The sequence below is a fragment of the Pygocentrus nattereri genome, chromosome 11 (assembly GCF_015220715.1).
Source record: "Pygocentrus nattereri isolate fPygNat1 chromosome 11, fPygNat1.pri, whole genome shotgun sequence".
In the NCBI taxonomy this organism is placed as follows: Eukaryota; Metazoa; Chordata; class Actinopteri; order Characiformes; family Serrasalmidae; genus Pygocentrus; species Pygocentrus nattereri.
In genome coordinates, this window is record NC_051221.1 from 14424962 (window position 1) to 14497050 (window position 72089).

At 39.9% G+C, this 72089-nt stretch overlaps 2 protein-coding genes across 2 annotated transcripts; both read left to right on the forward strand.

Moving 5' to 3' along the window:
* Positions 1-3641: 3641 nt before the first annotated feature.
* LOC108442487 (F-actin-uncapping protein LRRC16A-like) lies at positions 3642-56724 on the forward strand. Its single transcript, XM_017722551.2, has 38 exons — positions 3642-3951; positions 8340-8437; positions 16515-16565; positions 19891-19950; positions 21497-21618; positions 21734-21831; positions 22979-23049; positions 23128-23201; positions 25586-25661; positions 25741-25829; positions 26347-26441; positions 27307-27393; positions 31717-31820; positions 31895-31972; positions 32462-32538; positions 33559-33663; positions 35942-36011; positions 36479-36560; positions 37101-37200; positions 37730-37784; positions 38600-38772; positions 39683-39751; positions 40943-41036; positions 41159-41257; positions 41702-41830; positions 43674-43820; positions 45556-45731; positions 46892-46979; positions 47817-47936; positions 48829-48895; positions 49062-49276; positions 50502-50611; positions 51111-51597; positions 53066-53111; positions 53209-53580; positions 53836-53979; positions 55104-55220; positions 56067-56724. Exons 1-38 carry the CDS (start codon positions 3915-3917, stop codon positions 56204-56206), a joined length of 4422 nt encoding a protein of 1473 aa, XP_017578040.1. The 5' UTR covers positions 3642-3914; the 3' UTR covers positions 56207-56724.
* A 7135-nt stretch (positions 56725-63859) lies between these two features.
* LOC108442482 (secretagogin-like) lies at positions 63860-72059 on the forward strand. The gene is made up of 11 exons (XM_017722545.2): positions 63860-64183; positions 64273-64343; positions 66017-66088; positions 67036-67125; positions 67689-67745; positions 68005-68082; positions 68285-68340; positions 69039-69084; positions 69831-69890; positions 69977-70045; positions 71443-72059. The coding sequence occupies exons 1-11, from the start codon at positions 64114-64116 to the stop codon at positions 71569-71571; spliced, it is 798 nt and encodes a 265-aa protein (XP_017578034.1). The 5' UTR covers positions 63860-64113; the 3' UTR covers positions 71572-72059.
* The last annotated feature ends 30 nt before the right edge of the window (positions 72060-72089 follow it).

Here is a 72089-nt window from a genome sequence, read left to right on the forward strand (position 1 = left end):
ACCTGATGTTATCACAATCCCACACACGTCATAAAATCCATCAATGTGTGAATCACGTCCAGCCTTAATAGAAAAAATAAAAAATACCCCCCCAAAACACAGTAAGAAGGACGAAGCTGAAGTCCTATTCCCCAGCTTCTTTTTCAAGGTTTCGCGTTCCACTATAAGTGGTGCAGCAGTCACTTTCTGGTGCCTGAAGCTGCACCTTTGAAGGTGGAATGGGAAAATTCGAACAAGAAGATGGCAAATTATCTGACTTCAGGTTCAGATAAGAAGGTGCTAACATTAATCTAGTATCTACACAGATTAAGGAATGCTAGAACTTACCCAGCTACAAAGCTTTAACCATCACTGTAAATAAATAACTACTACATAAAGTTAAGATCATATCAACAGGTTCTTTGTGCATCACCAACCACATGGCCACATCTACAGATCAGTGGTGGACGAAGTACACAAATCATGTACTTGAGTTAAAGCAGAGACACCCAAGGTAAAATATGACTCCAGTAAAAGTAGAAGTTCCTCCCTTTAGACCTCAACTTGAGTAAAAGTACTAAAGTATTTGCCTTCAAATGTACTTAAGTATAAAGTAAAAGTACTGAAACAAGTAATTCTGGCTCTGATGTCCTGTTATCATTTTTATAACAAGACTCGCTTCATGAACTCATTTCAGGTGAAAGTCCTCCAGCGTCTCTCTTGGTAAACCAGTCTTTTAATAGAACGTCATTAATTAGTGACGCTGACGTCTATTAAAATGATCATAACACAAAACTCTGAAGGTAAACAGTTTCCATCAGGGAGAACCGAGTGGCTCTGAAATCACTTTTACACACAAGCAAAGTTTCAGTTTCAGATTTATTTACAACTTAGTTCCAAGTTTAAGTTGAATAAAAACTGGCTTTAAACTCAGGATCACAGATGAGCTCCTTTACTATGTTGATCTGTAGGCCTCTGTTCATAAACATAAACCAGCCCAAACTAATTTACTATAAAATGAAATGGTGTTTGTAGAAGTTCAGAAAAAAGCCGCATTAGTCTCGACTGCATATGTGGACATATTTCTATATTGTGCTCTATTTACACAAAGTTAGGTTAGTTCATCATTTATGTTGAACAGACTCTCCCAAACCTTTACGCTGCTGCGCTGACGTTGAACCGTGTGCTGCACTGGGTCGGTATGACCAACAGGTCAAAACCAGCTCTAAACAAAGTGACCGCTGGGCCCTGATTGGTGCTCTGGCTTTGAGCTTCTTTCGTTTTGACATGTTACGTTTTTATACACACAAAAAACAAAAGGAACGACAGATTTCTCAGAATGTAGTGGAGGAAAAAGTCAGATATCTGACTCTGAAATGTAGTGGAGTGAAAGGAAAAAGTCGTCCAAACTGGAAAAACTTCAGTACAGATCCACAAAAAACTACTTAAGTACAGAAACTAATTACATTTACTTAGTTACTGTCCACCACTGCTACAGATCACACAAACAATACGCATCACACAAACATGAGCGTGGATCACTGCGTCCCCACCGTTATATACTCATGTCCCGCTTTCTGAGTGCAATACTCTTGAAACAGTGTAATTTTGGACAGTATCTTTCATAAACTGTCGCTCTGTAATGGTACTGAATGCAGTCAAGCAGCGATGTTGACTGTTCCAAAATGGCAGTGCTGTTGACGTGTCTGACTGAACCCAACGCAGCATCTAGGTATGAATATCTCTGCTCTGTGCCTACAGGTGGTGTTAAAGACTCCACTGTGTCCAGCTTTTATATGGTGAGAACTTAAAGAAGCTTCTTATTAACTTTCCTGCTGGATGTACATCCAAGAAAAACTGGTGTGGCTGTATCTTTAGCTGATTTTGAGAACTCAGACAGCTTTGAACAGATGCACACACACAAAATCATAATATTTTTATTTAAATACAGAAATGTTTATAGAAATGTGTTTCAGTGGTGCCAATTCTTAATGTGCCACACTGATTTTCAGACTTTGGGAATGTAGAATGGATGCAATTCCTCAATTCCTGCTGGAAAATGCAGGGGCGTGGTTAAAATAAGGCTCCGCCTATGGGCTAAAACTCTTTTGCAGCATCTGAAGTGGCCCTTTAATCACTGTACCTTACATTACAAATCCGGATCAAATCGGATGTACAGAGCTTTGATATAGGGGACAGAATGTGTGATGGTCGTGAACAATTTAGGACACTATGCTATACAAATTTGCTCATTACTGTGACAAATACACTATAAACCAGGGGTCTTTAATAAAATTCAATAAGGTCCAGTTAGAGAAAACATCCTCAAGCAAAGGCCCAGAGTCTCATAATGTCTAACTTGCATTATGACTCAGTGCCATGTACTGTAATCTGAAGTAGCCGAGTAGGAACATCAGCATCTTACACAGTCAACAACTGAATATCAAATCAAATAAAGTACAATTCAGTCAAAATTCAACAACATTTATGGTCAGTTTTCTCTTTTTAAAGCACGACATGTGGAATAACCTCCCTCTGACTCACTTTCTTCTCTGACTGCTGTTTCTCGCCTCGTCCCTCCCCTGTGTGTGTCACTCACTCGAGTCTCAGTGCTCATCGTAATGCACAGATCTGATTGGCTGAGTAGAGTTACATGATATATTTACAACTAATGCAATTGGTCTGTGAGTCTCCTGGGCCACTAAACCCGTACCGTAAAGGCTAGAAAAGTCACGCAGGTTAAAGTAGGACCACCCCGTCAAAATTAAATAACTATCCATAACTATCCACACAGAACCGGGGGGCAGTCATGGGCTGGAGGTTAGGGAACCAATTTAATCCCCTGAGTCAACAGTATGTGACTGAAGTGCCCGTAAGCAAGGCACCTAACCCCCAACTGCTCCCTGGGCGCCATGGATAAGGCTGCCCACTGCTCTGGGCAAGTGCGCTCACTGCCCCCTAGTGTGTGTGTATTCACTAGTGTGTATGTGGTGTTTCACTGCACGGATGGGTTAAATGCGGAGGTGAACTTCTCCTGTTGTGGGACTAATAAGGGTCAATTAATCTTAATCTCAATCTTAAACTTAAAGTAGTGCACTATATGGCGAATAGCGCAGACTTTCAGATGCAGCATTTGCGGTACGGCACTGACATGAAAACGTGGGACAGCAGTTTTAGGATTTCAAAATTAAACTTCACATTAAAAGAAATACATTAAACCTCAAAAAATATTAAAACAAAAATGTAAGCATTCTTTTCTCAAGCATAAATTTACCCAATAAATAATGCTTTTGTACATATTCAGCTTATTATTGCCATCTCTATTGGTGCCTTAGGCTTAAATGGATTCTAACATAACCTTTGTAAATATCTATATAAGGTCTGAATCCCTGCATTTATAGTTTATACTATGGGAACTAATTGGGTAGAAAGGTTCATATATAAAACAATAACTAAGTACTTTCAGTTTAAAATCTAAATTACTGTGACTGGAGTCGGTATGTGATCGAGTACATGAGCACTGCATGCGTACGCGTGTGTGTCACGAACCAATCAAATGCCAGGAGAAAGGATATTAGCCAATCCCAGCACATGGGGCGGGGTTTCCCTGGACACGAGCACGAGTGGGCGTGTCCTCCTGCTCACATTCCGAATGTGCTACACCTCCCTCCACTACTCCACACTCAAACCTCTGCGTTATTCCCGCTGTTTTCAGCCCTTCTGCCTTATATTTAACGTGCTCGGGAAATGTCCACGAAATGAAGTGAATAAAAGGGTGAATGAGAGATTTTAGAGTTGTTGTCGACTCTTTGCAGCAGCCCAGCACCTGCGTGTCTTACCTGAGACTGAGGAGGAGGCTGCTCGTCAACTTGGCGTGAGGCTCACTTTCTCCTGTTCGTTTTCGCCGCTGAACTGAGGGCCTTTTTCCATCGAAGATGGCCGGAGAGGACGACCCCTGGAAAGAAGTGCTCGGTAAGACATGCCCCTTGTGAGAGACATGGCGTGTACCTGTGCTCACAGGTGGGGCAGATGGAATTCCCCATGTAGCCCGTTTGGACTGGCCAGAGCACCGTCTGCGCTGTGGACCTGTTAAGAGTGTTAACACGGATGGAGCTGTATGCTTGTTTTCCTTCTGCTGTCTTAAAGGGGAATTGCACTGACTTTTTTACATTTCTCAGTAATTAAGAGATTAAGACGAAAACTACGTCATTCAGAGAGGTTTCGTGTGAAAAGGTTCCAGTTTAGAGAAAATGACTGAGTCAGAACTGTTCACAGTGGCGCTGATAGGAACCAGACGTCTGAAGAGTTTAATGCCTTTAAAAGAAAGTCATTACATTAAATGGGGATCGGTACACATCTGTAGGGCAGTATAGGCCAAAACATTTTGAGGTCTAGGTTTTGGGGTTTACTGCTGTTTTAACATTGTAATTACGTATAAAAGCTCAGAACATCCGTGGAGGTGCACTGGTAGTCTTTGACAGTAAATAAAATGGCTATATTTGTGTTGTAGCCATTGGGACCCCTGGTTCCTATCACCACCACTGTAAAGAAATCTGAGCCAGTAGTTTTCTGAACAGGACACCATTTCACACCAAGCCACTCTGAATGACTATTCACATCTCAGTGGCTGAATGATGCAGACATTTAGAAAAATGGGTGGCATTCCCCTTTAAAGATTGGTCTTCCACTGAACAGTAAAAGTAAAAGAACTACCACATCCAAAAAGGTGCTTTGAGGAAGTTTCTCTTCTAGTATCTGTAAGAAATGGTCTTAAGCTGATATGATCAGGCTACTTTAGCAGGATTCCCTAACACATTCTGCTGTGGCCTTAGACAGTTGTACGCGTCTCTAGCAGCTATCAGAGTCGGTATCCTGACATTGCTCAACTAAGATAGCTTTGAGAGGCCAGTCTGAACACGCCTCGCTCCGCTCTGATATCTGAAGTGTTGTGGGTGTGTTTTTTGGGGCTGTGCTAACTCTTCAGTGACCTTGCAGTGTGCTGCTCTTCAAGTCATCCTGTTTGAGAAGGAGAGAAGGTGGGTATTCCAGTTAGCCACATAACGTAAAGGGGCACTCTGGTCAAAATGATGCGTTTAACCATCTCTACATCTGTTGTAAACATTCCTGCTCCCCTCCTGCACTGGTGCAGTACTCTGTACAGGGAGACTTTTCCAGTTAAAGACTGGAAAAGCCCCTTCTGGGTATGTATCTTGAACATGGGAGGAACATTTGATAAGTGTTTGGTATGTATACCTGATGTATACCTATACGGGCTGTTTGAAGGAGTTTATATTTCTCATTAACTGGTGAATGAAGAAGAAAGCCAGACAGCTACTGTTAGGATGCAGAACACCAGCCGGCCATCTGTATTCATTAGAACCTGCATCAGTGGCTCTGCTAGTATTGAGCATGTCTGTATTGCAGTGGGGTTATGAGGGGATTCCCTATCTCATTTACATAGCGCAAGCTGGGTATTACAGTGATGAAAACACAAAATCAGGATCACTGCCGAACTGAGGAGGCTGAGGGATGCAGTTCTGTGGTACAGAATACTATATAACACAACAGATAACTAGATAAGTGCTAATTTTAGGCTGGAAAGCCCCTTTAAGCTCAAAGTGAGGATATTTTTCTTAGGTCCTCTCCATATTGGACAGGTTTACTTTGGGCTTAAGTTATGTGGCTAATCTTGAGTTGTTTATGTACTTATATTCAGTTCTAATTTCCATATTTTATATAATTAGTCCACAAGTCTTGACTCTCCATGGCTCTAATTGTGCATTACACACATTTGGCTCAGAATAATAACATAATAAGCCATCCCAGCCCCCAGAATATGTAAGCATCTTCAGAAACAAATGGGTATGTTTATAACATAAGCCCTGCTCCATCTCCACCAGTTTTGGTCTGATAAGAGGCTCCGAGATGCCAAATTTGATCATAAATGAAAGAAAACTGTATTACAACCATGCTTCTGTACACTGTTTTTAGCCTTTTTGTTAGACACATTTTATAACCACCCCCTGGTAAGACTTTCTTCAACACTTTTGATTCAGCATAACCTCATACGCCTCCCTAAAACTGCAGTGAGGGAGAAGAGCCTGTTAAAGCCCATTTCATCTTCTATTAAATATTTCACACGGAGCTACAGACCTCCAGCATCCACAACCTGGACACTTTCCTGTTCCTTCCATCACACCTGAACCAGGTGCTCACTTGAATCCATGGAGGGTTGCAGGGCCTGTAATCTGGAGTTGTGCAGCAGAAGCACCTGCAGGGAAGAGCATTCTGAAGGGAGGCTTAAACTGTCATTTATATCTCCCAGTACTCAGGCTGATGATATGTTTTGTGTTTATTACATTGCAGCATAGACCCAGACAACAGACAGATTTATTTTTTATTTTATTTGTTTATTTGACAATACGCATAAATGTTGTTACATAGAATGCAACACATGCAATGCATATAGGCATCTAGCTTAAGCTAATTTGAAGGCCCAGTCCATGGTTAAGCCTTTAAAAATAAATAAATACATGTATTTGTTCATATCCTCAGGATTATTACTCAGGAACAGCTTGGAAAATTATGCACAGTGACTGTGTTATAATTAAGTTATAGCAGCAAGGAATGGAATAGACCTATGAACATGGGGTGAGTGACATGGCAAAATATTGTAACACAGCAGTTAAAGACATTTTCATAATATGCATCAATATATTTAGTTTTTCTGAGAATTAATTCAATTGAATTGAACCTGTGCTGACACATATAAAAATATAGCAGAGGCAATAATAGTAATAATAATAATAATAATAATAATAATAATAGCCTACAACTACAATGACTTTTACTGTTCTACAAACTACACTGAACTAAATCCTATTATAGAGGCCTAATTATGCTCACTTTGTAATGAAACGTAGTTAGTCAGTGCTTTTCAAGTACTGACGATATCAGAAAAGCGTGTCATCAAAAATGACAAAACATCATCATATTGCCCAGCCCTGGCAGGACGTAGTGGCATGTAATATACAATTCTGAAGTTCCTGTTCAGAACATAGGCTAAATAATGCGCCATGGCACTGAAATTTGAAATCCTAATATGAAAATTGATAATATGTACATATGTCTTAAAGGCACAACGTAAATAAATAAACAAAAACTTTCATTGTAGTAAATGAAGAGAGGCTGGAAAATGGTCAACAATTGGAGAGAAAAGAATGTAAAGAGAGAGAAATGAATATAATGCATTATATGAATATCTAATGTGTAACCCAGCACCTCATCCAGCTAATCAAGGTTTTGAAAGTCATAGGCAGGTGTTTTAGATTTGTTCAGGCCCTTTTTTCTCTGATGAGCTTGGCTGAGGTGCTGTAGGGTCAGTGGATTCAACATGCGATGGTCATATGAGTGAGATGTGAGGGTGGTGGGGATTTTAGTCCAGCGTGGAGGGATCCTCAGAAAGACTTTTCTTGGCTGACCTTTCTTGCCTTTCGTTTCTGCTTTTCTCTTTTTCCTCTTTTTTTTTTCTAAGCAATTTCCTTTAGGGTTGAACCACTTTCCCACTGGCCATTTCGTGAGTCTGTGAGTCTGTGATCTTGCCTTAGAAATCCTGCGATGATGTCATTGATCTAGTTCCCATCTGACTTTAGTGCAAAAACATCAAAGGGAGAAAGAGAAGAGAAAGGAAATAGACGGACGAGAAAGACTTGAAAGACTGAGGAGAGACGAGAGTCAAGCCAAGTGTAAATAATGGGATTTGTGCTGAGAATTGCTTCAAGGGTTTCAGAAGATTGACCAACAGATTCACAGCTATTGCAACTTATTTGATTTATTTATTTATTTTTGTTTTTGCTGATGAATACACTGTCAACATATGAATACACTGTCAACAAAAAAGGTACTAAACTTGACAGTTCGGTCATCTCAGTCATCTCGTCTGTTGAAATAACTCTCAGTACTGGGTACTCAGTACTGGGGCAGTATCTCTCTTATCACTGAGGTGGTCTCCTCAAGGGTACATCTCAGTACCTTTAGTCAGGGAACATTTTCTAGGATGTACTGACTCCACTCACCCCGTCTTGTCTCCAGGCTTTATATTTTATTGTTTAAAAGTACAAATATGTACTTTTCATCTCAGAAAAACTTACTTAAGGTCCTCAATTGGACCTTAAACCCACTGCTGTACCTTTGAGTCAACATTTACAGTGTTTGTACCTAGATGATGAAAAATGCATGCAGAGACCTTTACTACTAACAGTGTATTATGTGCATCTGCAACATGCAGAAACCCATTTGTCTCATGTATTTCTCTCTTTCTCTCCCTCTCTTCTCCTCCACTTCTCATCCTCCATGTGCAGAGAGTGTGCAGGATGCTGTGGGCCGGCAGGTTAAACTGAGCATGAAGAAGAAGGTGCAGGTGGAGGTGAAAGGGGACAAACTGGAGAGCCGGATCCTGGTGAGTGAATCTGTGTGTGGCGGTGTGCGGTCGGGGGGCATTTTGCTGTGCCCCATTTTAAACAGTCAGGTAACATCAATCAATTAAGCAGTCTGTCAGTCAGTTGGTGTGGAATCGCAGTGAAATGGTGATGAAATGCACACTTTTCTGTCCAAATCCTTCCAAACGCTGTATGAATGTGAATATGAGGCAAACCGCACAAAGTTGAACATTTTCACTGCGTCCGTATGCTGTTCTGCAGATGCGGTCGTGAAAATAAGTTAGACTCCAGTATTGCCCTCTATTGCCCTCTACAGCAGGACTTCTTAACCTGGGGGTTTGTGACAGGGTTCCAGGGGTCTCACAAGAGTGGTGCTATGAAAAAGTACTTATGCCTTATAACCCTAAAAAATGACCACACTCAGAAAACGGTTAAGAAGCCTTGCTCAGTAGAGAACACACTCGAATCATTTTTCAGCAGATTTCTCAAATTCAATTTATTTCCTGAGATTAACACGTTGGAAAAATTCAAAATATAAAAAAGTGCCATACATTTTACACAGGCTGCATTTTATATTTCTTTTTTTTTTCCCTGATATGTTTAATTTCAGCAAGTAAACAGTAATTGTCCATTAAAATGTGCAGTAGTCAATAAAACATGTAACTGGAGTGCCCAAAGTTACATACATGCAGTATCACAATATTTATATCATGATTACTATTACTAAATAACAAACAATGTGTTGTGCAGCCATAATAGCTTTGCTGCTTGTGCTTTGAGGTTGCGGCAGCTGAAATGAGAAGAAACTCTAAAGAAGGTTTTATTTCAGTAGTAGACAAAGAGCAGTAGTAGAGTCTCTCTGCTGTTCTGCTGCTGCCCAGCTGTGCTGTCTACATACAAAGCAGAGAGAATGGTCTTTTACTCTGATGTACATTCCTGCAACATCATTAGACAGTTTGCAGAGCCCAGAGCTGCCCACAAACACTTTGTCTTTGTGTAAGTGTGTGTGAAAGGGTACAGGGTGTGGTTGTAGACTGTAGGGATCTGATTGCACTGCCTGAGGCTATACTAACCAGCCTGAGCTCCACTGGCTGGAGTTTCGTGCATTGCATAATATTCTACTATACTTGGCAGTGGAGGCCACGGTAATTGTGACACTTTTTGTCTAAGCCTCTGTAACTTGGTGGGTGTTGTGCTACACCTTTCAGACTTATTCACTAACATTTGTCTGTGCGAAGCAAACGGTAAGTTGTGTTATTGCAGGGAAACAAACAGGAAAAACACTGTTAATAAGCCTGTTAGTCTGTTCTAAAACATTGTAAACACAATCCAGTCTGTATGTATGTGCGATGTTCCCCCTGAAGTCATAAGTGTAAACACAAAAATGATGTATATGTTAAATAATAAACGGTTAAATATTTTTAATGCGTTATTTATTTATTAAGCCCAAGAAACTTCTTGAAAAGGTCTAATTATGGTGCAGGAGCATATGCAGATCTATAAATATGCACAATTTATCATTCCATTTGAATCCCACCCTTAACCTCGGGGTTCGTGACAGGGTTCCAGGGGGCTGACAAGAGTGGAACTATAAATAAATATATAAACCTTATCTCATGACACGAGTTTTAGGTGTTAATGCATCACACTGTGCTGTTCTCAGCTGGGCGACGGTTCCCTGATGATGCTGCTTAATGTTGGATACTTAACGTTTGTGAGTTTGATGTAAGGTAATCAATTTTATGAAGTATTTGTATGAGTGAGGCCTTCAGTCTTTCAGTCACACATGCACGCATTTATTTGCATTCCCTCCTTTTTGTCCTGCTTTATCTGTGCTCTGTCTTTTCCCCGTTTCTCTCAGTGAGTTAGTGTTCTCGTGGCATGCCTAAGCACTCTGCTCGTCATGTCCTGACACACCACGATGCTGCTAGGTATGTGGAGTGTAGAGTGTTTGAGTAAAACACACACACACACACACACACACACACACACACACACACACACACACACAATCACACACTCACATGCTGCATTCCAGGCCTTTCCACAAGATTTAGTAAGAAATGCACTGGCAGCAACTACAGGCACTTCCTGCATGGCTGTTAGTTCTGCTAAAAGAAGCAGTTGCAGCTGTGTTTGGTGAGAGAGAGAGAGAGACAGAGAGGGAGAGAGAGAGGCTATATGCTTGTGTATGTATGTAGTTTGTTGTGTAGCGACAGGAATTGGATGGAACTTTGGAATGTTTTGCAACCCAACGAGACTCCACCCACCCAGATACGCACACTCGCTCGCTGGGCCTCAAAGTTAAGGACCCTCTTAGCGCTGGTATATGAAGGCCCCCGTTCAGTGTTCACACACATTTGAGACGGCCTGATCAGGCTGTACCGATGCAGCTTACTGACGTTAGCAATGTGACATTTAAATCTTCCATTTGAAAATTTGAATGTTAGATGTCATTATATACAGACTCTGGTGCTGCAGCATCATCTCGCACCTGTTTCTGCTGGGTTTTAACTTGTTTTGGGCTTTGTGTGGGGGATTATGGGAGACTGACCAGCCACATCCTTCAATTTCTTACAAACGATGACACATTTCTCAGCTGCATTCAAAGAATCCGACAAAAAAAAAACGAAACAGCCTTCAGTGACGTAACGGCTGAGAAACGCAATCTTCCGCGGCTGCACTCTCAGCTTTGGCTACAGAGTTGTATTAAGAGCTTTTCAGGACTCATGCATTATATAAGGGTGTTTCTACAGCTGAAGACACTTTTGGCTGGCAGTAGTTTTGGAAAATTGTCTGTCAGTTCTCCAATGTAAACAATGAATGACACAAAACTGCACATATAATTTCTATATTATATCTAATTTCTAATTTGATTCTGAATTTGTCTGTTAAGTCATTTAATCTGAACTGATTGTCTTTGCAACACTCTTAGCTGCTGCAGTAATATTTTCGCTCTTATTGGATATAAATGACAAATGTTTGAGTTACAGCTGTCAAACTAATATAATTTAAAAAATTAAATAACTCGTCAGGACACTATTTTGTGCAGATAATCGCATTTGACTTTTTGAGTTAGCATGCATGCAACACAGTTTCAGTTGAAATGCAGTCATTTAGGAAGTTCAGAACATGTTTTTATGCATTTTATGGATTTGAGGATTGAAATCACAGGTGTGGGACATGAAAAACAACTTTTGACCCAAAATGTGGTTCATACATTTTTAGCCACAGCTTTGTTTGTGAGAATGTGACACTAATAACACCAATAAAATGTTTTCTATGGTGTGTGCTAAAAATGTGCACATATATCCAAAAATCCCTTGTAAGGACCTAAAAGTGTCTGTACTTGCAGATACAGCCATATTTCTACTGTCAGGACAAAACGTTTTATCTCTATTATTGTTGTTGTTATTGTTATTGTTATTATTATTATTATAAAAAATTGACATGGACCTAATTTAAAATAAGAAAAATGCTCTTTTTTGTGTTAACATTTTATGATTAATGGACCAACAAGAACACTCCAGAATTACTTGGGGGGAAAAATGTGGTTTCACTAATTACCAGTCCAAGTTTATTTTTCTTCATTCCACAGTGAAGGTACCATTTTGGAGAGGTTTTTGTGTTGAACAGAGTGATATGTAAGTACCAAAGCCTAGGCCTAATCTTAACCCCAGTAACCAAAAGGAAACAGCTTTGCTTTTTTCAGTCAAATCTCTGCTCTCTCTGGAGAGGACACATTCTTGAAAGAAGAGAAATGTTATTTTTGATACATTTGTGTTTGATATAATTGTTCATGTTTCAGGTTTGCCGTTTAAAGGTTATATTGTGGTTGTTGTTATATGCAGGCTGAAAACTTTGTGTTTGCCACTGGACCGAGCCCCAGCTGGACTGTGCCGCTGTGTCTAATTGAAACAACAACAAATTTGCCCCCGTGCTAATGTCAGCTCAGATACATAACAAAACTATACCTGGTCATATCACTATGATACCATGCATAATCATAACGGTATGATTGTTTACTTGCAACCCTCAGTAATATTATTTAAAATGAATAATGCATTATGTGTGCTACAGTTTCTCATTATGTTTCGTGAGATTTCTGCCAAACACTCTGTAAAGCTTGCCCTGCCTATTTTTGTGGGTGAGACTGTATAAGTAACTTACACCATAACATGTTGTTGTGCTGCAAGTAGCAAGGCTGATGTAATTATACACCTCCTCCATCTCCTCCCTCCTCCTCCTCCTTCTGCTCCTCCAGTGGTCAGAATCACACCCTTTAGCCCTACCTGGCTTTCTGAAGATTACAGATTACCTCAATAAGTCTGAGAGCTTGAGGCCCAAAGTCAGGACCCACCTGTGGAAAAACAACCTCACAGTGATCTGAACAGAGCTAGAATGGCGTGAAAGAGAGAGGGAGTGAGACTAGGAGAGAGAGAGAGGAACAGTGAGAGAAAAGGGAGTGAGAGATGGGGAAGAGAGAGACCTGGCAGGGTTTAGCAGAGAAAAGGGAGCGTGTGTGTGCGTGTGTGTGTGTGTGTGTGTGTGTGTGAGAGGGAGAGTGAGAGAGAAAGATGAGATGGAGAGAGAGATGAGATGGAGAGAAAGAGAAAGGGGTAAGAAAGAGAGATGGGAAGAGAGGAAAAGAGGAAAATCAGAAGAGAGAAATAAAGAGGGAAAATAGAGCAAGAGAGGACAAATGGTATGGTGAAAAAAAGTAATGGAAGTGAAAAAGTAATGGAAAAGAAGTGGAGAGGAGAGAGTGATCAGTATTCAGGAAATCTCATGAATATCAGGAAATAGTGTAACATGAGTCATAGGCACCCCCCCCCCAACCCCCCCACCTCTCTCTCTCTCTCTCTCTCTCTCTCTCTCTCTCTCTCTTTCTCCCTCACCCCCTCCCTCTGACTACATTTAGTGCAACTGATCTGTTGCTAAGGATATTTATTGTTATTAAGAGACAGATTTAAGTGGGTGGGTGACTGTCTTGTGGGTGTGAACAGATATTAATAGTAATAGTAGCTGGTTATAAGTGGAATAACAGTCAGCTTAAGTTTGAGCCCCTGACACAATCTACACTATATTTCTAAAATTGTTCGCTCATCTGCCTTCACACGCATATGAACTTGAGTGACATCCCATTTTTAATCCATAGGGTTTAATATGATGTCGGCCCACTCTTTGCAGCTATAACAGCTTCAGGATGGTATTGAGTATTGTACAGTTTGGTATTGAGTTTTGTACAGTTTGGTATTGAGAATTGTACAGTTTGGTATTGAGTATTGCACAGTTTGGTGTTGAGTATTGCACAGTTTGGTATTGAGTATTGCACAGTTTGGTATTGAGTATTGTACAGTTTGGTATTGAGTATTGTACAGTTTGGTATTAAGTATTGCACAGTTTGGTATTGAGTATTGCGCAGTTTGGTATTGAGTATTGTACACTTTGGTATTGAGTTTTGCACAGATGAACCACACATTGTGAATCACACTGAGGGAGGAGTTATAGAGTTTGATGGCCACAGGTAAGAATGACTTCCTGTGGCACTCTGTGGTGCATTTTGGTAGAATGAGTCTTGCACTGAATGAGCTCCTGTGTCTCATCACCGTGTCGTAGAGTGGGTGGGAGCCATTGTCCATAATGGCCTGCAACTTAGACAGCGTCCTCCTCTCCGATGTTGCCATCAGCGAGTCCAGCTCCACACCCACAACATCACCGGCCTTGCGGATCAGTTTGTTGAGTCTGTTGGCATCTGCCACCGTTAGCCTGCTTCCCCAGCATGCAACAGCATAGAGGATAGCACTCACCACCACAGACTCACAGAAGATCCTCAGCATAGTCCGGCAGATGTTGAAGGACCTCAGGTGCCTCAGAAAATAGAAACGACTTTGGCCCTTCCACAATGACCCCCCTGATGGACACAGGGGTGACCGGTGTCTTGTCCTACATCAGGTCCACCACCAGTTCCTTTGTGTTTGTCACATTGAGCTCCAGGTGGTTCCGCTCGCACCATGCGACAAAGTCCTTCACCATCGCCCTGTATTCTTCCTCATCACCCTTGTTGATACATCCAACTACGGCAGAGTCATCTTCTGAAGGTGGCAAGTCTCTGTGCAGTAGCTGAAGTCCGTGGTGTAGAGGGTGAAGAGGAAGGGAGAGAGGACAGTTCCTTTTGGAACTCCAATGTTGCTGACCACTCTGTCCGACACACAGTCCTGCAGGCATACATACTGTGATCTGCCAGTCAGGTAGTCAACAATCCAGGACACGAGGGTGGTATCTACTTGCATCGCTGTGAGCTTATCACCCAGAAAAGCAGGCCAGACGGTGTTAAATGTGCTGGAGAAGTCAAAAAGCTCACAGTGCTGGCTGACTTATCCAGGTGAGCGTATACTCGGTTGAGCAGGTAGATGATGGTGTCTTCAACTCCCAGACAGGGCTGGTAGGCAAACAGGAGGGGTCCAGAAAAGGCTGGACTATGGGTCGGAGCTGATATAAGATGAGCCTCTCCATGGTCTTCATGACATGAGTCGTCAGTGCCACTGGCCTGTAGTCCTTGGCGTCGCTGGGTCGTGGCGTCTTTGGAACAGGAACAATGCAGGACGTCTTCCACATTGTAGGGACCCTCTGGAGACTCATGTTGAAGACATGTTGCAGTACTCCAGAAAGCTGGGAGGCACAGGCGTTAAGCACCCTGGGGGGAACCCCATCAGGGCCTGCAGCTTTGTTTGTGTGGAGTCTCTTCAGGTGTCTTCTCACCTGGGCAGCAGTGAGACTCACTGTAGAGGTGACGTGTGGGGGAGGGGTGGAGGTGTGAAATGGGCTGTCAGAGGAGGGGGGCAGGCTATCAGAAGGGGTAGGGTGGGTGAGTGGAATGGGCTGCTGAGGACCGGCAGCAGAGGAGTCAGGCTGGGGGGGGACAGAGCCTGCAGTGTCAAAAGAACAGATTTAGCTTGTTGGCCCTGTCCACGCTGCCCTCTACTCCTCTGTTGTAACTGGATCTGAAACTGGTAATGGTCCTCATTCCATTCCAAACCTCCCTCATGTTGTTCTGCTGGTGTTTGCACTCCTGCTTTCTCCTATATTTGTTCTTCGCCTCCTTGATAGCTGTCTTCAGTTCCATCTGGCTCGTTCTCTTCTTGTTGAAGGCCCTCTTCTTCTTGTTGAGGAGAGCTTTAATGTCCTTTGTTACCCACGGCTTGTTGTTTGGGTAATACTTAACAGTCCTTATATTAATTTATATAACACATACTCCTGGTAATCAAACCTGATTGGCTGATATAAAATACTCAACATATACACACATCAGTTTAATTCTGTATTTGTGGCTGTGGAGCAGTGCCATTGAGCTGTGGAGCAGTGGAGTTGTGTTCTATGGAGTGATGGAGCTCAATCCAATTCCTTTGGGATGAGTTGTGATCCAGAACTGATCATCCGACATCAGTACCTGACCTTATTAATGCTCTTGTGGCTGATTGCAATCAGATCCTCACAGCAGTGTTTCGGTGTTTGGTGTAAGGCTTTTCCAGAAGTGTAGAGGCTGTTATTGCAGCAAAGGAGGAGCAAATTTCCTGTTAAAACTCCTCATTTCAGAAATAATGCTGGACAAGCAGGTGTCTCCAAGACTTTTGGACATATAGGGCTGGTTTCCTAGACCCAGATTAAGCTATATAGAATTTTCGTTGATGACTCACCATTGGAGCTTCAGTTTAATCCATGACTGGTTTTAGTCCATGTCTAAGAGACCAGCCCACAGTGTTTTTAAAGATGGTGCTAACTGTGGTTGCTGAATTTGAGTGTTAGTAACCATAAAACAAGCACAACCCAAACTGACGCAAAGTCTCAGAGTGCTGTTATATTTTAGTTTTTGTTTTTAATTTTTCCTGTTCTAACCTACAGAAGAATCCTCAGTGGGAGAACAGTTTCCACAGAGTTGGCCAACTGACCCAGATGCTACACTGATCTGATAATGTTTCCTTCTGTTTGGAGCTGTTCTAAATGGTTGTGTTGTGTTTTTGGTTTCAGCTGAGCAGTTTTATGGTTTGTAATGGTCCAGCTTGGGTCACACTCTAATTATTTATTTTCTCTCCTCAGGCTCTGGCTCCACATCGGGCCTTTCTGCTGTCCACTCGAGCCCCCGCCAGGGTGAGTGAGCCTGTGTTTGTCTGTGACTTTCATAATCTAATCTAAGACAACAGGAGCTGTAGCTTTAAGTGGGTCTCTGTGTGTGAAGGAGATGCTGGATCTCCAGACATGCTTCAGCCTGTTTACCACAAGATTCGCAGATTCGAGTCTCTCTTTCTCTCTCTCTCTCTCTCTCTCTCTCTCTCTCTCTCTCTCTCTCTCTTAAATTATTCTTTATTTTCTCATCTCTCCAGTTGTTTTTGCAGCTGTACTGTATGTGTGTTGTCATGTCATCATATCAAACTTCTATTTAGTGGTAAATAATAGAGCTGAACATGGCATGTGCTTTTTCTGTTCATATTCTTGAGGAAACTGATACTGATCTAAATGTGAATGAGGTGTGTGGTGTGTGTGGGTGGTGTGGTGTGCCTCAGATATTTTTCCCACGAGCTCATTTGAGGAGAAACAACACCAGATCTGAACAGCTGGAAACACACACTCTCGCACACACACACACACACACACACACACACACACACACACACACACACAGAAAGAGAGAGAGGCAGGAAGAGTGTCTGGTTTAGTTTGGCCTCCCATGTTCAGGCCCTCCTGTCATCTCTCACTTTCTGTATGTGTGTGTATGTGGATCTACATTCATTTGGGTCTCTGCTGTGTCCACTCTTATGCTTATAGGGTACAGCCAAGAGTATTTTTGTTTACTCTTAGGGATGTAAATGTATATATATGTGTGTGTGTGTGTGTGTATATATATATATATATATATATATATATACTGGTCAAAAAAATAAAGGGAACACTTAAACAACACAATATAACTCCAAGTAGATCAACCTTCTGTGAAATCAAACTGTCCACTTAGGAAGCAACTTAGGAAGCAACTTAAGAAGCAACACTGATTGACAATCAGTTTCACTGCTGTTGTGCAAATGGAACAGACAACAGGTGGAAATTATTGGCAAATAGCAAGACACACTCAATAAAGGAGTGGTTCTGCAGGTGGGGACCACAGACCACTTCTCAGTACCTTTCTGCGTTCTGGCTGATGTTTTGGTCACTTTTGAATGTTGGTGGTGCTTTCACACTCGTGGTAGCATGAGACGGACTCTACAACCCACACAAGTGGCTCAGGTAGTGCAGCTCATCCAGGATGGCACATCAATGCGAGCTGTGGCAAGAAGGTTTGCTGTGTCTGTCAGCGTACAGGCGCTACCAGGAGATAGGCCAGTACACCAGGAGACGTGGAGGAGGCCGTAGGAGGGCAACAACCCAGCAGCAGGACCGCTACCTCCACCTTTGTGCAAGGAGACACAGGAGGAGCACTGCCAGAGCCCTGCAAAATGACCTCCAGCAGGCCACAAATGTGCATGTGTCTGCACAAACGGTTAGAAACCAACTCCATGAGGATGGTATGAGGGCCCGACGTCCACAGATGGGGTTGTGCTCACAGCCCAACACCGTGCAGAACGCTTGGCATTTGCGAAAGAGCACCAGGATTGGCAAATTCGCCACTGGTGCCCTGTGCTCTTCACAGATGAAAGCAGGTTCACACTGAGCACATGTGACAGACGTGACAGAGTCTGGAGACGCCGTGGAGAGCGATCTGCTGCCTGCAACATCCTTCAGCATGACCGGTTTGGCAGTGGGTCAGTAACGGTGTGGGGTGGCATTTCTTTGGAGGGCCGCACAGCCCTCCATGTACTCGCCAGAGGTAGTCTGACTGCCATTAGGTACCGAGATGAGATCCTCAGACCCCTTGTGAGACCATATGCTGGTGCGGTTGGCCCTGGGTTCCTCCTAATGCAGGACAATGCTAGACCTCATGTGGCTGGAGTGTGTCAGCAGTTCCTGCAAGATGAAGGCATTGAAGCTATGGACCGGCCCGCCCGTTCCCCAGACCTGAATCCGATTGAGCACATCTGGGACATCATGTCTCGCTCCATCCATCAACGCCACATTGCACCACAGTCTGTCCAGGAGTTGGCGGATGCTTTAGTCCAGGTCTGGGAGGAGATCCCTCTGGAGACCATCCGCCACCTCATCAGGAGCACGCCCAGGCATTGTAGGGAGGTCATACAGGCACCTGGAGGCCACACACAACACCGAGCCTCATTTTGACTTGTTTTAAGGACATTTCATCAAAGTTGGATCAGCCTGTCGTGTGTTTTTCCACTTTAATTTTGTGTGCGACTCCAAATCCAGGCCTCCATTGGTTAATAAATTTGATTTCCATTGATGATTTTTGTGTGATTTTGTTGTCAGCACATTCAACTTTGTACAGAACAAAGTATTCAATGAGAATATTTTATTCATTCAGATTTAGGATGTGTTATTTGAGTGTTCCCTTTATTTTTTTGAGCGGTGTATATAATTTGAAATGACAGGATGTTTAAGCAACTAACTTTGTAGCTTAGTGTCCACTAACTGCCTGCTTCATCAAGTACACCTTGTTCTACAATTACAGACTTTACTCCATCTCTTTCTTTGCATACTTTGTTAGACCCTTTTTACACTGTTCTTCACTGGTCAGGACCCCCACAGGACCACAGCAGAGCAGGAGTTATTAGGGTGGTGGCTCATTCTCAGCACTGCAGTGACACTGACGTAGTGGTGGTGGTATCGTCTCTGACTTTACTTCTATAAGGTGGACCAACATGGTAGATGTGTCTTATAGAGTGGGCAGTAAGTGTACACAGTGTTTGAAAATTCTAGCAGCACAACAGACACTAACGCACCACCACCACATCAGAGTCACTGCAGTGCTAAGAATAATCTACTGCCCAAATAATGCCCCCTCTGTGGTGGTCCTGTGGGGTTCCTGACCATTGAGGAATAGGGTAAAAGGGAGTTAATATAAAATTATATCGGCCAAGGTTGTCGTCAGTCATAATTTCTAGACCCTTTTTAGAAGTAGACGATATGGCAAAAACCTAATATCATGATATTTTGAGAAATTATCACGATACTCGATATGTCATATTTATTTTTTTCTGATATCTGATCAGTTAGAGCAATTTTTTAAAAATCCAGTGAAGAAACAAACAGCTCTTCCAGTAGACTGTCTGACATGCTCACAATATGCTTATCATGACAATTGATCATGACTACCATATCATATCGCTCAGCCCTAATGCCGGCACTTCAGTGCAGCAATTCTTAGTCCATGTGTTAGAGATCCATACTCTGTATTTCTTGGTGTTGTCCCCACATCAGCGGACCTTCGACACTTCCTCAGATCATTAATCAAGCCAAGCATGAAAACACCTCGGGTTTCTGGGGTCCTGAGGTTTTAAAACTACTCATCTAACACTCTTGTTTCTTCCAGATAGAACAAACCTTCAATTTCTTTGACATTCAAGCTGTCAGCAGCAGCAAGCCAAACCAGGTGTGTTTCTCATAACATCTCATAACATCTTAAACTGTAGAGTTTTAAAAGAATATACTTGTTATTAGGCTTGTTATCCTGTTATATATAAATATGTACTTATAAATGTGAGGTGATGTGATATTTACATGGTGAATCTATTATACAACTTTACTTGCTTAGAATGTCCAGAAACCTGCATTTCTCTTTTAAAAACTGCTGCAACCCGCACGAAACTCAGCTGCAACTGTCCATAGTCCGTGAAACAAGTTTCAAGAAACAGACATTCAAAACGCTGATAACGTACCACAGATGATTTCTGGGGACTAAAAAATATGTCTTTATTTTATTTTTACATTTTTTTCATGACTTTTTATTCCATAGAATCTCAGCATGAGCCTTTAACACCACAGTCACACAGGCTCTCATGTCATATCACTTTAAAGCGCTGCTGTCTTGTCGCAGGTCACAGACAGTCTTTATTCTGAACAGAACCTTGTAAGTGATCCTTAGTGGTCTGTGTTTACCTGCTGAAGTGCTGAACGGACTGTAGCTGTGTGCGCAATATGCCTTGAGGTCTTCACCAAAAAGCAAAGCAAAAGTGGACTGGCAGCGTTTTGTTTTCAGAATGCACAAATTAACCACAACTCTACACATCTTTTCAGACCCATAGCACTGAGTCGTCCTCTCACAGTGGAAGGATGGACAGAAGCACCTGTGAATTTTTTTGTTTTAGATCTGAAGCAGCCTGATTTTCTCCTCTCTCTCAAAGAAGGAAGCTTTAAGTGCTGTTTAACTGATGGGGACAGTGCAGGTGTCTAAAAACTGCTGCAACCCGCATAACACTCAGCTGCAACTGCCCATAGTCCATGAAACAAGTTTCATGAAACAGACATTCAAAACGCTGATAATGTACCACAGAAGATTTCTGGGGACTAAAAAATATGTCTTTATTTTATTTTTACATTTTTTTCATGGCTTTTTATTCCATAGAATCATTGTGCTGTATTTCAGAGCTTAACGCTATTTTCTTTGTTAAGTTTTGGTGGGGGGGGGGGGGGGGGGGGGGGGGGGGTTCTTCTGTTCTTCTGGAAGCTCTAGATACATCACTAACTGTGAGCTATCGTCTGAACAGATTTCAGTCAGTTGTTGGAAATGGAAAACAGAGGCTTAGCTGTAAAAGTCACAGTTGGTCACATTTTTTGTGTCCAGAATGATGCTATAAATGAAAAATATGAGCTACCAACTATGCTATCTGTTGGAATAATCAAATATATTGCAAATGACTGTGATTATTTTTAAATCATTTTGTGTAACTCAATGTTTATAGAAATTGTCTCTCATCTAACTCAGTCAGCAGCCAGTTGAATAAGAGTTTTAGCTTATATAAGCCAGTCTTATAGTTTAAAGGGTTAACATTCCCTTAGACAGGTGAGAAAACTAACCTCAAATTAGATCCCATATCAGAACTACAGATATTAAACTGAGCTGAGGGTGGTGGGATGTGCATGTTGATGTTAAGGTGCCATGTAGAAGTTCTGTATGTTGTGCCTGTGTCTGTATGCAGTTGGTTGTGGACTATGATAAAGGCCAGTTGTGTCTGAAGCTCAGCTCTAATGAGGAGGCTGATGAAGTCATCGCTCAGGTTGGGATCAGCATACAGGAACATTGTCCAGGACTAAACCCAGTGTACGTCTGTCGGTCTGTCTGTCTGTCTGTCCGTCTGTGTATTCATCTGTATTTTTAGACACTCTGTTTCCTCCTTTATGTTAAACATTAAACTAAAAGAGTGTGTGTGTTGTAGGAGGGTGATGAAGAGACTCTCTCTAAAACCAGCAGAGAGGGTGGCCAGTCTGCAGACACTATGGGACAAAAACACATCTACTGACGCTGGACCCTGTGGTACTGGACCCTGTCTATCTGTCTTTCTGTATGCTTGTCTGTATCTGTCTGTTTACACTGCAGTACAAAAGTCAGATATCGCCCTTCATTGATTCATTTTCTAGTCAAAACAGCTGTTAGATACAGATTATTTGTCCACTCTTTGCCTCCATCACATTGTCCATTCCTTTAAGGAGACTAATTTTCAGTTTTCCACGCCTCCAAAGTTCAGTCTTAGGGTGTTTTCACATTTAGTTCTTTTTAAATGAACTGAGTTCTGTTAAAGTGAACCTAAAAAGGAAACCAACTGTAAATGACCTCACAATGTAAGTGAAATATAAAGAGGACTCGTTTTTTGGTCCTTTGAGGTCTCAGACCACTTCTTGTTCAGAGCTTCATTAGAACTCAGACCTCTTTCACACCACTCATGGTGTGCACAGTGCTAGCAAAGTAGGCAGGATTCTCTGATAAATCTAACCATTCAGGTGGTCAGTGGAACTGACTGTTTTCAGCTGTGCTCTTCGCTGAGCCCCACCCAGAGAACATCCACGTCTCCAATGAAATTGCATATTTGAAAGAGCATTGATTCAGCGTTCAGTGTGAAAGGAGCTTAAAACCCTGCCTTGCGTGCTCAGCATGAGCCTTCAACACTGTACCGTCACGCGGGCTCTACACGTCATATCACTTTAAAGCGCTGCTGTCTTGTCGCAGGTCACAGACAGTCTTTATTCTGAACAGAACCTTGTAAGTGATCCTTAGTGGTCTGTGTTTACCTGCTGAACGGACTGTAGCTGTATGCGCAATAAGCCTTGAGGTCTTCGCCAGAAAGCAAAGCAAAAGTGGACTGGCAGCGTTTTGTTTTCAGAATGCACAAATTAACCACAACTCTACACATCTTTTCAGACCCATAGCACTGAGTCGTCCTCTCACAGTGGAAGGATGGACAGAAACAGCTGTGGATTTTTTGTTTTAGATCTGAAGCAGCCTGATTTTCTCCTCTCTCTCAAAGAAGGAAGCTTTAAGTGCTGTTTAACTGATGGGGACAATGCTGGTGTTTACCAGGTCTTGCAGGTGGTTGTTAGGAGTCCCAGTTTCTTAGCTTTTTTGTGTGTCTCTCTCTCTCTCTCTCTCTCTCACTCTCTCTCTCTCTCTCTCTCTCTCTCTGCAGGTGCTTTCTCTCGCATGTATTGGTGTGTGTGTGATCAGTTGGGTCTTCCCTACAGAGAAGAGGTGCAGTGGGTATGTATAACTTCCTCTCTATCTCTTTCTCTCTCCCCCTTTCCTCTTTGATCCCTCACTTCATTCTTCTGTCTCCAGGATGTGGACACTATTTACCTAACCCAGGACACGCGAGAGCTAAACCTGCAAGACTTTATCCACCTGGAGAACAGGTAACAGCTGCCAACAGTGGATTTGGGTGTGTGTGAGTTTGTTTAGGTTTGTGCATGTAAACAAGAGAACAAAGATTTAAAAAATGCTTGAATCCAATTGAACAGTTTGTAATAACTTGCTATATTAAAACGGTTTGTTTAGAGGAAAAAATATTCAAATAAATGTAAATATCAGTGACAGTCAGGGGTGGAAATGGGCTGGAACTCACCAGAACCCTATTCTAAGAGTAAAAGTTGGGATGAAACGGTGTTCCGGCTCCAATTTTTGATAATGTTGATAATCGTTTTATAATGAACGTGTGTGTAGTTATTTTACTTTGTTCCAAAGTGTGTTTGTGAAACTTATCTGTTGAAAAGTATCCATTGAATGCACCCCAAATTCAGCCTACAGCCTGTTCAGCCAATGGAAAGTCACACTGCAGCAGGGCCCTCCCGCCCAGTCTCTGTGGTAACGCATGGGGTATGTTTGGAATGTGGAAGTAGTCAAGAAACTCCACAGTTGGTAATAAAAGTGGTGGATGGCTTTCTAATTTCCCCACACCTTGGTGGCATTCATTTGGATGTCTTGTTTATTTTTATTTTATTTATTTTTTTATGTCAGAAATTTCTGTCACTGAACTCACTTTAAAACATCCATAATAAAGTCATGAAGTACATAAGCCAGTGCAACTTAAGCAGAAAGTACTTTGATTTCTTTGTTACAATCAGTCAACAAGACTGTTGTTGGCAACGTATTTTCTGGTTTTGATCTTTCAGCTTTGAGGAAACAAGTTCAGAGATCAAGGTAGTAATGTTAAGCCTCTAAAAATGAACTAATAACTAATGAGCTCTCAATCCCTTCAGGATTTCAGGGGTGGGCAATATGATTGTTGTATCGCTATTGTGATCAATTCTGTCCCGATCACTTTTCTAAACATATCGTGAACATTGACAGCACTTGAAAAACACTTAACAAATACGTTTCATGTTTCATCATCACAAAGTGAGCATAACTAGACCTGTTCACTGGATTTAGTTCAGTACAGTTTGTAAAACATTAAACATTGAAGTAGGTTTATTTTTAGTAGTAGTACTTTAATTATTATTATAGTATTTTTATAATATATATAATAATATATAATATATAAGTTTAATTTTGTCTATCCCAGTTTATCAAATCTGACAAAAACTAAATATAAAGATGCTTAAGTGCATCATAAAAATGTTTTTAACTCCTTAAAGGGCCAGGGCCGTTAATAATGTGATTTCTCAGTGCGGTTGTTGCATTTTTTGATAGGCAGGAGCATCATCTAACAATGCTGACAATTCATAGATTTTTATTTAGTTGGTGCCACAAATGATCTTTTTAAACAGCTAAATGTATAATAAGTAATGCACAGTCTAAAGCTTGAGTGCTGACAAGTTTTGTTGATTTGAAGAGTGAATAATTACTTTATTTGATTTCTTTATTTGCTAAAGAATCTGAGAATTTCCCCCAGTTGTGGCACTAATAAAGGATTATCTTATCTTAAATTTAACATAGCAGGAAAAATCTCAACATGTGGCCTGTGCATAAGTTATGGCACATTTGATATTTTATGTTTATTAACCTCAGCAAATATATATATATAACTGTGTAATAAAATTAGTAGAAAATGCCATACAGTGTGATCTCTGTAGAGCATGTGTTTGTTTATTTTCACTTAGAAAATGAACACAATGTTTCAATGGACTGAGGTATTAAAAACTGCACATACAACTGTAAATCACACATCAGATGTGTTTTGTTGTTGCTCTGATTAAAAATAAACGCTTACTGATCTGAGCCATGATCTGAATGAGCTGGTGTTCGCTCTCTGAAGAAAGAAAGCAAGAAAGAAAGCTTAGTGCATGTTTTAAATGGTGTATTTAGCTGTGGCTGATGCGGACACGCACACACAGATTTGAATGAAAATCGGACCATTGCCAAGGTCTCCGAATGGACCACAAGCAAGACGCTGGGTTGGACAGGGTCAAATCATTTCTGGGGAAAAAAGAGTTTATATTGTTTTTAACAATAGTTTGCAGAAGAAGAAAATATTTAGACAAAACTTGCTTTTTGTACAAAAGTGAAAGTAGATGATAAATATACTAAATATAAATATAGTATTTCATCATAATTGTTTTATGTTAACTGAACTTTCGCAGGTATTTTATCTTATTTAATTAATTGAGTCAGATATGTGTACCTCTATTCGTCTGCCTACCTGGAGCAACAGCACCATCAGCGTCATACTGTTAGTCCAAATGACTCTGAGTCTTGTTCAGATCAATATGTGATGTTTCGTATACATACATGATAATGATGATGATGATGATGATGAGGATGAGGATAAGGATGTTTGTATGTTTCATTCTTTGCTAAGGGATCTGATGGCCATCGTGGCTGTGCTGGAATACAACCAGTGGTTCACCAAACTCTCCCTGAAGGATTATAAACTGGTACGTCTCTCTTCTCTCGCAGTGTCTGCTTTTTTGTAACTTATATTTTTGTATTGAGGTATGCTTTATGTGTGTGTAGCCTACAGATTTATGTGATCAGATTTTGAGAGTAGTGGCTCGTTCTAGCAGGCTGGAGGAGCTGGTTCTGGAAAACACAGGACTCAAAGCGTAAGCAAAGCACACTCACTCACAACACGCAGATCGTTGCTGTCGCGCAACAACCTAGCGTCTCCTTTTTTGTTGTTTTTTACTGTTTAAACTTTAAAACTATATATAACCTTTTGCATTGTGCCAAAATTTGATGGTAATAGAAACGCCTCCAAATAATTTGTTACATCAGCCTCTATTACAGCGTTCTGAGGTTTTTTCCATCTCCTGTAAAGCTACAGGTTTGCAGATATGGGATCAGAGGGGGAAAACATTTTGAATCTGGTCAAATCTTGTAACAAATCTGTCCTGAGATATCACTCACTCACACTGTGATGTGATATTGTTAGTTGTGAAGTTCGTCTTAGGAGACTTTGATCATGATAGCCTGCTTTCAGATGCTCATCTTAAATAAAGTGCTTCAATAAGAAAAAAATGCAAAAGTGTTTCTAAAGAAAAAAAATGGTAAAAAAAGGTTTCAGTATCAGTGCCATAAAAGAAAACATAATGTTGTGTCTCAATATGTATGTGTTCTTAGTGATTTTGCACAGAAGTTGGCCAACGCTCTGAGCCAGAACCCCCACTCAGCTCTACATGCACTTAACCTGGCCAATAACTCCTTGGAGGACAAAGGTACCTTGGTGGTTGGTGGTGGTGCTAGTGATGATGGTGGTAGTGGTTACGATTGTGGTGATGGTTTTCATGGTAATGATAATACTGATGGTGATGATGATTATGGTTATTATAATGTGTTTATAAGGTTTCTGTGCTCTCTGCTGGGAAAACATGGTGATGATGACTATGATGATGGTGTTTATTATAATGATAATGATTATGGTGATAATAATAGTGATGATAGTGATGATGATAGTGATAGTTATCATGATGGTGGTGATGATGATGGTCAAAGTAATGTGATGGTTAAAAATATGATGGTGATTAAGATGGAATAGTGATGGAAAGGATAATGGTGATTTTCATGATAGTGGTGTTAATGGGAATGGTGTTGATGTTGATGATGATGCTAATGAAGATGATGAATGGTGATGGTGATGCTGATGATGACGATAGTGAGTGATGTTGATGATAATGATGATGGTGATGATGGTTAAAATATGATGGTGATTAAGATTGTAATAGTGGTTGTGAAGATGGTGATAGTGATGGAGACGATAACGGTGATGGTTGTGATAGTGGTGTTGATGGGAATGGTGGTGATGTTGAAGCTGCTGACGACGATGATGATGATGATGGTTAAAAATATGATGGTGATTAAGATGGCAGTAGTGATTATGAGGATGATGATAGTGATAGAGGTGATGGTTATAGTGATATAGGATAATGGTGATGGTTATAGTGCTGATGGTGATGTGATAATGGTGGAGGTGATGATTATGAATATGATGCTGATACTGATAATGATGGTGATAATGATGGTAATGGAGATAATAGTGATAATGATTGTGATGATGATGATGATGATGACGATGTTTCTCAGGATTATCATCTCTGAGCTCTCCACTGGGAAAACTCCCATCTGGTCTGAAGCATCTAAACCTCTCAAAAAACTCCCTCTCAACTAAAGGTAAATATTACACACTTATTTAGGCGTTAAGAATATGCGTTTATAGTTTCACAGCTTGAACTGTGAAGCTCTTGTTTCATCTCCTCTGGTGAGATGTCTCAGTGAATGAAAGCTGCGGTCATGCTTTATATTAAGTGTCTCTAATAACTATGTAGTTACATGTGAACAACCAATGCAATAGCAATGTAACTAGTAACGATTTAGATTACAGACGTATGCTTTATGTAATTACACAAGTGTTTCTTAATAGTTGTAACAGCCTTTTCTCTCTCATGTATATACACTATATCTGTTAGCTTTCCAACATTTAGCTAGCATTTATGTTGCCAGTGCTGTGACACTGTAACCAGTTTCAGCTTTAAACCATTCTATAATGTGACAGTCAAGCAGATCATCTTATCATAAAATGTAACTTTTATGATATTAATTAAATGTGCTGTGTTTAAATACCAGTCCGTTATTATACAGTACCTACATAAGAGCTACACAGGAACTGTCCACTTATTTTAAAGTGTAACTTTAACACTGCACTACAAGAAAGTTCCTGTGTCCTTATACATGTGTAATTACATGGGCTGTACTGCTGTAATCCATCTGTGACATTGACTAAATCATCTGCAGCTAGTGTTGTAGCATATGGTATTGTAGCTACACAGTTATTAGAGACAATAGTGGGACCAAAGCTGCTGAATATTTGCATGCATGTATCTGGAACACTCTTCACAAGAAGTTTCTCAAGAAGCACTGAAATTTAACACTAGTGCAAAGTATTTATACCTTGAATTTGATTACATTTAGCACTATGCGATATGTCACTATAACAGCATACCATGATGTTCACATACTGTGCTTTTTTATTTTTTATTTTTTTATCTAAGCAATTTTTTAAATATATTTAAGCAATATATTAGATAGATAATTACAACCCCAATTCCAGTGAAGTTGGGATGTTGTGTAAAACATAAATAAAAACAGAATATGATGATTTGCAAATCCTTTTCAACCTATATTCAATTGAATACACTACAAAGACAAGATATTTAATGTTCAAACAGATAAACTTTATTGTTTTTTGCAAATATTCACTCATTTTGAACTTGATGCCTGCAACACGTTCCAAATAAGTTGGGACAAAAAACACCTGTTTGGAACATTCTACAGGTGAACAGGTTAATTGGAAACAGGTGAGTGTCATGATTGGGTATAAAGGGAGCATCCCTGAAAGGCTCAGCTATTCACAAGCAAGGATGAGGGGAGGTTCACCACTTTGTGAACAACTGTGTGAGCAAATAGTCCAAAAGTTTAAGAACGTTTCTCAATGTGCAATTGCAAGGAATTTAGGGATTTCATCATCTACAGTCCATAATATCATCAAAAGATTCAGAGAATCTGGAGAAATCTCTGCAAGTGAGCGGCAAGGCAGAAAACCAACATTGAATGCAACGGATATTCCCACATGGGCTCAGGAACACTTCAGAAAACCACTGTCAGTGAACTCAGTTCGTCGCTCCATCTACAAGTGCAAGTTAAAACTGCCATGCAAAGCGAAAGCCACATATCAACAACACCCAGAAACGCCGCCGGCTTCTCTGGGCCCGAGCTCATCTGAGATGGACTGACGCAGAGTGGAAAAGTGTCCTGTGGTCTGAAATGTGTTTTTAAATCATGGACGTCGTGTCCTCCGGGCCAAAGAGGAAAAGGACTGTCCGGATTGTTATCAGCGCAAAGTTCAAAAGCCAGCATCTCTGATGGTGTGGAGGTGTGTTAGTGCCCATTGCATGGGTAACTTGCACATCTGTGAAGGCACCATTAATGCTGAAAGGTACATACAGGTTTTGGAGCAACATGTGCTGCCATCCAAGCAACGTCTTTTTCAGGGACATCCTGCTTATTTCAGCAAGACGATACCAAGCCACATTTTGAAGTGCAAAATATGACAACGGAGACCCCGGACTGTTGAACAACTGAAGTTGTAGTTAGTTTCCTCAGTTCTCAAACGCTAATTGAGTGTTGTTAAAAGGAAAGGTGATGTAACACAGTGGTAAACACGCCCCTGTCCCAACTTCTTTGGAACGTGTTGCCGGCATCAAATTCAAAATGAGTGAAAATTTAACATTAAATATCTTGTCTTTGTAGTGTATTCAATTGACTGTAGGTTGAAAAGGATTTGCAAATCATTGTATTCTGTTTTTATTTATGTTTTACACAACGTCCCAACTTCATTGGAATTGGGGTTGTATGTTTTTAGTAATTGTGTACAGTGGGGTAAAAAAGTATTTAGTCAGCTACTGATTGTGCAAGTTCTCCTACTTAGAAAGATGAGAGAGGTCTGTAATTTTCATCATAGCTACACTTCAACTATGAGAGACACAATGAGAAAAAAAATCCAGGAAATCACATTATAGGATTTTTAAAGAATTTATTTGTAAATTATGGTGGAAAATAATTATTTGGTCACCCACAAACAAGCAAGATTTCTGGCTCTCACAGACCTGTAACTTCTTCTTTAAGAAACTCTTCTGTCCTCCACTCATTACCTGTATTAATGGCACCTGTTTGACCTCGTTATCTGTATAAAAGACACCTGTCCACAGCCTCAAACAGTCAGACTCCAAACTCAACCATGTCCAAGACCAAAGAGCTGTCGAAGGACACCAGGAAGAAAATTGTAGACCTGCACCAGGCTGGGAAGACTGAATCTACAATAGGCAGGTTGTTGTGAATTAATCAACTGTGGGAGCAATTGTAAGAAAATGGAAGACATACAAGACCATTGATAATGTCCCTCAATCTGGGGTCCACGCAAGATCTCATCCCATGGGGTCAAAATGATCAAGAGAACGGTGAACAAAAATCCCAGAACTACACGGAGGGACCTGATGAATGGCCTGCAGAGAGCTGGGATCAAAGTAACAAAGGCTACCCTCAGTAACACACTACGCCGAGAGGGAATCCTGCACTGCTAGGCGTGTCCCCCTGCTTAAGCCAGTACATGTCCAGGCCCGTCTGAAGTTTGCCAGAGAGCATGGATGATCCAGAAGAGGACTGGGAGAATATCATGTGGCCAGATGAAACCAAAATAGAACTTTTTGGTAAAAACTCAACTCGTCGTGTTTGGAAGAAGAAGAATGCTGAGTTGCATCCCAAGAACATCATACCTACTGTGAAGCATGGAGGTGGAAACATCAGACTTCGGAGCTGTTTTTCTGCAAAGTGGACAGGACGACTGATCCGTGTTAAGGGAAGAATGAACCTCCTTCCATCAGTGAGAGCACTGAAGATGAAATGTGGCTGGGTCTTCCAGCATGACAATGATCCCAAACACACCGCTCAGGCAACGAAGGAGTGGCTCCGTAAAAAGCATTTCAAGGTCCTGGAGTGGCCTAGCCAGTCTGATTTGTGGAGGGAGTTGAAAGTCTGTGTTGCCCAGCTCCAAAACATCACTGCTCTAGAGGAGATCTGCAGGAGGAATGGGCCAAAATACCAGCTACAGTGTGCAAACCTGGTGAAGACTTGCAGGAAACGTTTGACCTCTGTCATTGCCAACAAAGGTTATGTTACAAAGTATTGAGTTGAACTTTTGTTATTGACCAAATACTTATTTTCCACCATAATTTACAAATAAATTCTTTAAAAATCCTACAATGTGATTTCCTGGATTTTTTTTTTCTCATATTGTCTCTCACAGTTAAAGTGTACCTATGATGAAAATTACAGACCTCTCTCATCTTACTAAGTAGGAGAACTTGCACAATCAGTGGCTGACTAAATACTTTTTTTTCCCCACTGTATATGAAAAAATAGTAGTGCCTCTCTTGCCAAGTGGTTTGTTTTTATTTTATTTATTTATATATTTATTTATTTTGATTTTATTTATTTTGATTTAAAATCAGTGTCATTTGAGATTTTTACAGGTTTAGATTAATTAAAATATTAGATAGTAGACTGGGGTTCATCTGAAAACTGCGAGCTTATGCCAGTATCCAGTTCCTTTCATGCAGACATCTGCTGATGTGAATTGTAGAAACTGGCTGTACCTCTACTTTACAGAGATTTCTAGCATTAATTTCCGTAGGGTTACAGATTCAGTAAAATGCAGCCACTTTAGCACAGTATCCTAGTGTCACCTACATCTAGTGCCGGTATCAGTGTGATTCTGTTATCATATATCCCTAATAGTTTTAAACAGCACGAACAATACGTGAGTTAACAAACACTTGATTCTGTGATTCTGTTACATATTTGGAGAAGATCATGATAATAAATTAATAATAAATTTCATCTCTATTGCCCTGCCATGTTCTGTGTCTGTGTGTTTCTCAGGTGTGAATATTCTGGCTCAGGCTCTGTGCGCTAACTCTTCTGTCTCCAACACGCTCACACACCTTGACCTGTCTGGGAACACGCTGAGAGGAGATGACCTGCCTGTATGTAAATGCACACACAGTCTCTGTCTCCTCTGTTATTTGTGTTTTGAACCAGTACGTTTTTTCCTCTGTAGAATCTGTGGAATTTCCTGGGTCAGCCGAACAGCCTTCAGACTCTGGACCTGTCCAACTGTGACTGCTCCCTCGACCTGGTCAGCACGTCCACATCTCTTACCAACTAAACATATTCTTACGACAGAGGATATGGACTCTGTCTAAATCTTACTCAAACTGATCATGTCTGCCTAGTTGCATTTCAGCAAAATGTAAATATTCGTAAAATTCAAGAACACTCAAACATATAGTTGTATAGATATAGTTAGATGTAGCATTAGGAGTCTTGCAACCAATGCAAACAAAAATTTGTTATACCTTGTTATTTCTGAGATTTGGACCCACATTTGGACCTTCATAGAAAATTAAAAAAAACATGTTTTGTTTGTTTTTTGTAAATTAAATATTAATAATTAACTATATGCACAAACGGTTGGAGAGAACACATGAATATAAGATAGAGAAGGTGACATACCAAATTAAATACCAAATTCCATTAAATATGTGATGAAGGGCTGCTTATATTCAGATTAAATGTTGCTTAATTGTCTTTGAACACTGAGTTTGCATGTGTGTTTTAATTTTAGGTGTGCTCGTCATTACTGCGTGGCTCTTTAAAGCACCTTTCTGTTCTCAACATGTCCAAGAGTGTCTTCAATCTCAAGTAAGAATCACACTCATATTATATTATATAATATTATATTATGGAATGGCATTGAAATTAAATACTACACTCTACATTTTCCATTTTATCAGGTATACTTTGTAGTTCTACAGTTACAGACCTTATTCCATCTGTTTCTCTATATACTTCATCTCCTTTTACCCTGTTCTTCAGTGGTCAGGACCCACACAGGACCACCACAGAGCAGGTATTAGTTGGATAGTGGATTATTCTCAGCACTGCAGTCACACTGATGTGGTGGTGGTGTGTTAGTGTGTGTTGTGCTGGTCTGAGTGGATCAGACCCAGCAGTGCTGCTGGAGTCTTTAAACACCTCAGTGTCACTGCTGCAACCAAAAATATCCAGCCTGTTCCAACAGCTTCCTGTGACCAGATGAGCTGTCGTCTCTGACTTTACATCTACAAGGTGGACTGACAAGGTAGGAGTGTCTAATAGAGTGGACAGTGAGTGGACACAGAGTGTTTAAAAACTCCAGCAGCACTGCAGTGTCTGATCCACTCCACTCAGACCAGCTCAACACATACTAACACACCACCACCATGTCAGTGTTACTGCAGTACTAAGAATGATCCACCACCCAAATGGTACCTGCTCTGTGGTAGTCATGTGGGGGTCCTGACCACTGAAGAACAGGGTAAAAGTCTGCTTATGTCATTGCTATATTATTGATAATACTGCCATTATTAGAAGAGTTTTCTATTAACATCAACTGTTATTCTTTTCTATATCTCATTAAATCCAAAATTGTCACATATTGTCATATGCTTATGTCTCTTTATCAGCATCTCAACAATTTTAAGTTTCATTTCTTGTCCTGAGATACTCAACTGTAAAAGTTTTATATTGAAGGCCAAAAAGAAAGAATAACAGCCAGACACACGTGCACACACTTTTCTCTGCTCAGTGAACACCAGAAACCAACAGCGGAAATAACAACTGAAAGATGCTGATACAGCATTTTACTCTTTTTCTCTTTTGACTTCTTTGTGCCCCCTGTAGGAAAGGGAAGGAGTTACCGTCTTCCTTCAAGCAGTTCTTTAACAGCGCTCAGGCCCTCAACACCATCATCTTCTCGGGTACCAGGCTCCCCCTAGAGGCCCTTAAGTGAGTTACAGCTCAAACCTTTGAATTCAACTTGTTTACAAACATAGGTTAAAGCAAGCATGTCAAGCTGGGGACCTTCCAGCTCAAAGTGCCACAGAGATCAGTCTTACACTCGTATACTGCCCTGAATTCACCTCAGGAAGGTCTTGCTAATTAGCTGATGAGCTGAATCATGAGTGTTTATAGAGGCAGCGTGCTGAAGGCTGCAGTGCTTTGGCCCATGAGGACTGGAGCCTGACACATGTGGGTTAACGGAACAGTTGGACTGAAAATGCTAATGAATCTAATAATATACACACTAAGCATAACATAAACACTATGGATGGATGTTATCTTTGGTCCCAGATTAAAATACATAACAGTCTATTTATAGACAGTCCAGTTTTTATCTGCTTGTACTGTGGTTGTAAATGAATCTCTTTAGGATAACAGTAAGAAAATAGGTTTAACACATCCTCCACAAAGAGCACACTTGAATGACACTGCTAGTTTTACCTCACAATTTCTGTTTATCTGTTGACATACATAAACAATCAAACATAAAATGTAGCATGACATAACTTTTGCACACATTTATGTGTCAAATTAAGCGAATAAACAGTGTTTAAAATGTGCAAATGTGTGTAGTCTATAGAGGACATGTAACTTACTTTTCACTTAGAAAATCAGAAAGCCATGTTATTTGAATAGAGGCACCCAAACTTTTGCATATGACGTTGTATACGCTGTCATGTCTATGAAGGTTTCATCATCCAAGGAATACCAACGAAATCTCCCACCACTGCTCTGCGCTCAGGAAGCCAACTGACCTCATCTTGATGTACTGCAGTTAACACATTCATTTTCAGTAATGCAGTCTGTTGGCTGGGTCATGACTCATTGTTTGAGTAGTCCATTGATTATGCTGTTGCTTCAACACAAGCATAGACATTTTTCAGTGGTTTTGCAGAAGCTCCTGCTGTTTCTGCTGTACAACACTGTGCACACCTCGCATGACCTGACCCTCGTGATGATGATGCTGCTGCTGCACTCTAACTATTTATTCAGAGTCATTGCTTCACCTGCTTTTCTCCTTTTGTGTATTTAATGTTTTATACTAATGTTCAAACCTTATCCTCTGTTCATTTTGGTCTTGTGTCATTGTCTTCCTATCCGGTGTCAAAAAGAGGAGGATGCGTTCCACTTTTGAGTCTTCGTCCCTTTTAAGGTTTTTTCTATACCACTGTCACCATTAGCGATGCTTATGGGGGCTCACATCTGGATTTTTGTGTAAAGTTGCTTTACGCCTGCTGTAAAAAAAGTCACTTGACTTGAGCACAGCTCACTTTTCACCTATGATGAAACACCTGACACTTGGTTTGGATGTGTAACCAAAGCTTGGGGAGAGTACACATACATGAGCCTGAGTTCCTGAGTTCCTGCTAATCACATCTCGAAGCAAGAGAAATAATTATAATTTACACATGAAACTGAAACAGCAGTGAGTTCATCTGCTTATCAGACATATTCGGTTTTCCCCATCAGTTCAGTTGGTAATCAGTACACAGCAAACGGTCCTGAAGCACTAAATTGGTTTACACACATTTCAGGCTTTTAACTTGGACTGTATATTGAAATAATTTTGCTTTGAGTGACCCTGAACCTTAATTGAACATCATTTTGTCCCTAGCAAAACTATCACTTCACTACTGACACGTCAACGAATGTTTCAATAGTGAGTGTTTACTAAGTTAGACAGTTAGTTAGACAGTTTGAGATCATTTTGAGCAGAACTCAAAAATGTTAGCTAGTACATGACTAGCAAACACAGCTTTGAATAGCTGTACATGCATAAAAGCATAATATTAATCATAAATACAGCTTAGCTTTAAAAAAAAAAAGTTTTGGTCCAGATGAATCCCAAAAAATACCCTATAAATTATGATGTTGTTATGTTTGGATCATCCATCTATCCATCCCATCAATCCATCTATTCATCCATCTATCTGTCTGTCTGTCTGTCCACATATCTATATACACCACTGCTGTGAAAACAAAACCTCATATCTCCATTTTGCCATTTTTCTATTTTTGACATGATTTGAAAAAGTCTGTTTTCCTTTACAATTTCACGATTAATTCAGTTATGGAATTCTGGTTCCATTGGCTTACATTAAAAGTAAATCTTTTTTCTTTCTCCTGTAAAGTTACCCTTTTGGAGATTTGAGCTTTTGTTTTAAAACTTGTTTCTATATCCATACACCACCCCATATACTTATGTGTGTGTATTTTGTTTCAGAGCTCTGTTACTGGGTCTGGCCAGCAACCCTAACCTGAAAGACATTTCTTTGGATCTGAGCAGCTGTGAGGTACAATCACTTTTAGAGAAACACAGGAGTTTTTTGAGTAACTCTCAGAAAAGCTCAGTTTTCATATTTTCTAATGGCTGAGTCTGTACTGAGGAAGTTACTGCAACCACACATTTCCTCACACTATTTCACAGGAAGTTAACCATGCTGGGTGGAACCTTAAATACATAGGTTTTGAAACTGCAAAAACTCCCACTATAGCCATGTCCATTAAACTCCTACTCCTTGGTTAGGTTTCATAGTGTTTTTGTCACTGCTGGGAAGCTTTAGGTCTTTTCTCATGTAGGGTGTGGTTGGTGCTGACTACTTATATGTAACATCATCATTCAGGGTAAAATTATTATTATTATTAGATACTTTTATGAATCACACACAGTCATGAAAATAAGTGTTACATTAAAATTAAAAAGTTTTTTTTAACTAATATCTCCCAGAAATGTAAAATGTGTGTGGGTCTGTGTGTATAGCTGCGGTCGGCTGGCTCTCAGATTCTGGAGGGATGTATAGCTGAGATCCCCAACATCGCCAGTCTGGACATATCAGACAATGGTCAGACACACATGCGCACACACACTTTTCTTTGTCCTAGATTTTGTCTTTTTCCATCACACCTACTCCAGACTTACTAATAAAATGTAGACCATTACAGTCATATGCAAAAGTTTGAACACTCCTAGTCAAGTGACAGGTTTTGTTGATTTTTCTAAGTGAAAACAAGTTTGAATATCCTCTAAAAAGAACTTAATCACATTTTCCTGTTAAATTTAGTACACACTTTGTGTTGATTTTTGATGTTGAGTTTCGCATACTGGAAAAAGTACAACATAAATGTGCCAAAACATTTGCACAGGCCACCTTTTATGAATATGTATTATTATTTGCTTTATTATTATTGTTTATATATTAAATATAGCAAATGAACAGTAGTTGTGCGTTGTATTGTGCACATGTGTGTTCTCTGTAGAGGATGTGTGAATTTATTTACACTCAATCAACAAGTCATGTCATTTGACCAGGAACGCCCAAACTTTTCCTTTCGACTGCACATAAATGCATATCATTAAACGCTAATGTTCTTTGTTGTTGCAGGTCTGGACTCTGATCTGACCACTCTGCTGGTGTGGCTGGCTAAAAACCGCTCCATCAGACATCTGTCTCTGGGCAAGAATTTCAGCAACATCAAATCCAAGTGAGAGTTGTTTTCAGTGTGGGCTTCTTATTGCAGCAGAGTAATTGGAGTGTAATGACCCAAGGGCCACGGGAGGTCACTCTTGAAGAGCAGCAGCATTGTGCCAGTGTCTGGCCTGGTTTCAATGATACCTTCAAACCATAGCTTTTACTCTAAGGTCATCTTTTACTTTATTGTAATGACCTTGGCTGAGCATCCACTTCTAGGGAAAGCAGACACAGCACTGCATTGTCTTTATTTATAGACTGTTTGTCTATAGACTGAGGAAGACCTAAACTCTTTGAGATTACATTGTAATCCTCTCCAGCTTCACGCAAACCAGTATTGATCATAGGTTTTCTGAGACCTCTTATTTTTGGCAAGGCATGGTTCTTCAGCAGGTGCTTCTCGTGAAGAGCAAATTCAAAATGAGTGTTTTTTTATAGGTCAGAGTAGCTCTAACCCACCATGTGATGTGTCTCAGATAACAGAGGGATGCAACAGCTTTAAATTGTTGAATTTATTATTATTATTTTTTGATTGCACACAGGAATCTAGGTCAGGTCCTGAGCAGTTTGGTCCTTATGATCCAGGAGGAGGATTCGGTGAGTGCATGTTTGTTTATATATCAGACTGGGCTTTACTTTACCAGATTTCTGCCTTTACTTCATCACTGCAGTTAAAAATGATCTGTGTGTATATTAATAGTATTAAAGCCAGGAGTTAATACAGGTCACAGTGTGCCTCTTTAAAGTAGGTCCTATGAATAGCTTTCCAATGTACTACATAATTATGCTGTATTGTTGTAAACTAGGCAGCACTGATCTTGAGTGAAGCTTGTATATCGCTGCTGTCAGAAGAAAACCTTGTATCTCCATTTTTGAAATTTTTCAGTTTTTGACATAATTTGAAAATGCCTGTTGGCCTTTATATTGGGTGTAAATTTCATGATGAATGGACCAAAAGAAACAACCCAAAATGACCTGAAAAAATGTCTGGTTCCATTGAATTATGTTTCATTTACAGCATTTGGCAGACACTCTTATCCAGAGCGACTTACAATTTGATTATTTTTACACATATAGGCGAAGGTAGTGTTAGAAGTCTTGCCCAAGGACTCTTATTGGTATAGTGTAGGGTGCTGGCCAAGGCTGGGATTGAACCCCAGCCTACAATATGGAAGGCAGTGATGTTACCCACTACACCAACCATATTCAAGGTAAAGTTAGGGCAAACTGCCTTAGCTATTCTTAGGTGTTAGAAGAGTTAAAACTTTGCCCCTGTGGGTGGGCTCTGGCCATTTAAGGGGTTAAAAATCACCTTATGATTATGCATATTTCTTGTGACAGCCATTAACGCTTCATATATTACATACCATACAGCCTCTGTATTTTGTGTGTGTGTGTGTGTGTGTGTGTAGCCACTGAGCTCTCTCTCGCTGGCCGACTCCAAGTTGAAGGCGGATCTGTCCATAGTGCTGAACGCTGTGGGAGGAAACAGCTCCCTGACCCGCCTCGACATCAGCGGAAACGCCATGGGTGATATGGGGGCCAAGATGCTGGCCAAAGCCCTGCAGATCAACACTAAACTCAGGTCACATTCACAAACACGAACAAGAACACATACATACATACATACATACATACATACATACATACATATGCAGTCATGTGCAAACGTTTGGGCACTCCTGGTCAAATTACATGTTTTGTTGAAGTAAAAATAAGTTAACACGTCTCTATAGAGAACACACTTCTGCACATTTAATGAACAATTACCTCATTTTAACAAAACATAAATTTGGCCTCTGAAAACATTTTACATTTTATGTTCTGTTTTTTCCATCATGATAATTTGATGGAGTTCAAGCTTTTGCATAAAACAGTGTCACCCATTCAGCAAAGGAGCTGGACTTCATCTCCCAGAGTGCTAGGGGAGACCACGTGATCGATCACGTGCTAGCGGATTCTCCATTGTAGAAGACTCCAACCCCCAGGATTCTCAGACTGATCACGTGGTTTCCCCACACACCTATCAGCGATCTCAGTCGCCTGATTATTGAACTCTAAACACCTGATGTTAATCCCAACTATATTTAAGCAGAGAATCAGGTTCAGAACTTTGTGAGCTATTGTTTCGACAATCACTGAGCGTTCTCGGATACTACTGTTTTGTGTGTTTAGTGTTTCGGCCGTTGGATGAATTTACCCGTTTATGATTTGTGTTTTGCCCCTTTGGTACTGTTGCCTTTTTTGGATTGCTTCGTGTTTTTGATTACTGGACTGGACTATTCTCTGAATTGTGTTTTCCCCTTTGGACCGTGTGGATCATTAAAACCTCCTCATCTTACCTGCGAGCGTCTGCGAATCTGTCTGACCGTTAGACAGTTTATGTTAAATTATCACCTAAGTATTAATTAATATGTAGTATCTTACTACATACACAGCTCTAAAACTGTGTGTGTGTGTGTGTGTGTGTGTGTGTGTGTGTGTGTGTGTTTTAGGACTGTAATTTGGGACAGGAATAACGTCAGTGCTCAGGGGCTACAGGATGTGGCAGCTGCTTTGGAGAAGTGAGTCGGTATTCATGTATGTGTGTGTTAGGTTTAGATAAACTAACCGTTCTATTCACAGCATTCAAACTGCATAAATGCACTGACACCCATAAAGTACATCTCCAAAATTAAAATAATTAACAAGAGAAATGTATCCAGTTTAGATTTCTGTTGTTGTGAAATACTTTGTTAATCGTACTAATTACTTCATACAGAATCAGGAATGTCAATTTATTTCATTTAGCAGTTAAACAGCCTCACATATGGTTAGTAAGTTCACTATTCAGTGCCATGGGCAGCAGTCAATTAATTAGGGGCAGTGCCTGAAATACAGCAGTGGCAAAAGGTGCAGTGAAGATTCCAGAGGAGAGAACAGAAATCAGCTTTTCTGCTAAACACAAGGAATGCAAAGTACTTTATTTGTGTAAAAGTACTGCCCAACAGTTAAAAGAAAAAACTCCACTGCATGCTGTGTAAATCTACTCTGAAATAAAGGTTTTAAAAACCACCATTTCTGATAGTAAAGGGTCATTTGGTTTACATGCAGATCGACTAGTCCAAGACATTTAGTGTAAAGTGTGTTCAAGTTAAGTACTGTGGAGTACAGGTCAGCACACGCACCAGGAGATGTTGTTTACTTCCTACCTATGAGTGCGAACACGTTTCAGGAAATACTTCTAGAGAAAAATAGGATGTGAATGTTTACAGTGACTGTCTCACACTGAAAGGCTTAGTGATGTGCAGATTAACTGCTTGCTAATAGCATTTAGCTTGACAGTTGTTTGATTCCCATTGGAGTGATAAAAAAACAGAAGCATTTAAAGGCATTCTCAGTAAGAGGTGAGGTTCTGAGAACTGTAGTGATTTTAATGTGCAGTTCACATCAGACAGTCCGTGTACTTCAGAGTCTGAGACACTTACTGAAATACAACAAAAAAAAACTCATGCCCAATGTCTGGAACACTATATTTTTATGTGATAATAACGACTAGACAACTACTTTTTAAATGGCTAGTCAACTAGTAAAAACTAGTAGTTGTGCAATCCCAAACAAAATTATTTTACATAAATCAGTAAACAGGCTACGTAAACTCCCACCACATTAGATCAGATCCCAGCTTTATGTTGCTAAAATTGAGGAAAAACTCAACACTGAACACACGGGTTGACACCTACGAGAGTGGTCAGATTCTGATTTGTGGCTTGCAGGAACTACACTATCCGCTTCATGCCAGTACCCATCATGGATGCTGCGCTGGCGCTCAAGTCCAGCCCAGAGAAGACTGAGGACGCCCTCATGAAGGTCAGAGGGGAAGAGAGTGCATTCAGAACATGCTCAATATTAAACAGTGAACCAGTTACAGAGTTGAAGACGTTTGATTGAATTTTACGAGTTTGTTAAATTGCCAGTATATGTGTGTCCAGATGGAGCAGTATCTATTGAGGAACCATGAGACAAGGAGATACCTGCAGGAACAGGCCTACAGACTGCAGCAGGGCATCGTCACATCTACTACACAGCAGGTTACATAGTGTGTGTGTGTGTGTGTGTGTGTGTGTGTGTGTGTGTGTGTGCATAAGTGTGGGAGTGAGTGAGCATTGACAGTTTGTGCATGAAACTTCAGGGTTAAACCATTGTGTCTGTACAGTTTAACACAAATGGCCAGTAGTGATGCATCTGTCATCAATTTGTGTGACCGATTCCAAGTTCTTTGCAGCTGAATTGGCTGAAGAATAATTTTTTTGGTCGTTTTATAATAGCTGTTTTATTTCAACCGAAAGCATGAATCTGACATTTTGATACAAGACAAACGCAGCAGCATTCAAATACAGTGCAAGTGCTCTTACCTGCATCACAGTATGTCATCATAACATTGTGAAACAAATCAGCCAAAATCAAAATAATAAATTGAGTGTGTTTGGAGCAGAAATCTGCCAATTGCCCTAATGACGTGTGTATGTGTGTAGATGATTGACAGGCTGTGTGTGAAGGTGCAGGACCATTTGAACTCTCTTCGCTTCAGTGAGAGGGAGCGTGTCCAGGAGGACATGAGGACAGCAGAGAGACTCGTACAGGACGCCCGTAACTCAAAAAGAGTGAGATTAACATGCAAACTAACACACATACATATGTGGTCCAGTGCATTTCAGAGACAGTGATGTAATCACAAAATGACCACATAACCTTTGCAGTGTGAATGCTAAGGTGTCCCCATGCATCTGCAACAGCATAAGGTACCAATTTGGTCATCTGTGTTACCACAGCAAAACAAAAAGCAGCCTCCTCTCCCATTTGTTTACAAGTTGTGTTAGCAATGCTTGTGACTAAACACACCAACAAAAACTTGTGACCCATTTTTTGTGGGTTTTCTTCATGAAACACAGAATACGTGTCAAAATTAAAATCAAAATGCAAAGTTTACTTTCTTATTTTTTTTTCATAGCGATCAGCTGCAAATCTGACAAAATTAAAATGAAAATGCAAAATGGATAAATCAGCAGCAAAGTGACCGTCTTTGATTCAGTTTTAGGCGATGACACGCTTTAACTGTCAGAATGAAAAGGCAAATGAAAACGAACTTCAGCGCCACCTGCTGGAGATTCACTTTTCATTTTCCAGTTTTCTTTTTCTATCTGACCAACATGCAAATATATGTTAATTAGCACTAGACGGGGCTACAGGGTACATTTTAGGACAGCCCCAGCTGTGCGAAGAAAAATCATGTCTCAGATCTGGTGACCAAATGACCCCAGAGACAAGGTATCAGACCAAACATCCTCAGAAAAAACTGAAAATGTTATGCCGGCATTTATATCGAGATGCACCATAGTTTTCTAAGTCATATGAACATGTCTGTGCTGGACCAGACTTGTGTTTGGTCTGATACCTTTTCTCTGAGGCTGTTTGGTCTGAGGGCATTTGGTCTGATGTTCAGTTTCACCAGATCTGAGTCATGACGGTGTTTTTTCTGGAGACTCTGAAGTCTTTTATCTTGAGGAATGATGGCGGTTCTGGCGCAGATGGCTGGGGCTGTCCTAAAATGTAGCCCATAGCCCCGCCTAGTGCTAATTAACATATATTTGCATGTTGGTCAGTTAGAAAATGAAATAGAAAACTGGAAAATGAAAAGTGAATCTCCAGCAGGTGGCGCTGAAGATTGTTTTCATTTTCCTTGTCATTCTGACAGTTAAAGCACGTCCACGAAGAAAACGTAATCACGAACTGTCACTTTGCTGTTGATTTATTTATTTAGCATTTTCATTTTAATTTTGTCAGATTTGCAGCTGATCACTATGAAAAGGAAATAAGAAAGTAAACTTTGCATTTTGATTTTAGTTTTGACACGTATTCTGCTTTTCATGAAGAAAAGCCAAAGCGAAGTTTGTGTTTTCTTTTGTCTGTTAGCTTTTTCATTTTAGATTTGGCCGTGAAAAACCAGAATAAAAACTAAAATGAAATGACAAACAGGCGTTTTCAGTTTATTTTTAATTTTGTCGCAAACGGCTCGTGCTCATGTGAAAAATGAAATTGCAAATGAAGGCATTTCATTTCATTTTCAATTTTGGCGGGATAATTGCACAGATGTTTGGAAAAAGAAATGGCAAAAAGAGGTTTGCATTTACATTTTATTGTTTTCATTTTCATTTGCCTCCCATAGCATCAGTACCTAACCTCATATAATGTTCTTATAGCTGAGTGCAATCAAATCCTCACAGCAATGTTCCAGCATCTACAGTAAAACCTTCTCCCAAGAGTAGAGTCTGTTACTGCAGCAAAGGGGGAACAAACTTCCTTCGTTTCAGAACAAATGTTGGCTGGGCAGGTGTCTAGGGACTTTTGGGCGTATACTGTATCTTTTACTGTACAATTTACAACATTCTAATTTACATCCAGTAACTGATTATTGACCAAAGTGATTTCAAACTTTATTCTCTGTAGCTGTTGGCCAGTATGTATCACCTGCGCTCATGGCGTGGAGGTGGAGGTACTTCTGATGGTGTGGAGAACCCATGGGCGGGGCCTATCCAGGAGAGACTGCAGTCAATGGCAGGAGACATCAGCATTGTCATAGATCAACAGCTGCAGGTGAGCCCCAGGCTCAAACACACCTCACATCAGCAGTAAAGACACATTCAAGCAATGTCCAATAAGTGCAGGTTGAGTTCAGTACCAGCAGTGGAGACCATGTATAGCTTTGTAAAATGGTAGATTTGATTGGAAGCTGAGATTTCAGAAGTTCTGGAAGAAAACTGGACTAATTCATGTATGGCAAGGGGAAAAAAATTATCTTGGTTGCGTAACCCTTCTTTAGAGATGACCATACAACTACCTGCTGCAACAGATAGGTGGTCTTCTCCCAATGGGGGCTGGCTGGACAGTGGTAGAAAAGGAAATTGTGCGTTTTGTTTTTTTGTTTGTTTGCTTGTTTGTTTTTCCAGAAAATAATATTAAACAGTCATTTAAGGAAGTCTTGGTCAATCTTTCTTTTAGACTTTGTCATTTTTTTAAGGACAGGCTAGCCTCTGACTTTTAAACGGACTATTGCAGGCTTTACAGCAGCAGCACACACACACACACCGTATTTTAGCTTGGTTTTAACCTCCTGACTCAGTAATGCACTTCTTTGAATTTTAGCAAAAATTCCAACATAGTGCAGATTTAAAGATGTTATTCTGTAGTAGCCGTTGTCCAAAATTCAAACCATCTGAAGTTGTTTATAGATCTTAAGGACATCTTATCTCTATGTTACAGGTCCCAGGCTTGGGACTCTTGGGACAGATTTTGCCCCTGAAAAACAGTGTTAAAAGGATGAGACAGAAGACCTGGCTTACTATCATGAATGCCTCGAATAGGAGATTTCAAGACTATCATAGATAATCGCAGCATATCCGGTGCTACACTGCCTCCTTCTGGTAGCATCAGGGAACAGCAGGGAGATCCGCATTCTGTTACAAAGCTTAGAGGTTGAGTGCATTGACAAGAGGATTAAAATGGCAGATGTAAATACATTTAAATAACAGTAATATTAAAGAAACATGAACACAAATGTATACTTTAAATATACTATAAGTATATACTTTAAGTATACTAAAAGCATACTTTGTGGGTGTCACGCTTACTCCAGATAACAAAAGAGCATTACAGGAACTTCCTTTCTAGACAAACTTTTTATGGGCTATGGCCCCATTTATGGATAATAGATGCAACCCCTCCCAACCCCCATCACTTAATGAACAAGGACTATGTCTTACAGGACCCATTTGCTAGCTTTCTCCACAGCTATTGCTGATTTGCACAGACAAGAGACGTAGAACTATCAATAAAGATAACTCATAAAGTGGCCAAGGGATGGAAACAAGAACAGCTGTAATTAGTTTGCACAAATTTAATTTAATAATGTAAAAAAATACAATATTATAGAATCTGATTTAATAAACAGACAAAAATGAAAGTTACTAAGTAGGGATACAATTTCAGCATGTAGCTGTCGGTACCATATCTTACAGTTTTGTTCATGTTATTTGTTTGTTTTTGTTTGTATTATTAGTTGCTTGGTAGCAGACACAACAATCTATTATCCCCTACACTGGGTGGACCAGGATTTCCAAACATGAGATTAGATGCTTTAAGATGCAATATAATACCTAATTTAGCATCATATTTGCGTCTGTAATGTGAATTTGTGGACAGTCGTATCTTGACCTGGTCAAATCTTAACTTTGGACTGCAGCACCTGGATTTGTAGAGCACAAAGGTCAACTGTGCCCTCAGCTCCCCACCTCTATTCTACCATCTTTTGCTTGTATTTGTTTGTTTGTAGACTTTGTTGGTGTCCATGGTGGACACGGCGGAGAGCGTGTGTCCTCACGTGATGCGCAGAGCGGATCTCAGGCCGGTTCTGATGCGGGCGAGTGAGGGGAGGATGAGTGTGCCCCAGACCTTCATCACCAGTACTCTGCTCGAGCAGTCTGCCGTTGACATCATCAACAAAATCAGGTCACGCTCACACACCTCTCCTCTGTCCATCTACTGACTGCTGGGCAGTGAAGCTGTATATGCTGCATAGTTTGAAGTAGGGATGCAAGGATGTGGGAAATCAGGGCCGGTATCCAATATTTTTCCTGTACAAACATTTGTAGAATGTATAAACAGGGCCAAAATGCACTTGAATTACATTAACGTTTCTTTCTGCAGGGTTACATTTGCAGTAAAATGAGTAAAATGCAGATAGGCCTGTCACAAGTATGATATACTTGCTTGTTCACAGTTAATTGAGCTGATCACAATTACTCATCCTTTAAGTTTAGAAAAGTTCATGTAAATAAAAAAGGCAGAAAATATATTTATTGAGGGACGTCATGGGTCATAAAACGTGGACTCTATTATAACATCGCTAGAGGGCAGTGATGAGTAATGTTTGCTTATTTGAACATTCTGCTATCACTTGAGAGCAGAATCGACAGCTGGAAGGCAGGATAGTGACAAGTGTATGCAAAAGTTTGACTGGACAAATTACCACTTTTGTTGATTTTCTAAGTGAAAATAAGTTACATCCTCTTCAGGGAGCACACTAGAATATGGTAGTTACTGCACAAATTCTATTTATTTGCAAGTTTTAATATTTTGGAAAATAATATGAAATGTAAATGAATAAAATGTGAAATCTAAAATGTGCTATGACTTTTTCACATGCCACATTGTGTGTTCTCTTTTTTTTTCAGTATATTAAATTCAGAAAATAAATAGTAAATGTCCATTGAAATGTTGACTGTGTAACCTTTTTTCACTCAGACTTTAGGCCTGTACTTTAGCAGTTGCAGACAGTGAAAAAGAAGACAATTTAATTGTTAATAAGGCAAATAATCGTACACTAAAATTCCTGATCTCGCCAGGCCCAAGTGCAGATATCACCTTAACATTCTGCTCTTTCGGTTTTCAATAAATACATCATCAAAAAACATTTTGAAATGTCGGTCAAATATAAACATTGGTGCAATAATGTCCTTTCATTTTTTAAGCTGTTATCTGCTGATACTGAAATGATTTTTATATTGTTGTACATCCCTAGTTTAAAACTGTCCCATATAAAAAGGTGCTGTGTGGTTGTTTTAATAACTGTTAATGTTAGTGTAGTAATGCTTGTGTTTGTTTTACAGTGAAGTAAAGCTCAGCTTGGCCTCGTTCCTCTCTGACCGCATCATTGATGAGATTTTACAATCCCTTTCTCGGTCTCAACACACACTGGTCAGTATTAACACCTACATACAGACACCAGGCAGTGAACCTACACATTTCTTCTGAGTTTGTTTATGTAATGTTGATGATGGAAAAAAGGTTTTCTTTGGGAACTTTTTGGTCTTACAACACCCTGTATTTAAAGGAGAGTCTAATTCCAGACTAATTCCACTAAGTTTCTGTGTAATTCAAGCCTTGAGAAGTCAGATCGATATAGGATGCCTTGCTGCAAAGAATCTTAGGACCTAGATTCCTTTACAGTGGTGGTGATAGGAATTTTATTTACTATCCAAAAACACCTGTGAGCCTACACGTTTTCTGTGTTTATATGTAAGGTTGATGATAGTTAAACAGTGAAAAATATGAAAAACTTTTAGCTGTTTTGCCTCCCAATGTCCTCACATACCTCTCTGCCATGAATGGATTAAAAGAATTATACATATAGATATATACATTTTATATAATATATATTTTGTGTTAAAACTTCTCTGAACTGTCATTAAACAATGTTTCAGAGTATTTGTAATATTTTAATGTAACAGCTTTTTGTGAAGAAGCTTTAAAACGAAAAAAAAAGATAAAAGCCTTTAAAAATGATCATTAGACAAAAATCTTTTACCATAGAACAATGTCTCATGCGTCAGGCAGCATATTCACAAGCACTTGCTTTTAGAAGCATTAAACATTTTGGTCATCTGGTTCCTGACCACTGTGAACACATTTCTCTAGAACAGAATTTCACATCAAACCACTCTGAATGACTTTGTCTTTACCATATACATGATGTATGTAGTGATGTGATGGCATCATGCAAACACAGACACATTTGCATGCTCGTGTGCATAGGCGGAGCACCTAAGTAGGCGTGGCCAGCCGCTGTTGCATCACGATTCGGAGGAGACTGAAGTTGTAGATGAGATACAGCTGCAGTCAGAGAACCTGCCAGCACCTCCAGATGATCTACTGGTACACACACACCCACACCCACAATGAGGGCCCACTGAAAACTTCATGCGTGGGCCTCTTTTCAGCTTATTTCCATTAGCAGAACATAATGCATGCATGAAAGCATGTCCATGTCCTTATTTTGTTGTAACTCTGTAATTCCTGCTGTTCCTTGACATGCAGCAAACTGTGAAAGTGTGACTGCATATCAGTGCACTGTATGCCAGTGGCCAAAATTTGAAATACTTCTCAAAAACATTGAATCTTCATTTTTACTGCAAAATTTCACAATGGACTGTTTATTAAAATAGTATGGGACAGATACATTATTTAAAACCAATTAAATTAAAACTGTGAGAACAATCAAAACTCATTCTTTTTACTGACCATGACTGGGGGTGTCACTGGAGGGGTGACAGAACGGGCGATGCATTGCTGTCGGCACCGTATTTAAAGCTAGTCTTTAATCATTATCTCATTAATTATGCAGTTCAATTAAGAATATTTCAGTAAGCCTAAAAATTACGTTGGAATATTTGTACTTTTTTGTTTCAGCTTTGTTGAAATGAAACCCTGCAGACTGGACACTACTGCATCACAGAGAACACACACATTTTAATGCACAATTACTGTTTATTAGATTAATGTGTCATGTTGGAAAAAAATAAAGCATAAAATAGCTTGTGGAGAAGTAACGGCACATCTTATATTTTTTTTTTTCCAACATGTTAAACATGTAGAAATTGTGCACTGAAGTTTGCATAAAAGTGCAAACTTGCGTTTCTTTTGGCCAGGGGTGTTCAAGCCTGTGTTGTTTTTGTCTGTACTCATGAATAATTAACGAAGCTCGTACTCTGAAACTCACCCTCTTCTGTCTTTTATCTGGTGTTCTTGTTTTTCTCTTTATGTGAAGCTGACTCCCACATCCAAGAGGAAGAGCATTCTCTTCAGGATGGTGCGGCCTGTCTCTGTGGCCTTCGGTAAAAAAAAACTTCTAATGAACTTAAAATCTACAGCGAAACGCTCATGTTATTGTATTTAGTGTGCAGACATGTAAAGAGTATAGCGCTATTCAGTTCATTGTGACTGTATATCATATAAACAATATACAGTTAAATTTAGTGTGTCTGTTGGTGTGTCTGACAGAGCTGGAGTTTGATCTGGATAAAGCTCTAGAGCACGTTCCCATCCACATGGAGGACCTGCTGCTCCCCCCTCCCCCTGCCCTTGTGGAGGCGGAGTTAGAGAATCAGGAGAGTGTGTGTTTTAGCGACCTGGCAGAAACAGAGAGTCCCAAACTGGAACACATCACCAAACGGAGACCCCGCAGGAAGAAGACCAGCAAACCCAGCAAACCTCCTGTACAAGTTACAGCCACACCATTCATACTCACTCAGTCTCTCTTTTCGCCTTTCAGCCTCTCGCTCTCTCTCTCTCTCTCTCTCTCTCTCTCTCTATCTTTCTCTCTTTTACCCACTCTCAATTTATCATGTGTGCACAGCTAGGTAGGCTAATTAATAGCCAAGTTTATATTCATTTTAGTGCTTTGCTTATGCAGTGACAAAAGCATAACGGGTGATGCCGGCCTTACGCAAAACACCTTTTCAAGTCAAATTTCCAATTTTGGAATAAAATCAAAAGGGTCTTGCTAGAGTTGCATTGCGCTCGCATCATCTCGATCGTTTAGTGTGAGGTGGTCAGAATGGCTGTCTTAAGTCGATATTTTATTTATCTTGATGCTGCGACAGAATCAACTGTTTTTAACATTGTTGTAAGTTTTAAGTCTTGGCATCACGCAGATAGTGACGTGCTGGGGCATGCATGAGTGCCATGCTTGCAACGCGATAGAGGGAGCAAAAGAGGGCAAGAGAGTGCAAGGGAGAAAATGCATGCGTGGATGACAGAAACACCAGTGACATTTTTAATGAAAAATGCATTTTAGCAGCAGAATGGCTGCTACAGAACATCGAACCACATGTCGATCATGGAATATCCACTAAAATATGTAAATTAATCCATTTGTATTCTACCTTCTTCACAATTACCTAAGAATAAAGTCGGTCACACCAGTGACATCAACTAAAAGTTTCATATGAAAACGAGCTAAATGAGAAAGTTCTGATAACTGAAAAGATACAGTGGACTTAGCATCTATTCATAGATCTTCAGAAAACAGGTGAAGTCGAGTGATATTAGATCACTAGTGATATTAGAAGATTAAAAACATTAAACACATACAGAATAAGGTGGGTGTAGTGTTTAAGCAAAATAAGAATGATTGTGATCCTGATTCTAGAACAGCTGAGGTTGGAGCATGTCAGACATTATCCAGCTGTTGGTTCCAGCTGTGTTAAGCATGTCCAAATGATATTTGTCCAGGATAAGGAAGAACATATGTTGGTCCTGAGAATCAACACTTGTATCAGCACTTTGGACCTTGTATCAGCACTTTGAAATCAACTCTGTGTAAACAGAAGTGAGTGTGGAGATAGGAGAGTAGTGCACACAGACACAGGCTCACTGTTGTTCTCTGTAGTCCATCCTGTGTTTTAAAGCCTGTTTTTAAAGTCTTCTTTTTTCCTTCAGGCCATCAGAAGAGCTCCTGCTGAAGATCTGGAGCAGGACGGGTTTGTGGCAAAAGTTGATGAGGGAGTCGACGAGTTCTTCGCTAAAAAAGTCATAAAGATGATAACCATGTGAGACGTGAATTTTGTTAGCATCTTTGGTCATTTCCTCATGTTTGTGAACTAAAGATAAAAATTTCATAAACTACATTGACTGTTTACGTCAGTGTTGGGCTTAGTAAGCCTCTCGTTTTTTCAGTCCATTTTTCCTTCTTTATAATTTAATTTACATTTTTCTCTTTCTTTCATCCTTATCTTTGTTTTTCATTCTGTCCTTTTTCTTTCTGTTTTTTTCCTTTATTTATTCTTTTTATCTATTTTTCTTACTTATTCTTTCTTTGGTCTTTGTTTTTGGTCTTTATTTTTCTTTCTGTTCTTTTCTTTCTTATATCTTTATTGTCTTTTATTTTTGCCCTTCTTTTCTCTCTATTTTTATTTATTTTATTTTTTCTTTACTTTTTTCTTTCTTTTTCTTTTCTTTTCTTTTTTTTATTTCATCCTTTTTTGTTTTGTTATTTGCTTAATGTATTCATTGTATCTTTCTCTTTTCTCCCCTAACCCACCACCCCAGGCGTTCCTCTGTGAAAGACTCAGCAGCGGATGGGGAGAGAAAGAGGGAATCTCGCATGAGCGGCTTCTTCAACCTCATCAAATCGCGGTCCTCAACCAAATCCTCGCCCACCAGTCCTCACACATCCATCATCATGCCCACCAGCGTTACCCCGACAACAACAGTTCCTGTAGCAACAATCACCAACACAACAATAACAACAGCACCATCCGTAGAGGAGTCAGATGAAGTAGATCAGACAAAGACTGCAGTCAGGAGTCCAGTTCCTGAACACTCTTCTGAGGCAGTAAAGACTCAGGACAACCAAGTGGAGAAAACTGACCCAGGTGACCATGGAAACGTGACAGTGACTTCTGAGCCTAAAGGTCACGCAGAGGAGGGTAAGAAGCGTGACGCGCAGCACGGGGGCCGAATCCGAGGGGTGCAGGTGATGGGCAATGACTTCCTGGCTCAGCTCCGGGCAAAACAGGAGAAGATGAAAGAGAAGGTAAGTAAACTTTTTAATGCAAAGCAAAAAGTAAGCATTGCTGACAAATCAATAGTAAGTGTTTCCATAGCGATGTGAATTGAGTTCATCCAACAATAATAATAAAGGCAGCATGGAGTGACAGGAAATACGGTAACACACAGAAAGCTCCAGTTCCACATGATGATCCATTTTAATATCACAAACAGGGACTCTTTGCTCTAGTTTGGGAGCAGATTTTAATGTCTTAAAAAGGACAAAGACTCAAGAGTATTACTACGATTAGATTAGATTATGGTGCTATTTCTGATCTATAGTTCTGCAAAGATGCAGTGTATTTGCATAGGGAAAGAGGTTTATAGTTGTCATAGTTTGCACTCTGAAGATTGCTGAGCAGACTGCTGGTCACACAGCAACACAGACAACAGTTTCACCTAGCTAGTAGCTAGCGAAACGGCAAAAAGAGAGATTTAAGATGAATGTCGGTAATTTGAAGACGAATAGATTTGTTTGCTTTTCCTGATACATTTAATCTCCATCAAGAAACTCAAACACTAAATAGTCACAAAGCTGAAGTCAACTTGTTTGAATTTTCCCCTCCCACCTTAAATGGCACGTTTAAGGTGGAATGGGAAAATTCGAACAAGAAGCTAGTGAATGAGAAGCAATTTCAGTCTCGCAAAAAATTGAACAGAGACATTTTACAAGAAACTATTCCACTTTTGAGGAAAGGTTTCCTGCTGGAGTTACGAGAAAAGCGGCTAAAGCTGAGCTAAAGCTTAAAGCAGAGCAAAGTAAGTTTGTGTTTTCATTTATATTTTTTAGACCTATACTGGAATATTAGCACATACTGAGACAAACTAACAACCAAGATGTTAAAAAGGAACTTAAAATGTTTTGGCTCTGAAGTTGGCTTGATTTTTGTTGAGAGCTCACAATGATTCTTCTTAACATTTGGGTTGCCAACCCCTGGTCTAAACCACAGGGAGCTAAAATAGTGTCAGTTATGGTGGCGGGTGTCTGTAGACCTCTGAAGTCATGTTGCCAGTCAGTAGATGCTGCCATGCCCATTTTAGGATCTCTAGGTCTGAGCTGATTTCTCTGCGGAAAAAATGAATGCCATTTTCAAAGATCACAAAAAAAAAAACAGACAGACAGACAGAATATTCCAAACCCAAGTATTTTTTGCCAAACACATTTTTTTCAAATGTCACTGGATCCTCTAATTAATGAGGTCACTGAAGTGTAATATGGGCATGATGCCAGCTACAGAATGGCACACGACTTCAGAGGTCTGTAATGAATTCAGAGGTCTGTAATGAATTCAGAGGTCTTAGCAAAGATTTGTTCTCGGTCCAAAATCTCTAATAATACAGTACATTTACTGGGAACTTTCATATTCATATTTCATTTTAGAAGAAATTGTTAGAATTTATTTTCTTCTCTTTAACCATTAATGTGTTTTCTTTTCTTTTAAATCATTACACAGGCAGTTGATTCCTCAGTTTCTACAGCCAAAACAGAGCCTGACCATGGTTGGTGTTTTTTATAATACACGTAGGCAGACAGCATAGATAACTGCTCTTATACCCATTTAATATGTTCCTTTGTGTTAATTCCATCTTTCACCAGGCGATGGAGACATTGGTGCTGTAGAGAAGCTGGTTCATAAAGAGCGCCATCCAGAGCCAGCATTAAGATCCCACTCTCCTCAGTCTCAGCCAAAACATGCTGGTCCTGCATCTGCACCTGTGCCTGTTCATGCACCTGTTCACACACCTGCTCACACACCTGCAGCCAAGCCCACACCTGCCACCACACAGACAGGCACCAAATCCTCACTCAGCCCTCATCCCAGCAGCTCCAAACCTCTCCACAGCCCTCAGGCTTCTGGACCACCAAGCCCAGATAGGCTCTCGAGCCTGGAGCACCTGCCCAGCCCTTGGGTTCCTCCAAGCCCCCTGACCAGTCCACCAAGCAGCTGTAGCTCCACCACTTCAGCAGGTCGAGTTAGATAAAACTTCATCCCTTTGTTCACATTTTTAACTTTTGTTTCTCTCAGTGGGTCTTCCTCAAGAGATTTTTACATTCCCACATTTCTGGACAAACTGCTTTGGGACAATGACTGCTGTAAAAAGCACTATTAAAATACAACCCGTTTCCATGTGAATGTACTGTTCGCCACAGTGGGCATGTCATGTGATTGTCATGTTAATAATTCTCTGACACTGATGGTTACACTTGCTCTCCGTTTGTCAGATGATGTCTCAGGTCACTCCAGTACCAGCTCTTACCCCAAACTGCCTATAATGGCTCTACACCACAAGGAGGCACCATCTGACATAGCGACAGAGGAGCAGTCACCTGTCTATCACAGCGTAGATGGAGTCCCACCTCATATAAGTATATTTATTTATTAGTCTTTTTTTCTTACTTTTTCGGTAATTAATACAGTTTACTAAAGTTGAACAAGCAACACTTGACTTGAAGGGTGTCTACATAACACATTCATAACATCTTCCATAAACACTTCATACCAAGTTCACAAATGTTTAAATCAACACTTATAAAGTGTACATGTTTTACATGATATTAAAGTTGACAACTGTCTCAATTTGCTGAGATACATCTTTCAAAATAAAGTGCTCTTTTTTTTTTTTACTTTAAAAAAGTGCATTATTTTGAGTAAATCACCATTTCTGGACATGCAAAATAAAAATGAACTCACTTTATCCCTTGGGTCATTAAGTACTTTGACACTGAGGCACTTTTCATGTATACTTTTGACTCCTTTTTAATGATTTGTTTTTACTTAAGCATTTGTTGCTTTACATCTCACTTTACCATGTGGACAGTGAATTACTCATAAATATGCTAGTACTGAATCTTAGTATGGTGGTGGAACTAAATAGGGCAATAATACTCCCTTTAAACACTCATGAACATGCTATGAAGTGTTTATGTAAGATGTTATGAATGTGTTATTTAGGCACCCTTCAAGTAAAGTGTTACTGAGTTTTGGGTTGTTTTCAAATTTAAGACAAAAAGACTTTTGGGTACTTTACTTGATCCCTGCTATACTGACCTAGTAATGACCAAGTTATGCCATTAACTTCTCAAAGCAGATATCATATGCTGTCAAGAGTTGTCGTGGTAGATAACAGCCTCATATAACCACTGGCATTGATTGTCATGTCAGATGCCATAACGTTTGATTTCATGTTGTAAGCTATGTTTGGCTAAAATAACACCTGTTAGCCATCATTATGGCAGCTTACGACAGCATACAACATCTGCCACGATGTTCAACTATCAAATTTTCATTTATTTCTTCTTTTTGTGAAAAATCTTTTGGCTTACGTTCTCTGACTGATAAAATACAGTGTTCAGCAGTTCTGTTGTCATGGTGGTCTGTTTTCTGCAGAGAGCTTCTGTGAGCTACTGCTGTTTCAGTGGTTTCTTACTGCTGAGGTGTTGCTGTTGATGGTGTTGGAGTTGCTTATACTGTTGCTCTGTTTGACTCTCAGTTCTGGACACTGCAGCAGAGGACAGTGTGTTTGAGTCAGAATCGAATGCACATACTTCAGAAACAGGACAACACTGCACTTCCCGTCACTCCTCCGCCAATCCTGCTGAAGAGAAAGGTGATCCTCTCTGCCTGTCTTTCACATGAAGTCACAGTTCACTTATATAGAGATACTTGTCTTTCTGTATTGCCTCTGTTTTCCTTGCTCTGTTGCATCTTAACGTGCTTCTATACAGTAATGGACAAAAGTCACAGTAAAACAGGCAAGTTATTAATTTTCAGGAGATCTGAAATTCGGTATATGATCCATGTCCAAGAGTCCAAGAGAGCACAATTGGCCTCAATCTCTCCCTCTGTCTCCCATCACCCAGTGCAGTGCTAGCCAATATAAGCGTCAGTTAGCTGACTTAGCAGTCATTGTTGTGTTAGCACCAGTTATAAAAGATGAGATGGCTCGCTTCACAGGTCTCGGAGGAAGCCTGTGCTGGCTTTTGCCCTCCTAGCACTGGTGATATTGTCTGATTGGGGAGTCGTAACTAGTAGATGACCTCAGTATCATTTAATGTGTCTGGGCTTACTCGAATGGAGAATCAAAAATGCAACCAACTTTTAGGACTGAACTTTGGAGGTATGAAAAAATATCTCACAGCAGTGACGCTGACATAGAAGTGTGTGTGGTGCTAGTATGAGTGTAACAGACACAGCAGTGTTTCTAGGGTTTTTACATGTCAGTTGCAAGTAATCATTCAAAAATATGCAGATATTTTTATGCTCTGGTCAGAAACTGAGCAACGATGAAGGACTAGAGGGGGGTCAACAGATAACCTACTGTCTCTATCTGTACACCAGCAAGGCAGAGCAACAAGATAATTATTTCTAACAAAGTTGACAATTAATATAATAACTGCAGTTGAACTAAATTGGCAGTTATCTTTGTTTGTTTGTTTTTTTTTTTTTTTTGTAGTTGGCCTGAGGAGAGACTCTTCTTTAGCTCAGAACCTCAGCACTGCAGACTCTGACACACAGCACCAGCTTGATGACCAGCACATTGACCCAACATCAGCCCACAGTGAGCCACCCAACCAGGACAAAACAGCAGAATGAACACAAACCAACCAGGACAGTGGTGTAAAATAACTATCATGCAAACCAGGGAAGTTCCAACTTTTACTTTACAGCCAGATATACTCCCAGAGCAGGGTGCTTGCCTTCTTGTCACAAATCTAATATAAAATTAGGGGGATTCCTGTTTTTTTTTTTATTATTATTATTATTTTATTTTAGTAAACGGTTGAGATGTAAACGAGGAGTGGTTAGATAAAAAATGCTCCCTCCTTGAGAACCTGAGTCAGAATTGTTCACAGTGGTGGTGATAGGAACCAGACATCTGAAGAGTTTAATGCCTTTAAAAGCTGCTTCACAGAAAGGTGTCACCTTAAATGGTTATAAATAAGCTGTTTGATGTGAGACGATAGTTTTTATCATGTAACTTTTTTAAAACCACGCACATGAATCTTGTTGGCGACTTTTTTTTTCCCCTAGATTTATCACTATTTCACCATCATCAGCATTACATATAAAAACTCAGAAGATAGGTGTAGATCCACTGGTGGTTTTGGACAGTAAATAAAATGGCTGTATTTGTTTTGTAGACATTGTGACTCCTGGTTCCCATCACCACCACTGTAAAGAAATCTGAGTGTGTTTCTCTATAGTGACACATTTCACACCAAACCACCCTTTGACTTTGTTTACATCTGAGTCACTGAACTGTGCACACACACACAAACACACACACACACCTCTTCTAAGCCGCTTCTCCCGCAGGGTCACGTGGGGGTGCTGGAGCCTATCCCAGCGGTCATCAGGCGGAAGGCAGGATACACCCTGGACAGGCCGCCAGTCCAGTTTTTTTTTTTAATGGGTGGAATTCCCCTTTAAAGTAGCTCCTGCTATTATGAGCCGTTCTCCAACAGTCAGCACAAATGTGAGAAGTATCTTTACTTTCATGGGTGAGCTGAAGTCTGCCTGTGCTTACAGAGCACTTCTGTGATTTTGAGGCCCAACTCACTCTCTTTCTGCCTTTCATTTACTTTCTTTCACTCTTCTTTCTCTCTTTTCCTCACACAGTGTAATGTAGTAGAAGAGGACTTTACAAAGTGCTAGTCTTAAAGAAGATGGTTCTTCAAGGGTTCTTTAGTAAAGACAGTGTTCCTATTTAGCCCCAAAAAGGATTCTTCTGTTGTTATGATGTCGAGCTTATGACGATAGAAGGCTTTTTTGCGCTATATAGAACCCTTTTCCAAAACAGAAAACCACTGAAGAACCATTTCACCATGCAAAGAACCATTAAGCGTGCAGATGGTTCTTTTTGGGTGTTCAAGGTTCCATATGGAACTATTGTTTGTACTAAAGAACGCTTGAAGAACCAAAGGTTCAAGTACACTCTAAGAAATTATTGTTCTTCAAGGCTTCTTCAGTAAAGACAATGGTTTCATATAAAACCATGGTGTTAGGAAGGGTCTCCTTGGACAGTGTTCTCCCTCAGAAACCAGAGAATGAAGCGATAAACCAGCTCGGCAGATCCCGCTAAGACCCAAAATAGAGCGCGCTCGGTGCAAATGAGGAACAAACACTCTCGTAGAGAGATGAGTGATTTATTCGGCAAAAGCACAGAGAAGAAGGGGGGGGTCCCCTCTTTTATACACACACACACACACACAGCCCTTCCCTCGTGCACGCAGGCAGTCAAGGGGGGCTCGACCACATTCTAACATATGTCGTAACCTGCATGTCCATACATGGAGTTGTTTTTCTCCATCTCTGGATGTGCTCAGTTCAATATCAAAATCCAGTAAGTCAAAAGTGCAAATGGGTTGCACAATAAAAGAGGAACAATAGTTATTAACAGCCTGTAAGTATGCACAAAGCCTTGCACCCTCAGCAGAGTCTGATTTTATTAATACATGTTAGTCACTGGGGAGGAGACAGGCCAAAGGAAAGTTAACCTTTACACATGGACACTCCAACAACCCTTTGCATGATTAAAGGGTTCTGTGTATCATGCAAGTGTTCTTCAGATTGATGGAGAATGTATTGTACATGATTCTATATAGAACCTTTTTGAAAAGGCACCAGAAAGGGTTCTTCTAACTTTACGATGTCGAGCTTGTAATAAGAGAAGTACCCTTTTTGTGCTATACAGAACCATTTCCTTTGCTAAAGAACCCTTGAAGAACCATTTTTTTAAGTGTGTAGTTCTAATGCTAAGAAACTAATAAACACTGACTGTCCACAAGACACTTCCGGTCAAAAGTTTGGAATGACTTACCGTTCTACATTTGTTAATTTATAACCAAATAACAACTCATACAGTTCAGAGTTAAAGATTAAGAAACAATTCAACAAAATATATTTTTTATTTTTTTATTTAATATTTCAAGAATTTCCTGAATAGTAAACAGCATGAAGTAATTATCGGTTTATATAGATTTTTTGTCAAAAAAGTGACCTGCCTTGATAATTGATCACCACTTCTGAGCGATGAATTCTGGATATTAATTTTATTATGACTCATTTTTCAAGGCAATATATCTTAGTCGTAATCTAGTTTGGCATGTTCATCATTCTGGACACATCTAACACTTCTTAGCCTGTATTTACAGCTTCCTACAGCCCTACTAATGATTTAAAAACATATTAGAAGCCATTCATGCATTTATCTGAAAACCAGTTGATTTTTATTTTATTGCAAACATTGATTAGAAACTTTTGTGGGGTAGTTTAAGTAAACCCTGCTTCATCTCTGGGTTCACGTTAACGTTAGCTCACCAAAGTGACACTAGGGACCCATTTTAACAAGTCAAGATTTTACACTGTTGTAACAAAACCATGTAACTAAACATTTTACAGGAGAATAAAAAGATGTAACAAGATTATATTTTAGCTTTTAGATTATATTTTAGCTTTAAAACCCATTTGATCAGTTGCATTTGTTCTGACAATCGTTCAAAGCCTGTATAACTTTTTACTAGATTTTTATTAAAGAGTAATACGATTAATAATGTTTGTGTACGTCACATACTGCTTGTCGCATGGCTGGCCATGTGGACAGTAAAAAAACAGCATTTTGGTTAAACAGTGTTTGTTTTTTATTCATTAGCAATGTTCAGTTCAACTACTACTGGGCTAGATGGTATTACATTTTGTAAATCTATATTCAACACTGTAGATTTTGTGTTTAAAGGGCCCACATCCTACATTTGTCTTGCATTTTATTTTTTCTCCCCTTATTATGTTTGTCCATTTTGATCATTTTCAGGCCATCTTGATTCCTCAGTATTAAACAGGTTTTGTTATTGTACTGGTAAGACTGACCTACAGTCGTATGCAGACGTTTTTATACTTGTAGTGAACCTGATTGATTTTCTAAGTGAAAATAAGTTTAAAAAATCAAATATGACATTTTTCTCCAAATTGTATTTGCTGAGTTTAACAAAAGAAAAAGACACAACAAACTAAGTGTGCCATAACTTTTACACAGGCCACTTTTTTATGTTTTATGTTTTTACCAATATATTAAATCAGTAGTAATTGCACATGAAAATGTGCAGAAGTGTGTTCTCTTCACAGGATGTGTTTGTTTTTTTTTCACTTAGAAAATTAAGATATCATTTGACCAGGGGTGTCAAGTAAATGGCGTCTATTCTGATATCTAAACTACTTGTCTTTTTCATGACTTCATATAAACAATAAATTCAACAGACAGTTTCAGGCAGGTTAGTTTCAGTAAGGTTCCTAAGCTGTACTAGCTGACTAGTTGTCACTCTGGTTCATTTTGACTAACAGCATATAAAACTATATATTAATGTGGCAATGGGAGAGATGGTTTATTTAGATCTTTAATATTCATTTATTAGCCATGTTTTATGGGTTTTGGTGTGGGTAGCTTTTGCTTTGTACATTTTCTTTACCAAATAATGAACTGAAATGTTGCTGTATTAATGAATTATATGAATATCTGCTGACATATTGGTTTTATAAGGAGAACATAGACATGGTGACATAACCAAAGCCAGAAATGTTACTAAAATGTATTATATTTCTCAATGTATTTATGCCATGTTGCTTATTTCTGTCAATATTCAACTATTTGTAAATGTGTTGCATCTGAAAATATAGATTTTTACCATGTGACATTCTGTGCAGTGTCACTTTAACTCTGGAGCCGAGGCTGTCTATGTAGTTATGTTGTCTGACTTCATTCTACAGGCTTTTAGTTCTTGTAACAGCTGCTTTAACACTCCGGTAATTCTGGCAGCGCTGGAGGCCCTACGGCCTCTTTAACAGCTCAGATAACACATTGAACCTTTAAGGTCAGCCACTTCTACTGTCTCCTTGACTTTTAATTACATCTCAGTGCTGTTGTGTTTATTTGATGTATAAAGTGATCTAACAAAGCTGGAAACTGGAAGATTTTATTTAGTTTGTCACAAACTACATTTTTATCAGGCATGCACAGAAATAAGCCTTATAAAGTAAGGGGGCTTTTAATTGTCACTCTGTTGAAAGTAATAGATTATAAGCCTTTGCATAGCAGTGTGAATTGTGTTTTGAATGTCTTAGAAATTGTGACAGGCCAGCAATAAAGCAGCGTAGAGCTTCTTTTATACAGTTCCAATTCCACATACTGATCCATTTTACTACCACCAGCGGGGACAACAACTACTCTGAGGGCGGATTTTAATAAGATGTATGGGGCAAAAACTCTGGAGGGGTTGGTAATAAAACATTAGGTTTGATAGAGTTAACCCCTACAAGTCTAGAGATAGTGTTGTTTTGCTGTGTAAAGAAGTAGCTTTGCTAAATCAGGAGAAAAAACTCTAAAGCCTGAAATAAGCATTTAAAAGTCAAATTTAATTTAATTGGCGTCGGATCAGATTTCACGGGGGTTTCTCAGACCAGATACATCTATATGTATTAACGTCACACATATAGATTTAAAGAAGGTCCATCTCAATGTTTAGGGCTCAAAATCAACAATTTACTGCTGAAGATATGATAAGAATAGTAGATAATGTGGATAAGTCACATGTCCTTCGCCATGTTTTAACAGAGTTCTCTTTGAATACTCTTTTGACGCACTTGCAGTCATCAGATTTATCTACTTGGGAAGGGGTCCAAAGCATAGCCCATGTTATAAAACGTTCTACTTTTGTGTGCAATTACACATTTCCACCAGAGAGGTCTCCAAATCTTACACAGTGTAGCTTTAAATATAATTCCAAAGCTAGTAACATAACTATATTTCCATTCAATATTTTTTTTATTTCATTTAGTTATTTAGCATTTTTAATATTCAGTTTGTTTTTATATAAAAGAAAAATGTAAAAAATATAATGAATCTCCTCTACTTTGCTTATAAACACGAATGTTGTGTGGATTAACTTCTTACAATCCCAGGTATATTACATACTAAGGCTGAGTTGTTCTTAAGATAGAAGTGTGTAATAAAACTTTGGGCCTGCTGGTGGGCCATGTAAACGGTTAAATGTTTAAAAGCAGTGGCCACTGAATTATACTTGTTAGAAAGAGCGAAGGGGTTCAACAGTACTTTGCAAAAGTTGGAGACCACCAACAGGAAATATTTCTGAGATTAGATAGAAGATGATTAACTTGCATGAGGAACAGGGACCTAGTTAAAAAAGAAGTAAAAAAAATGAGTTTTCAAAACTGGGGTTAAAAATTGTTAGAAGCTGCAGAGAAAATTGAACTCCTGACAACTATGCCAGACCTGGTATACACTAGCACTGCCCCCATCAGAGAAACAGCACTTAAAGCTTTGATTTCTGAGAGAGAAAAGAATCTCAAGCTGCTTCAGATCTGAAAACGTCCACAGGTGCTTCTGTCCATCCTTCCACTGTGAGAGGACAACTCAGTGCTATGGGTCTGAAAGGACGTGTAGCTGTTAAGAAGCTCTCACTGACAAAAGGAGACAAATCAAACAAAGAAGCTGATCAATGGACTGACCACCCCCGAGTCCAGACCTCAATAGCACTGAATGAGTTTGGGTTTACTGACTCTGAAAAGCAGAAAGTGCCAACTTCTAAAACTGAACTTTGTAGGTGTGGAAAAATATCCATGCAGATTACTTTGGAAAAACTGAAAGTGAGTTTCGTGAGCGGAATAGAAGCTGAAATTAAGCTAAAGAGAGGAAACACTGAATGCTGACCAACATATTTTATACACCGCTCAAAAAAATAAAGGGAACACTCAAATAACACATCCTAGATCTGAATGAATGAAATACTCATTGAATACTTTGTTCTGTACAAAGTTGAATGTGCTGACAACAAAATCACACAAAAATCATCAGTGGAAATCAAATGTATTAACCAATGGAGGCCTGGATTTGGAGTCGCACACAAAATTAAAGTGGAAAAACACACTACAGGCTGATCCAACTTTGATAAAATGTCCTTAAAACAAGTCAAAATGAGGCTCAGTATTATGTGTGGCCTCCACGTGCCTGTATGACCTTCCTACAATGCCTGGGCATGCTCCTGATGAGGTGGTGGATGGTCTCCTGAGGGATCTCCTCCCAGACCTGGACTAAAGCATCTGCCAACTCCTGGACAGTCTGTGGTGCAATGTGGCGTTGATGGATGGAGCGAGACATGATGTCCCAGATGTGCTCAATCGGATTCAGGTCTGGGGAACAGGCGGGCCAGTCCATAGCTTCAATGCCTTCATCTTGCAGGAGCTGCTGACACACTCCAGCCACATGAGGTCTAGCATTGTCCTGCATTAGGAGGAACCCAGGGCCAACCGCACCAGCATATGGTCTCACAAGGTGTCTGAGGATCTCATCTCGGTACCTAATGGCAGTCAGGCTACCTCTGGCGAGCATTGATGTGCCATCCTGGATGAGCTGCACTACCTGAGCCACTTGTGTGGGTTGTAGAGTCCGTCTCATGCTACCACGAGTGTGAAAGCACCACCAACATTCAAAAGTGATCAGAACATCAGCCAGAAAGCAGAAAGGTACTGAGAAGTGGTCTGTGGTCCCCACCTGCAGAACCACTCCTTTATTGAGTGTATCTTGCTAATTGCCAATAATTTCCACCTGTTGTTTGTTCCATTTGCACAACAGCAGTGAAATTGATTGTCAATCAGTGTTGCTTCCTAAGTGGACAGTTTGATTTCACAGAAGTTTGATTTACTTGCAGTTATATTGTGCTGTTTAAGTGTTCCCTTTATTTTGTTGAGCAGTGTATTTTTAGATTTATTTTTTGTATGTAACCTGTACTTATTGACTTTTTGACTGTAAATGAAATAAATGGTTGCTGACTTTTGCACTGTATTGTATATAGTACCATAACAAGGTTCTATGACTTGCAACAATAACGGAACCATGTTTTTTTTTCTTTCACTGTTTCTTTCACTGTTTCAATGTTGCTTTCACTGAAGAATGTTCCAATCCTTATATAGACAAGCTGGAAAGTTAAAGCTTTCATCATTTTTATTGGGTGTTTCATTGGGTGAAAAGAAGTTAGTTTATTTCAAAGTTATTATTATCATTATTTTTACACCTACAGAATTAGGCCCAAACAATGGGTGTTGGCATTGTGGAGGCAGTTGGCGTTGTAGCAGTGACTTGTTTGAGGCTTTTTTTAACCTCTGTATGCAGCTGGCTCGGGGGCTGAGGGGCTGGGCTAGGAGCGCTTTTTATTTTTACATTCCCGAATCCCTGCACCCCCTTCAGAAGCGTATTCTCTTGCCCTTTATTGTCAGACTGCCCTTGCATTTGCATATCACCGCAGATTACGTGTTGTCTTGGTTAAGCAGCCTCATTATGTGGATGAGATAATGGATAAGCACTCAGTCAGTCCCTCCCGGAGGGCGCGGAGGTGGTGGGCGAGGCAGCTGTGCAGAAATACAGGCGCAGAGGAGTCGCTTCCAGCAGCATAACGCAGCTCACCTGCTGGTGCTCACCTGTTCTCCATTTCATCATGGACAGCTCCTGCAGCCACCTGGACGCTGCCTCCTTTCTGCACATCTGGAGGTTGTTTGATGCTTGCGGTAAGACACTGAGGTTCTGTTTATCTACTGCACCTTGAATTTCGTCACTGCTGGACCTTTTTTATCAATGCTTTCCTTTGCCGTTGCAGATCGGGGCTATATTGAGGGAAAGCACTTGGATGACTTTTTCTGCCACGTTAAGAAGAAATTGGGGAAGACAGTAAGAATTACTGATCTTTGACTTGTTTTGTGAAATTTCCCTTTTAACACAGCTAAATGTGCTCATCTGTGTGACACAGCACCAGCTTCTCTCTTATGTGCTTGTTCTAGACACTTAAAAAATGGTTCTTCAAGGTCCTTTAGCAAAGGCAATGGGCCTATTTAGAACAACATTCAGTATAGGACTATATCCTGCTTAAATGTTTATTTGCATCATAAAATTGTTCTTCAGAGTGATGGAGAACGTGTTGTCTGGTTTTATATGGAGCTTTTTCAAGAATGGTTCTCTACAGCACCGAAAAGTGTTTGTAAAAAAAAAAAACAATCTCAGAATCATAACAATAGAAGAAGCCTTTTTATATGTAGAACTAAAAGCTTCTGTATAGAACCATAAACAACACATTCTTCATCAACCAAAAGGAGTTTTTGGTTCTATATAGAAGCTTTTGGTTCTATATATAAAAAGGGTTCTTCCATTGTTTACAATGCTTATAACAATAGAATAAGCCTGTTTTTACATAGAGAACCAAAAGCTTCTATATAGAACCAAAAACTCCTTTTGGTTGATGAAGAATGTATGTAAAAGTGTCTTCTATTGTTTATGATGTCAAGCTTATAACAATAGAAGCAGCCTTTTTTATATAGAGAACCAAAAGCTTCTACACACTACGTTTTCCATCAACCTGAAGAACCATTTAAGCATGAAATGGTTATATATAGAATTCCTGGTTCTTGAAAAACCATCCTTTTTAAGTGCGTAGCTGCTTATCAGAGGTCCTAGACTTTGCCTGTGAACTTATATCTTCGCTGTCAGAACAAAACCTCATATCTCTGAAGAAGTAACTTTACTGGAGGAGGGAGAAACTTTTAATGCAATTTCATGTAAAAACTATTTTATGTCATTTCAGGGCATTTCTTTTAGTCCACTCGTGAAATTTTCACATGTAACTGGTACCTGGTATTTATTTGGCACAAATTATGTAAAAAAAAAAAATTATGTTTTTAAAAAAAAAAAAAAAAGATTTTACACCAGCAGTGACAATACTGTGCTCTGGAGTGGAACTTTTCCTCAGTCAATTTAAGGAGAACTCTGGATTTGTATTTTTCTGAGTATTTTTCCTCAGTTCCACTTTTATCCACCACATTGATCCCCTTTTTAGTGTTTAATTTTATTATATCTTGTTTGTTCAGCTGCTGTACTGCTTTGCTTGTGCTCACATCTCTAACTTTTGAGCTTTAGTATTTTATTTTACAAAAACATCCCAAAAAGAGAAGAAACGCACATAACGATCTCCAGTTCCTATGCGGATAGATGCTTGATGTATTAAGAAATTCACTGGCACCTCTAAAGCCAGCTCACTACTGGAGGTGTTTTGTGACTTTGGTGCTGTTTATTACAAGTTTTACAGCTACAGCTACTGACAAACTGTACTGTTTAAATGTGGCTTCTACACTTTAATGTGAGATTGTAAGGGCTGGTGCGCTCTTCGTCGTCTGTTTTGTCTCGTAAAACAGTCTGTCGTCTGTTTTGTTTGAACAGAATCGATGAGTTGCTATTAAAGTTGAATGACATTTGCTCTCAGCAAATAAAGAAAAAGGCCAAAGGGCGCTTTCTTTTAGTCACACAGTGCGTCTCCTCTGAAAAGCCTGTTAACAATGGCTTTGTTTTAAAAGGACAAACAGATGGAGGAGAAACTGCAGAGGCTCAAAGCTGCCAGCACTGATGGAAACCTGCAGATCCAAGAGGTTCCTGAGCTACTGAGACTGTCTATTCCTCCATCCATCCTTCCATGCACTGATCCATCTATCCATCTACCCATCCCTCAGACATCCATCCAGTCCCTGTCCCTACATCCATCCATCCCTTGCTCTTTCCATCCATTGTTCCCTCCCTCCCTTCTAGCCTCCATCGTCCATCCATCCATCCATACATCCATTAGTCTTCCATCACCCCTCCCACCTCCCTCTCTCCATCCATTTATCCATCTCTTCCTCCCTCCATCCGACCATCCCTCCATTCATCTATTCATCCATCCATTACCCCTCCCACCTCCTTTTCTCGATCCATCCATCCCTTCCTCCCTCCATCCATCTATCTTTTCATTAATCATTCCTCCAATCATCTGTTCATCCATTCACTCATCCCTCCATCCATCCGTACAGCACTCTGTGCCTCCATCATTACCTCCTTCCATCCTTCTATCCATTATTACCTCTCCTTCCATCCTTCCATTATCCCTCCACCCCCTACTTTGGTCCATCTTTCCATCCATCCATTAATCCATCCCTCCATCCATCCATTTATCAATTCACCCATGCCTCCATCCATCCACCCCCCCTCCCTCCATCCATTCCTCCTTCCCTCCATCCATCCTTTCAGCACTCCATCCATCCCCCCTCCCTCCATCCATTCATATATTCTTCCCTACCCTCTCCAAGCATCCATCCATCATCACTCCCACCTTTCTCCCTTGATCCATCTATCCCTTCCTCCTTCAATCCATCCATCCACCCATTCTTCCATCCATCTTTCCAGCCCTCTGTCCCTCCATCCATCCTTTTCTCCATCCATCTGTCCATCCACCTGTCTCTTCTTTTCTCTCTGTATCAATAGAGATCTCTTTCATTTCTGTTTGCTCTCTCTCTCTCAATCTGTCTGTATAACTGTCTCTCTGTATCTCTCACATTCACAGTTGGCCATCATCATCCTGCCGGAAGTAGAGAATTTCTTGCTGCTGTTTCGCAGAGAGACGCCCCTGGACAACAGTGTGGAGTTCATGAGGGTCAGTAGAGCTGTAACCCTGTAACTTAACTAAACCACAGTTCACAGTAGCACATCCTTAATATGTTTATTAGAGTTTAGAGTTAACCCAGTTTCTTTGCTCAGTAATGCAGAACAAATCAGTAGACTGTCTTTTTTAGGTTTGGCTAAATGAGTCTTGACTTGGGTTTACAGTTCTCTGACAAACTCAAACCATCCATTTAAAGGTTATTTAGAGAGCTGGAAAAGGTTGCTCTATGGCAGTGGGCCACACTGCACTGCACATTATAGTGATTTCACTGCTCCCAACACACCTGATCCAACTAAGCAATGAATTAACAGGCTCTATCTAGTTGTAGTGGGTGTGTTAGAGTGGAGAAAACACTACAAAGTGCACTGCAAGGTTCTCCAGGACCAATGTTCTGGTATCCCTCAAAGAACCTTTTTGACACCTTTTTTGTCAGACTGTAAGTTTATGTTTGTTACTTATGTAAATACAGTTCTTGCACTGTCTGGGTTGTATTGAGTCTGGATTGAGTAATGAGAAATAAGCCTTACTAAGACTGACCCCTGTGTTTTTTGCAGATTTGGAGGCACTATGATGCTGACAGCAGTGGATTTATATCAGCTGTTGAACTGAAGGTATCACAGACATTTTCAGCACCTTGAAAGAAAAGTGATACACTGGAGAAAACAAAAACATGAGTTTTTGGTAAAGACTGTGTAGGGCTAAAGTAACTAGACCAGTATTTGTGGAAAGAAACGTTTCCTTTTGATTAGTCTGCACTGAGAGGTGAACTGTGGACTTGCTGTGAGTCTAAACTCCTGTACTTATATGCTTGGAGCGATATGAGACTGTTACGCAGCTAAATGTTTCTTCTCTCTGTCACTGCCCAACCAGAGTTTCCTCCAGGATCTATTTCAGCTGCACAACAAGCACATCACCCCAGACAAACTGGAGCAGTACACCGACACTATGGTACAGTCCCAACTCCATCCTACCAGTGTCAGACACAAAGATGGTGATGGGGAAATGTTACTGTTTTGACCTCTTACATGAAGCTGTTGGCAGGTCAAAACTTCTATGCAAACATCACACTGCTGTAAGATGGATTGTTCATGGTTGAAATCCGATTGCTCGTTGGACAGGTAGATTTTTTGGCTTTTCTGTTCTCTTTCAGATGAAAATGTTTGGCAAAAATAAAGACGGCCGCTTGGACTTAAACGACTTGGCCAGGTACTAGAACTTATTTAAATATCGTTGCTTTTGTTCTCTTCGGTGCTCATAGCCATTGCATGGATTTATTACATTCCATAACCAGCACAGTTGATTTAATTTAATGAAGCATTAATTGAGCCAGTTCAGGTACAGCATGAAAATTTCAAATAATACTGGGCTGCCACAACCTTTTCATACTGGTGGCAGTTTAACGTCCTTTAGAGACAGGAGATAAAGTCTAACAGTACTGAAGAAATTACGTTGTTTTTTTTCTCTATTATAGACACTGTTCAGTAACAGCAAAAAAAGTTCTGTTAATTAAAAATTATATGAAGCAATAACAGATTACATTTAGAAAATAAATAGAATAAGAAGCGAAGTATAGATTGAGGTAAATACTAAATTAAATGTTTTCAAATTTTTCTCAAAAGTGAGCACTGAGCTTGATCTAATAAAAGGTGGAGTTGAGTTCCACAGTTTAGAAGAATAACTGAATGAGCCTCTCCATGTTTTCTGAGTTTTACAGAGGGTATCTGTAGAAGGTCATTATCTGCAGATCTAATATCACGTGCTGGAACATAAAAACACAGACACTCCAGTCCAGTATGAAGATCATTACAGTGATCAACTCTGCTTGTAACAAATGCATTAACAAGTTTCTCTGCGTCACTCTGAGATAGAAAAGGCTGAAGTTCTGTTCTCTTCTGTGCCTCCAGAATTTTGTCCTTAAAGGAGAACTTTCTGCTGAAGTTTGAGATGGATGTAAGTAGCTCTTGGGGACAAACCGCCTCCATAAATATCAATTTAAATGTGTTATATTGAGTTACCTAGTGGATGCTTGGATATATTGATACGCCACATTTTGACTTTGGATCTTTCCTTTCCTGTTGAACAAAACTAGCTTCAGATTTCTCAAACATCGGCGTAAAGATAAGAGCAAAGTCCGTCAGAGTGGTTTGGTGTGAAATGCTCCATTCTGGAGAAGACATACAGAGTCATTACACAATGGTGGTGATAGGAATCAGACGTCTGAAGAGGTTAACACCACTGAAAGCTCCCTTACAGAAAGCTATTACGCAGCAGTGGTTATGAATACCATCCTGATGTCTGAGACATTGTTTTAAGATAGTTTTGAGAAATGTTTTGACCTAAAACATATATTTTTGTGAATCTGTTCATGGTGGAGAGGTGCATACGGGTTATTCTGAGGCAAAATAGTGCCAGAAGTTCTCAGATTTATACTATTTCATCATCATTAACATTACATATAAAAGCTCAAAAGACACGTGTAGGTTCATTGGTGGTTTTGGATAGTAAATAAATTGGCTTTATTTGTGTTGTAGGCATTTTGACCCCTGGTTTCTATCACCACCACTGTAAAGAAATCTAAGCCTGTAAGTTTCTCTACATTGAACCATTTCACACCAGACCGCTCTGAAAGATTCAATAATGCAGACATTTAAAAAAAATATGGAATTTTCTTTCACACTGCGCTGTTCTCTCTCCAGGCCTGCAGTCAGAAGGACAGGAAGAGAGATTTTGAGAAAATATTTGCTCATTATGATGTGGTAAGTGTAAAAGTGTAAGTCAGAACCTGCGCAAGGCCATTTAGATATTTTCCTCTAACCCTGTACGTGTCTGTATGGTTTATTAGAGTAAGACAGGAGCGCTGGAAGGACCAGAAGTGGATGGCTTTGTTAAAGACATGATGGAGCTGGTCAAGGTAAAGAATTTAATTTTGTCATTGAAGGAACACTACAGCAGTTTTCAACCTATTATCTATCCACTGATGCTAGTATTCCATACAAAATAAGCTTAAAAACCTCTGACTCAAAATGCCTGTGTAATGTAAACCGTGATTCAGAAATAACCCAGGGGCTTCTATTATGTAGCTTTTGGGTTAAGAGATTTACTGTTCTTTTACTGAGAACAGGGAACTGTGAGGGAAACTTTTCTCGCATCTATAAAATGTCTCTTAACGTTTGACTTTTTACGAGGCTGAATTCGGCTTCTCATTCACCAGCTTCTTGTGTGAATTGTCCCGTTCCAACCTAAATTTTGCCTGATGCACCAGAATGTACTGCTGCACCATTTAAGGTGGAACAGCAAAATTCAATTGAGAAGCTGGTGAATGAGAAACTGACTTGAGCTTCATAACGTTTTAGTGTTTGACAGTTTGACGTTTATTTTTGCTGATTTTTGTAAGGCAAAACCTGGAATGATTGGCTTTGCCTTTACTTAGTCTAAATTTTTGTTGGATATATCACGCCTTTGGTTGTGGAAGTTTGATTGTTGATTACACTTAAACTTTGCAGCTTTTCAATTGTGTGTTTCTTTCTGGCACATCATTAAATGCAGTGTCTTGTTTGAACTGTCAGTTGGGCTTGTTGGGTGTGTCAGGAGGAGGTTCACAAAGAAACATTCTGACAATCACGCTTTGAAAGTAGCTAAAAAGTAGCGCACTACTTTTTCTGGAAAATATGATTAATTGGAGCTAGCTCCTAATTTTGGGAAAGTAGCTAAAATGTAGCTAACTACTAATTTTTCAGTAGCTATCCCAACCCTGGTTAGATGTAGGTTGGAAGTAACCTCTGCAGGAAAGCAGGTGTCCAGGAGAAGTCTTGGTGACCACAAATGACTTAGTTTTTCCTTGTCCATCTATTAATAAATTAGGTGTGCTGCTGATGAAAGTGAACCAATCCATATAATGGATAGCGTGCAGTGAGATGTCAGGAACCAAACTAGAAACTTATTGTTGCTGTCCAAAATAGAACAAGTATCTCCAAAATAGCAACTTTACAACAGGGATGTTTTTAATGTAAATTAATATCAAGATATTTGATTCCATGACATTTTGGAGCATTTCTGTTGGTCCATTCAACATTTCCTCACAATGTGAACATTTTTTGTATTACATGTATACAAATACATTCAAAACAAGAAAATATTGACGTTTTCCTGCAACGGTGTTGATTTGTATTTATTCTAATGTCATATTTTTACAAATAAAAGCACATTTACTGCGAAGATAAATATTTTAAAACTATTATGTGATTCTGCCTGAGACGTTGACTACTGCTTACAGTTGCTTATATTGCTTGTTTTCTTTTGTCCCTCCAGCCCAACCTGAGTGGCGCAGACCTGGACAAGTTCAAGCGCGCCTTGCTCAGCCACTGTGATGTGAATGGAGATGGAAAGATCCAGAAGAATGAGCTAGCGCTGTGTCTGGGGCTGAAACTGACTCCATAAACACAGAGCAGCACGCTGGACCATTCCTGACCAACGCATACTATACTGAACACATTCACGAGCAAACTGCTAATGCTAACCTTCCATACAGCGTTTAGAGCAATAAGGGGTATAAAGACTGAGCGCTAGAGAGGTGGGACACAAGACATGGAGATACATATTGATGTACATATTTAATGCTCATTTGAACCTTTTACAGTAATAAGATATCAAGGTTAATCGTTTCACTGAAAGGTGTGTCATTTTGTGAATAAGGTATTTTACTCAGTTTGGTGTTTAGTCTAAATAATCACTTAAACCTTTACCTCTGTATGCATGCTGTTATTATTCTATTATAGTTGATGTCCCTGGTGGTTTTGTGCTGATGAATAGATTCATGTGATTTACTGTTGTGCTGAAAAGGTCCTGCTTCTTGCTTTACCACTCTGACAGTGAAACAAACAGGAACAGTGAATAAAAAACAAATAAATAATGTTATAATTATCTTTCATTTTTGTTAAACCATCTCTTTACAGTTC

Excerpts from the sequence above, each read along its gene's own strand:
- LOC108442487 (XM_017722551.2), top strand. The coding sequence starts at position 3,915 with ATGGCCGGAGAGGACGACCCCTGGAAAGAAGTGCTCG. Across the intron at positions 27,394-31,716 it reads AAACTCCCTCTCAACTAAAG|GTGTGAATATTCTGGCTCAG; the intron begins GTAAATATTACA and ends TGTGTTTCTCAG. Across the intron at positions 53,112-53,208 it reads CAAAACAGAGCCTGACCATG|GCGATGGAGACATTGGTGCT; the intron begins GTTGGTGTTTTT and ends ATCTTTCACCAG.
- LOC108442482 (XM_017722545.2), top strand. The coding sequence starts at position 64,114 with ATGGACAGCTCCTGCAGCCACCTGGACGCTGCCTCCTTTCTGCACATC. Across the intron at positions 64,344-66,016 it reads AGAAGAAATTGGGGAAGACA|GACAAACAGATGGAGGAGAA; the intron begins GTAAGAATTACT and ends TTGTTTTAAAAG. Across the intron at positions 67,746-68,004 it reads TATCAGCTGTTGAACTGAAG|AGTTTCCTCCAGGATCTATT; the intron begins GTATCACAGACA and ends CTGCCCAACCAG.